At 46.1% G+C, this 72089-nt stretch overlaps 1 protein-coding gene across 1 annotated transcript; it reads right to left on the reverse strand.

Annotated features, from left to right (window-relative positions):
• Window positions 1-3293: 3293 nt before the first annotated feature.
• On the reverse strand, window positions 3294-55941 carry LOC142558336 (nose resistant to fluoxetine protein 6-like). Its single transcript, XM_075670485.1, has 15 exons — window positions 55685-55941; window positions 52141-52349; window positions 49983-50103; window positions 49259-49352; window positions 45566-45654; window positions 43643-43825; window positions 42190-42283; window positions 40872-40970; window positions 33193-33358; window positions 19925-20004; window positions 15127-15252; window positions 13277-13397; window positions 8931-9117; window positions 5775-5917; window positions 3294-4843 (listed from the first exon to the last, which is right to left on the reverse strand). The coding sequence occupies exons 1-15, from the start codon at window positions 55722-55724 to the stop codon at window positions 4616-4618; spliced, it is 1980 nt and encodes a 659-aa protein (XP_075526600.1). The 5' UTR covers window positions 55725-55941; the 3' UTR covers window positions 3294-4615.
• Between the last annotated feature and the right edge of the window lie 16148 nt (window positions 55942-72089).

The following is a 72089-nucleotide window of genomic DNA, read 5'->3' on the forward strand; positions in this document are numbered from 1 at the left end:
TATATATATATATATATATATATATATATATATATATATATATATATATATATATATATATATATATATATAAGCGTATGTGCCTTTATAATTCGGAGGTCACAGCAAGCAAAAGCAGTAGTGTAGCGGTCGAGGTTGTGAGCATCGCAAAAGAGATATATAAACAAGTTTTTTTAAAGAAATGGTGCAATGCGAGCCAGCTGCTGCCACAGTAAATGAATTCAGATCAGGAGGACTAGCTGCAGTTTGCCGACCTTTCTGCTCTCATGTTTATATATTTTCACGGCGTTGCTAAAAGTCGACTTGGTGAGGTTGAGATCGATGCCGTAAAGAAAATTTAGCTAGGAGAAGAAATCACTTTGCTGAATACATGTGACCTGGTCGGCGGTGGCGCGTGGATGGAGGGGCTTTACATGTGACAGAGCTATGGTGGTTTGAGAGTTCGTCATGCCACCATGGGTGACATCGCTTGTCAACTGTCTTCTTACTAAGCACACCTCACTGTTCTTCTAACAAATCAAATCAAATGCCATCATAACTGAAGTATTTCACAACAGGTTTTTAGTTCTCAATGATTAGGCGCAACTTATTCATTATTTAAACAACAGGGCTGTGCGAAATTTCTTCACCGGGTAATTTATTGTGGCCATTCCGTTAGCTTTATACTCTTAAAACTGCGTCCTACACTCGCGTACCCTTTTCTGTGACAATGAATGAACAGCTACGGGCCACAGCGTGCATAAGTGAGAGCGCTTCGGAAAAAAGAGTCCCATGTTTCCATTCACGTTAGCTTCGGCTTGGGAAGAGAAAAGATAAACACCTTATTTATAATAGCAAAATAAGATAAAACCCTCCACTGAGTGTTAGCTCAGTGGTAAGCCATGGACAGCACGAAGGTCACTTGGCTCGCTGCTGCTGCCACGCTTGCTCACCCCAGCGTTTTGGCAGTGAGTGTCCGCGGTCATCGAACGGGATGTGTTCGCGTTCGCTTGCGCGCGCTGACGCCATGCTTGTTAATTCAGTTAGTAAGCGAATGTGCCCAATACGGCCGACAAAACTACTATCGTTACTTATTATGCCTGTATACTTATTTGCTGTCGCAATCACTGCTGCGAAACTGCCACTTTTTTTCAGCCCGCTCCTAATTTGAACGAGGCCGCCTTGGCTGGGAGGAGAGCCTGCGGCCTGGTGTCCGTCAGTAACGCCCCACATTCAGCGCTTCACTGGGGCGGTGCGAACGTTAAGTGTTTCGAACATTGTATGTAGTTGAATCGCGATTTCAGAATTCTTTTTAGCCATTCTTTATTCCCTCACCCAGTACTCTCCAGTGGACCAACAATTGTTTTTTACATGAGGCACCATGCGGGTCTGAGAGCGTCGCTGTAGTTGGTAATCCTATCCTTCTAGTCTGAATATCTTCAAAAATACGTTATTAATTGCTGCGTTATCCTCGGCTTGTGGGCTAAGACAATTTGATGGTAGCTTCAACAAGTACTACTTCTTTCGTTTGTTAGGTTGATTTGGGGCCCTATAACGTAAAACTATTCGAATCTGTTTTTATTCCGATCTCATGATGGGAAATTTACGTAACCGCCGACGCAACCATAGGGCGGTGACTCGCAGCGGTATTTGAACAGGCCAATGAAACGCTCTCCTCGTTTATAGGAGGTCACTTTTGTCTGCTTTCAAGGCGAATAGCATTGCCTTACTTGAAAGTTTTTTCTTAACTATTGTTGGCTGACCAGAGGCGAGGATAATGCAGAAGAGGAGAGGGTATTCGGTGGGGCCTGGCTAGCGCAGTGAAAGTAGGTCACCGGATGAACAGGGAGGTGCTAGCGTATGCGATTGGACCGCTTCTTCTCAGCTTTCGGTGTCGGGTAGAAAATCGCGGCAGCGGGCAACGAAAGTGTAAAAATGGAGTTAAATCTTCGGCGAAGAAAATCTGGCAGAGCAATGTCGTGCACCTGCTGAAAGGGCTCTACAACGTTATACTGCCACGCCCCAAAAAAAAAAAAAAAGGGGGAAGAAAGTAATATACGCACATACATCCATTCTCCCCGGTAGCTCCGAGCAGACAGTGCCAGAGCGATCGACAGGAAGTCATCTTCTATTCATTTCGGAAAGGGGCAGTCTCCGGCTATTCCGAAAAGAATTCAGTTTTGATCGGCATATTAATGCATCATTAACGCGTACACGCCAATTTGACGCGGTGAGTTTTCGCATTTTTGTGAGGTCACGTGACAGAGAGGCGAAGTGGGTGGCGCCCGAAAACTTTTGACTAATTGCGGAGGGCTGTCTGTGAAGAAGGTGTCGAACCGGAAATAATTGCGTCTCTTTTGTTCGGCCTAATCATGCATAATCACTGTGTACACGTCATATCAGACGAGCTTTCGCGGAAAGCCTGACGTCGCGTTACAGACACGCGAAGGGGGGGGGGGGGGGAGAATTGACGCATTGTGGAGGGCTGATTGCAGAAATAGATAGAAAATGTTGGAATAGCTTTACGTTGTAGCGCCCTTGGATCATTTATCAAGCTTCAGAATGTCTCATACGCTAAGTATCTGGTCTGTACTGTCACAATGTCACAGAGCTGTCGTGTGTTGTAAACGCCCGAGTTGGCTAACACAAGGTGTGTTGTTTGAACTTAACAAACATGAGTCTTTTTGACCACTTATTGGGTAAATTTGCTACGAGATCTTCCCAAGGCACTTAGTAGCAGTGCATGATGAGCTAATCGGGGACGGGAAAAAAACTACAATACCGCCTATAAAAATCTGCTGATACTGTTCAGCATAAAATGAGGCCTTCGGTTCGAGTACTTAATTTGACAGGCGCATCACTATGTGCGCGTAATGCAAACATGAATATCTGCTTAGATTTATATGGGCAGAATAAAGAGATCCATGTCTTCAAAATTATTCCGGAGTGCTACTTTGTGGCGTACTTCACTGGCAACAGTGAAACTTTGGGAAAGGTCAAACAAAATTTGACTAAGGTCAGTGTCCTTATTTTGTTTGCGGTATAAACTCGTCAATTAGGAGGGTATGCAGCCTAAAACTCTGAGGGTATGGAAGCCGGGTGGGGAAGGAGGAAGTAATGACAACACTTTTTAAATATCAGGAGGAACGAATAACGTCGAAATTTAGGACATCTAAAGGTACTGCTACAAGTCATACGGTTTCCCCTCCATACCTCCTTCAAAGACTTCTCATTTCGACGCGGATGAAGTATTTGTGTTTTGGAAAGCAAGAGTAACGAGTCAACACAAGGACACAAACGAGGATGATAAAACATTTATTTGGTGAATAGATCCTATATATTTGAAATGGAAGTGCTTGTGTTGCGTCCTTCTTGATGATGTCAATGACGTGTTTGATTTATCGATGCCATTTAACTAGAATAATCACAAGTATAACTGTCTTCATGAAGACAAAGAAGGCACCTTCCCGGGTAGGTGCCCGGTCGCTTGGGAGGGGCGTTGAGAAAACAAATGCTTGCAACAACCTGTCGCGCACGCGCATCTAAATTCATTCGTCACCTCATGGAGCCTTAGCACGTCACCGAGGCGAAGAGGTAGCAGTCATTTTAGGAGGCCCAGTACAGCCCCAGTAAAGTAGTAAGTTTCTGACATCGCAACTCGCCCTAGGTGCTCCAGCGAGGCTGTACGAAACTGGCAGTGTGCGAGTGAGTAAAGCCATAAACCCGCGAGGTTCCGCGGTAAGGGGATGCCGCTGAATGTGGGCTAAAGCGACAAAAGAACCACTTTGCTTCTGTATGAGCTCGGGTCACAGCCGGCGCTCAGTTCAACGGCATTCGAATGCAGAGCGCCACGATAAACCACTCCTTACGTCCCTCCGTTTCAGGAGTGTGAATCGTATCACAATGTCAATCGTAAATGGGGTGCATTCCCGCGAATCGAGCGCCCCTTGCAAACGCCAGGCGCGAGCTCCCAATGAGTTTTGTTCCTCCCTTTTTCTCCTTTCTATGTACACTTCCCTCGAGGAACAAATATTGACGTAAAATGCCGATTGCAACAGAATCACACTTCTCAAGGTCTGTTTGGGAAGCATGGTCCATTAAGCACTTTTATCACACGTTTCGCGCAGATCGAGATTCTCAACATTTAGATAACAGTGAAAAATAGCGTCAAAGAAGGGCGACATGAGAGGCGGCAACACGTACGCGGCACTGATTAACAATGCTATTTGAGAAGCTGAAAAAGTATGCGACTACCTCTGGCGTTATTTGCGTATTTCTCCGGCGTAACAAATAAAGCTTTTATCTATAAGCGAAAAAGGAACTTTCTGCTGGATACTTTTTAACGGCAAAGAGAAGGCGTCACTTTTTTTTTTTCTTTATCAACGCCATGTGTAATCGCCAACCGTTTCGTCATATTAGCGGAGGTTTTATAACCGGCATGGACTGACGAGCCTCGATCGCGGCCTCATATTTCTGGTACCTGGGGTCACAGAAGTGCCTTCATGGCGGACGCTTTCGTTAAATAGCTTTTTCTCCATATTCCCATGTAAAGGCTCTTCTGAGATTTGCACGATTCTCAACGCCGCCACAAGCCATCTAATATCTAAGTATTCTCAAATCCTAGCGCAATCTACCCTCAGAAGCGCTCGACGACAAATCGCTTCTCCTTTTCTGCCGGCGTCATCTTTTCGACAGAGCCGGTGAAGGCGCCGTTCGTTTGAGCGTTGTTCTCAGAGTGTCGCTCCACAACGGCCTTGGACATGAAAATGTACTTCTCGATGAGGCCGATTGGACACTCAATCAGCAAGAAGAGCACGTAAGCCGCCATGTAGCTGAGCATCGTCGTGCCGAAAAACAGCATCACCTAGGGGGCAGACGAAAAGAAGCATAAGCGTAATGAGACAGTACGTAGCAAGCGTACACTGGCAAAATGCGTACGATGTAACACAACACCCGCTCCTTCCATGCTAGAGAATGTGTGTCCCTCCCTCTAACTAAACCGCGTTGACTTGAAAAGCGGTTTCTTTCTGGAACCATTAGAAAAGCTTAAGTGACTGCATTAAAATTATGCCGCTCCAGTGTTTCCAGCAGCCGCTTCAAAATAACCCAATTCTGACCTTTGAAGTCATGCACTAACAATCAATCATGACTTTATTACTCAAAATTCTTGTCAAAGTTTAGCTACCTTTTCCAGCCACTTTCCTTCAGTTGCCCACAAATAGCTAAACTGTGCTTTCGTGCAGTTACGACAATTGCATCTCTTCAAGTGCCGTCCACTGCGACACGTTCACTGAGCTTGTTTGGTGTTTAGATGACAATGTTCGTTTTCTTTGTTTCTTATATGAGCAATATATGAAGCTAGTTTGAGGGGGTTATGGGTCGCCTCCAAATGGCGGCAAGTTTTATTATTTCTCCCATTTTCACCCGCCTTTTCCCTTATCAGTAACATAGAGCTTATCGCAAAATAAATTGTACAAGACGATTGCTATATCTATAATAAAAAAATTGATTTCCTTTATCGTTTCCTTGGCCTAATTACACGTTAACGTCATATGGTTGTTACTAAAATTAACGCTCCCAATTTCCCTGATTCTTCTCAAAGTCGAACGAGCGTATTTTTCTTTAAGTATAATTTACGCATTTCTTTGAGTAGCCCTCTGGAATATCTCTTTTCCCCACAGTTAACTACAATGCATAAGAGCGCGCTTTTTCCTTAATTTTTTATTAGGCGCCGCTAAGAAAATGCACTCGCGTGGCTTCGTTTTTGACCTTATGGCATAGCAGTGGATGTTTACCATGGGAAAGTGGTGATACTCAGCGATCTCTCGCCGGTATGTTACACGGATGGCGAGGATGAAGACCGAGGTCAGGTAGGCGCCCAACGAGAGCCTGCTCAGTGGTACGAAGAACGACCATGATAGGAACTTGTTCACGAAGCCTGAAAAAAAAGAGAAATGACAGAAACAACCGAGCGTTAGGATAGTGGCATCCCCGTTATGCTTTATTTGTTCAACGATGCCTTGAACTCGAAGCGCCTTGAAGTAAGGTACTGCTAAAAAGAAAAAAAACTTTAACGTCTGAAGTTAATTGTTTTTTGAATGTTGCAATATGTAGGCTTAAGAAATGCATGCTGAGAAAGAAGATCTTATACAAAGAGCTATTTTGAACGCAGCTTGCTGGCCAAAGATATCGCGGATACTTCTTTTCTTTTTTTTTTCTGTTTTCGTCTTTCTCCAGACAGCGATTTTTATTGATAACTAGAAGCTCCATTTGAGAGTGTTGCTGCAAATAGTTTAGAGATGGGACAATGGCACCGTAGGAAGTGTATTGTCTTTCACGTACTGGTAAATAAATTTAATTTCGATCAAGTTGTAGGTTCTCACTTGCGTTGTACACACAAAAAAAATATTGGGCTCAGACGAAGACCATGCAACAGATGAACGAAGGCATAATAACTATAGTCTCGGGGCAGCGTCTGTTTATCTAAATTCTGGCGCGTCTAACTTTTTAAAAGAATAATGCTTTTAAAATTATGTTGTTCGCTATCGACCAATTGAAGAACAAAAGTTAAAATTAAAGGAGAGATAGTCGCTTCAGCGGTGAATCGTGAGGTTGTGAGACGATCGCGCGCCTACATATTGGAAAAGTCCCTGATAAATGCACTGTTATATATATTTTTTTTCTTTGACTCCCATAGATGGTAGAAAGTATGCGCTGTATGATATTCACCAGTTACAGACCGTAATGCACAGAAGTCTTAGCTTTAACGTGAATCGGGTAGCTCGTCTGAGTGATGCAAATCAACACTATGCAGTGCGCTGACTACTCAACCTACAACGTCTTCTGCCACAAACTATTTATTGAGGTACTAATGTTGGTCGCGACGCGGCCCAACTGAAAGCCGTAGGTGAGACGATGTAAGGGCCTTCATATATTTTGTTATTTATTTTGGGCTTTGGAAGCTCGCTTGCCCGCTATTCTATGTAAAGCTGGCTAATAAAACTGGTATGTAGCTACGTGCTTGCATGCCGAAAATGCATTACCTGTCAATCCAGCCTTCGTTCCCCTGTATTTCCCTTGTTACTGCTATTTCATCAATTTCTTTCATTTCCTTTTTATACAGCGTAGGAGCTATCTGATAGCTGTCACAGAAATCTCAGTCACCACATCGTTCTTTATTAACGCTGAAGAAAGGAAACCCGAGGGCCCGATTTTTTATTACTCATATCATAAGAAGCAAACATACAGAGCCGTCTTTGTTGGCTTCTTATGATTTATTAGGTCTTGGCACATATAAACCACTAAGCACAGAGACTGCCCTACATTTTGGAAAGGATGAAATATTGCACAGAAAATAAATGGCGCGCTACCACACAAGCGCGCATTGCCTCCCAAATTTAGCTCACTGAAGGAATGCTTGTCCATGCTAAACAAACAACTCCTTGAATCGATTTAATGACACGAAGACCACAACGCGGGGACACGAGTAGTCAAGGGATCATCAGACACGCAAAGCAACAAAAGCAGATGCACTTGAGTAATTAAGTTCCTCACATTTCTAACCTGATGCTTTCTCACAGAGCAATGACATCGCACGGTTAAGTCTCTAACCTTGATACTTGTCCCTTGTGGGGGAGCAGCCTATTATTAGTATTATAAAACCACTGCTTGATTATGAGGCACGCCGTAGTGGGGGACTCCGGATTGATTTTAACCACCACGTGACCTTGTCCCCAATGCACGGGACACGGGCGCTTTTGCATTTCGCCCCCATCGAAATGTGGGCGCCGCCGCCGGGATTCGATCCCGCGACCTCGCACTAAGCCGCTAAGCCACTGCGGTGGGTCTATATAATGCAAATGTGTTTCAGACAATAACCACCTGTATGTTATCACAAAGTCTTACAAACAGAAGATTGATGTTCTTGTTTTGATTTCAGAGAAAATACAAAAAGCTCCTTCTGGGGGTTTTCTTCGCCCCGCGTTTTTTTACATAAATCAATGCTAGCATTGGCTACTATACAGAGTGCAGCGGAGCTAGTACAGATGGATTCACTTGAACTGAATTGCTCGTGGAAAAGCCACAGAAATTTCACTCTCTAAGCGCGCTGCAGAAGTCAGCGAACTGCTGTCACTGCCCTGCAAAATGTCACAGGGAAAGTTAATTGCCAGCAACATTGCCAGAAACATTTACACTCTAGCTATTTGTGCGCCGTCGCCCATTTCCTTCCGCTCAATAGTGCATCAGAAAACACAAATTGAATTACAGATGTTCTTTTCCAATAATTAAGCCTTGAGCGGGGACAAGAAATAAAGAGATCGTTTGTAAGCAAGAATTCTAAAGAGCAGGCACCAAATAATTGCGCGAGCTGGCTTTCTTCAAATACACCCGAGGAAAAAATAAAGCAGAAAAAAAAAACAGAAACCAAATAGAACATAATAACAACAAAAAGAAAGACTGTCAATAGTACGTGCACAAAATTTCCCGCCCTTTAGCGATTTCGTTCACTTTGCCCGCTCCTGGACTGCCGTCCCGTCGTCTTTTCTAGACATTTGCTAACACATTTGCACCTGTCATTGACAACGCGTTCTTACGGAGCCTAGGTTATGTGAATGTGTACGAAATTCACAAAACCGCTCTCACTTCGATACTAAATTATACTGGGAGGATTTACAGACCAGGAGCTTTTTTTTATTTGATTGATGGTGGTGCATGACCGTTCTTTGATAGTAGATGGATTTGTCTAGTTAAATCTGATAACAAATGTGAGCCTAGTCTGTCCATTTTTCCAACTGCGTTCACAAGTTTACGCGCGTCAGAGCATCGCCCGCTCATGGCAAGCAGTTTTGCCGGTCCAAAGCTTTGTGAAACCGGCGCTTTGGGCCCCGTTCCGCACGAAGTTACGCGTGTGAGAGCATCAATAAATGAAAAACGAAATGAAACATTACTACCTGCGCGTCCCGTGACACAGGCGAAAATGAGCCAGCCGACAGCCACGGCCCAGGCGGTGCGGTGCAGGCCAGCGTAGAGGCCCGCCTCCAGCTGGCTGGGGAAGTTGCCCTTCTGCCACTCGTACGGCACCATGATCACGCACAGCGCCACGGCCGTCGAGGCCATCCACAGCGCGGCCTGGACCACCTGCGGGTTGACGGGCGGCCGCAAAGATCAGCACAAAGGCCCGACGGAAGAATCAGCAGACGCCGTGCAGCCCGTGTTGCAGTATCACCCACAATCCCAAAAGGTGACCGCTGGTTCCGACGGGGTAACAGACGGCAATAAAGGCCGTCCCAGGTGCCAGCAATAATGGCCGTTCATCAGCGAAGGACGCGTCCTGCCCTATCAAATGCATTTTTTTTTCGCTTAATCAACTGGCTCAGTCGACAAGGTGGCCCCATATCTGCGAAGGGCCACCGTCGTTTACTACAGCATGACTGCGACGAATTGAATGCGGGCTTTTGTAGGTTATTTCCCTCTATCGTCTATACGACGGTAGAAGCGATAATTATGCTAGTCCTTAGCATCAATAACGACTGAAGGTCAAGTTTCAAAGCGCATTTAGATGCAAGGTTTTTCAGTACTGGAAGAACTCTTCAAAAAAAAAAAAAGAAGATCAGCAGAATTTTCGGCTGTGTTGGACGGTCGTTTTGCCATATCATAGTGCAAAAGGAGGGGGATAGTTAACGAAAAGCCCAAGGCCAAGTCTGCTAAAAAAAGAAGAAAATGAAAAAGAAGAAAAAGAGAAGAAAAAGACGTAAAAAAAGTGTACGCCCATTTTGCATGCTTGCAGCACCCGCTAAGTGGCATTTAAGTCGCGGTAACAATCGGAAAAAAGGCTGAGGAGGTTTTTGATCACAATTTAATCACTGAGCTGTCTATATAGGCCGTGACGCTGCTTGTAAGTTGTGAACTAGTGGTTTGTCCTCACCGTCGTGATTAAGACGTGTCCATAGTGCTGCTCTATAGCCGCGCGGCAAGAATGCCCGCATGAAGCCATTAATAATTTCAACTCGCCCTTACATGCTCCCGCTTCACCCTCACACCCGCAGCCGATGACTTCCAACATACGGCGTTCGGGCCACGCATGCGCTTTGCCGCGTGGGCAGCCACGATTGGGATAAAAGGAGCAGGTGCATGCTCCCCTTTTCTTGCCCGGCCGCGATGATTTAGTGATCCTGGGTCACTCTAGTAGGTTGGAGTTGGCTGGATCACGTGACCTCTGGCTTGCATCAAGTCACCATTTTTATCGGCTTGCCCTCGCACTAGCAGCGCAGATCACGTGACTAGCAACATATGGGGCACGAGTCACTCATCCTCCTCGCTGTTGGGCTTAGTTCGGCACAGCACAGCGAAAATTCCTGTGTAATATCCGTATATAACTGCTATCTCAACAAAATATATGGAAAAGCGCTCCCTTAAAGCCCTTGCACAATCGACAAGAGCAAGGGAATCGGTTGGCTTAAAATGGGGAGCCTTCATGCAAGCAGGCTCCCTGGGCTTAGAACTACGTTTGCGCCATGGCGTGGCACACACAAAGTTTTCAAAGCAATCGACTGCACCGCTTGGACTCTTCGTTCCCTCTTCGCATCCCACCAAGACTCCGCCGACGCGATGCTACTCTGCTTTGTCAACTATGGCTAAGAGTAACCTTTACAAGATCATCGCTTGCCTTCCTTATTGGAATGGCTGGCAACGCGGTCTGTGAAGAAGACTGAGCTTTCGAGGACACGCTTGAGCACGTTTTGCGCGAATGGCATCGATACATTGTAGAGAGACAAACGCTAGCGACTGCGGCAACTCCTATCGACAACAGACCATTGTCAGAACAAATACAAACTGCCGTAGCAGAGGGATGCGAATGCATTGTTGCAGTTCTTCCCCACAACAAACCTGCGCGAATAACTCTAGCACTGACAAGTATTAACTGTTATGCTGTGCTGGTGAACAGTATTGATTGCGTGCATGATCCGTTTCTCTCTTTCTACGTGTCCTTATCTATCTACGTCGCTCTATTCCCCCTCCCCCCCCCCCCCTCAATGTAGATTGCAAACCGGATTTTTGTTCAGGTTAACCCACCCTGCATTTCCTTTCTTTCAGCTCTTTGCCTTTGCTCCATATACTGCAGGCCACTGGTTCGAGGCAACTTGCTTTGAGCGTCAGTTTCCGGATATGCTGGTGACCGCTTCTCAATGTAATCGCTATAATGTAGTTGGCTTTCGATGCTCTCTTTTATCAACGATACCTCCCTACGCCAGGCGAGCTTCAGTAGTCGCCAAGATAAAATGCGTTGTCGTGAGCTTCCGCTCACTACAGCGACGGTCTTCGTCTCACAGAGAGCAGGGCGACTCGGCCTGCCATTAGGGTACTGTTTACTGAGAAAGAAATTCCCTCGGCCTATCGATTTTCACTACACGGCGCACACTTACACTGCCGGACACAATCTCCACGCTCTAGGCCCGTATACTGGGGCTGCACTTGTTTCTGCGTAAAGTGCTGGGCGTGTATTCCCAAAAAAAGATATTGTGCTAGTAAAGTTTGTAAGAGCAAAAACAGTCCAAAAGCGACAGCGAACATATTAGCGAAGACCACCGACCAAACAGAAAAGTTCTTGCGAACAAAAACCTTTGTGAATTTAGCCCTTGATCTACATTCGTCGCTGAAAATACATATGCGGAAGTGATGCCTGCTTTGAATTACCAAAGAGAAGAAGTTTATTTAAAGCATCTAATCTAGTGTGCAGCCACGCATGTAAAGAGGCCGTTGATAGATCGCGCGCATTTTCTTGAAAGCAAATCAAACACCTTGCTTGGCTACCTTACGATTTCAGCAGTAAATCTCCGCTAGCGTCAGTGAAAACTTCGTCAGGTAGATCGCGCAAAGAAAAAAAGAATAGGGAAGCTTCTGAATAAAGTTCTAGATAATGATAATGTTCTTGACATGTTTTACGGTAAGAGGGCGCGAGTCGCGCGTTTCGCCTTTCTGCAGCCGCCCGCCGACACCGTCCTGAACGTCGTAAAACCCAGTGGCATGGCTAATGGACCCTGAGGGTACTTCGGAAATTCCTGCGCAGCCGTTTGCATTGCAAAGCACCAATATCCGCACTGTGTACACGCATTCTTCGTGTCTTTAATGCCGCATCGCAGCAGGGCGCAGTCAAGTACAAAGAGTGAAGCACACTGGGTGAGGGCATGGTTCCTCGTGAAAAGAAAGCACTATATTCAAGCTCTCAAAGCAAGTAACGAAAGCTATGCGCCTGTCAGGAGAAACTGCAGCTCTGGATTGTTAACTTATGCGCACAGAACAGCCTCAAAAGAATGTGCTTCTCGAGTTTGCTAGTGATGCAGAGAGTAAAAGTGGCTGGTGCCGTTATATGGCATTCGCGTTTTGCTAAATGGGCAGGACACCGAGAAGAGGTGAGTCAAGGTCGCCTCATTAGTATGTTCGGCAACAAAGAAGTAAGCCGATTTAACAGCTAAGCGTCATGAACTTCGTCTACAGCATTTTCCCGCAACATTCATCCATCGCCGCAACTCGAAAGCACTTGCGTTGCCGGTCACGTCAATTTCGCTCGCCATTTGCACCATTTCCTGCAGGAACTCGGCACCAGACACTTGGCACTCGCTTCTCATTCTCGATGCGTGGGTTTCATGCCACGCTGCAAGCATCTGTGGACGCTTGTCGCGACTTCGGCCCTCGCAGAGTAAGCAAACTTCTTGAGCGAGCGCCTCTCGCCAACCGTCAGCCACTACAAATTGTGCGGGCAGTGCGCGTCTACGAGCGATGGTTGTATAGTTATGTAACGTTTTCGCTGGTAGAATGTTCAGCTAAGGCACCTTCGAGAGGTTTCTAAATTATTTCTTGATTTGTGGCAGTGTACAAGTATATATATATATATATATATATATATATATATATATATATATATATATATATATATATATATATATATATATATATATATATATATAGCATATTTACAAGTATATATGTACAAGTGCCGCGGCGTGCACGAGCACATCGCATTTAAATGTCTGTAATAAATTTGAAAATTCAAGTGAATGGTTCCTTACGGATGTCCCGGATTGAAAGCAAAATCCGCAAGCGACAAGAGCGAAATGGTGTGGCTTGGGATGTAAAGAGAAGGAGAAGGAAATACAGGGAGTCCAACCATAAATGCGCCTGGTTGAGAACCTTATACGCATGGGCCGAGAGAAACGTGTACAATCATTTTGCTTTGCCCGAAGGGGCGCAAGCTCTATACGGTAACCGCAGAAAGTGAAAAAAATGTGGCAAGCCATACCCTACTAATCTTGACGTGCTCGTACTTGAGGGTCAGGTGGCCAAACAAGATTCCGATGCAGTAGGACCCGACGTGCGTGAACGGCTTAATGTACACGTAGTCCACCGTGTTGGAAGGTCGCCTGCAGAAAGACGCCGCATTTTGCCGAATCGTAGCTACACGAGAAAGCAGGCATTAATTGTCTACCAAAATAATGGTTTCACTGGCTGGCCAGGGCTTTCAAATGGTCTGGACATATATGTCACTCATTTCACTCGAGGCAAACAAATAGGCCACGCAAGCGCAACACTCTAAAAAAGTTTAAATCCTTTGGCTAGTATCTTGTCCCACAACGGTAATCGCCATCTGTCTTGCCCGCCTTTCCTTTCTTTAACGCTGCGAGCCCGGTACTTTCAAGTCAGGAACGGCTTGGGCGTTATCAGCGTGACACAGCATTCTGGACAGGAAAGTTGCGAGCGCTGAGTTTTCAAGAACGGGAACGCAAGCAAGGGAGATGACGATTATTGTTGTGGGACAAGCCCCAAAGTGCGTAAACTTTTTTAAGAGCGAACGCACAGTGCCTACTCAGTACAGTAGCAAGCGAACAGAGAATTGAACATAAAACCATTACATAGTGCAGTTGCAAAGAGAGCTAAATCTGTTAGTGAGGTGTTCTTTAAAAGATCCCTTCAGAAAATTATAAACTACATGCCTTGCTGACATGAACACACCACCTCTGTAAGTTAGCTTTACATCTACTGTGCATATGGTGGCGTCCAGCCCTATTTCGCCTGAGACACTTCTGCGAACTGGCAAACGTGGAAGAGGCTATTCCTGCCTCGCACCCCTCCCCCCCCCCCTACCGGTTGTTTCCAGTGCCTTCAACAAACTTTTCATGGTTCGTGCCACTCGGCGTGTACACAGCATGTACCCTCGGCAACGATCACATTAGCTGATGCAGTAACTGGAAAACTGGAGTGAGAAGCAGAATACGTAATCACAAAATATTTCTCACATAAGAGCCATCCTGATTTAACTATCGCTACGACACTGGTCTGAATATCACAGCCTTCGTTATCATGTTCGGCGGGCGCTGGCAAGAGCCTGTGGTTCGAAGCGCTCAAGGCACTAAAATCAGGCGCTCAAGCTAGCTATTGGCTGCATTCCGTATTTAATTTTGCCAGTTTCAATACATTACAAACATTTTCTTAGGTTGCAGGCTTAAGTTTTCATTTGACATGCTCCAGTAGTTACAGTAACATTTAGAAATCAATTTAGGAACTAACGCTAAATAAAACTTGCCAGGCTCACAAAATAATGTGAGACGGAACACGTGATTTTGTTGGTGTAAATTCTATTGTTCCATGTTGAGCACTTCGTTGGAGACAACTTGCACATGTCTCTGCAATATGCAACTTCAATAATTAACTCACTCATCAAAGATAATTATACGCGGCATATACGCACCTATTACTCTGTAATAGATGACGCTAGCAGCAGGAACTGATTGGGAATGAAAGTTCACTTTGCGCTAAGTATAGCCTTTCTATGCACAGATAGTTAACCTGATTTCCAGTTCACATGGTCAAGAGCAACTGATGCTCTTCCCAAAGTATATTGTATCTCTCTCATTTTACAACTAGTGACAGTGGCTCATGGAAGGAGGTGCGGATGCGGTGACATTACAGAGTGCAGGGGAGAGGCAAATCGCCATCTCTCGCTTTACCAGCCAGTAGGAGGTGTTTGCAAAAAAGTAGAGATTTTACCCGCAGGACTACGGTTGCCCACAAATAGTTCTTAGCAAACCCGTGCCCTTTCAAGCTCCCTGAAGGTGATGCTACAGGTCCTGCGGGTGACACCTTTATACGTACGCTTGATTCGGGTCCGAGAGTAGAAGTGGCAGCGGCTGGTAGTCGAGCGTATACGTTTGGAAGATGACGTAAGCGGCCGTGGCCACCGTGCTGCCCAGCAGCAGGACCACGCCCAGCTTTTCCCTCCTGCGAGGAGCCAGGCAACGCAAGCCAGAGAATTTGTAGAGCGCAAGAAAGAAAGCACCATCGCGCTGAGCCCTCACTCCAAAATACAAGGACACAAGTAAAGAGGTGCTGAAGATGGGCACCGGTATTTGCGCCGTCGGGTTTAGCAACACAGAAGCACACTTCTCGAATCTGGCAGGCACTGCTGACCCCGTGTCCCACTTTCTTGCAGCTGTGGCATTATAGAGCCTTCGGGATGAAAGGCTGCACATGATGTATGAAGTGGCCCACCTTAAAGTGTGATGGGAGGCAGCTACTCTTAAGCATAATCTTCTTGTAAAGTGAGTTGCGCAGACGAGAAACATCAGCGACGATGACAAGATCATTTACTTCTTTGATAAGAATCGACAAGTCAATGCTTGGAATAGCCGAATGCGTGTTGTACATAACAGGTGAACTAAGCAAGAGTCAACCGGGATGTAGAACAGTAGGCACGTTATATACGTTCACCTATACGTGCAAGTAATGCAGTTCAAAGGGTCCTGAGTATCTCAGTCTTCTGGAGTAGTATGCCAGACCTGTTTCTTGGCGGCCATGAGAAATTATATTGCCTCTAAACGTCAAATTGTAGTCAGTCTTGCAGCTCTTAGAAGCGAAGAGATGCGGATGTGGTTCACTTCTTAAAACTCAATCAAATACATCAGAAAGGTTTTCGCGTATGACGCTTCCTATATTTTCTGCTCTAATCGCCGACTATGCGTAAGCAAGTCTTTCAGAGCAAAAAGTGAGTATCGCTTCTCGATCCTCTCATATATGTGGGTTGCAGAATACCACACCGAAGATATTCTTAAGGTGCGCTTTCTGATGCCATTACATGGTCTTTCCTAACTATCACTTGTGCTCAGTTCTGCAGCTCTTGGATTTAGTGTAATAGACATGGATGCGCTCACTGTTTAATGTGACAAGCAAGCACATTAGCAGAGCTTTTGCTCAAGGACACGTTGTGGCCTACTGTTGCTGCTTCATGACAAGCAGTGTTTGAAAACAACTTCGCTTTTTTCGCTTCCCTCCCCCCTCCCGCTTCTGGAGGTGGACATGTACGTGCCGCGGATTTTGATGAGCTTTCCGCGTATCAGGCTGTCTGTTGTTTTCGCTTCAGAAAGCCCTTGTCAACAAATGCCTCATTGCCCAACCCTCACATGCGAAATATGAGCATCGGGCCTGTGTCCTGTAACATCTATTTATTTATTTATTTATTTATTTATTTATTTATTTATTTATTTATTTATTTACAAAATACTGCAGACCGGATCGGTCCAAGCAGGAGAGGGTACATACATTTGTTAGTAAGCACTATGCCTTAGGATCAGCAACAATGGGGAAGTTATAATTTACATCCAGAAAATATAATAAAACTAAACAAGGTTACAAAGCAAATACAATTTGTGAGAGTGCGTGCCCCAAACACAGGTACATAGACAAAAAAAGCACAGTACGTACAATTGATAAGTAATCATCATTTCTAACCATATACATAGATACTTATATACAGCTCTCAAGAAGTTGAAGAAAGGAGAGGTGAGTCATGAGGCAGGGAATTCCAGTCGGATATTGTTTTAGGGAAAAATTAATGTTTGAAGAAATTCGTGCGGGCAAATATTGGCTTGATGTTATGGCTATGTTTATGTCGTGAGGGTCTGGTTGTATCCCTTTCGCAGTAATCCTGTGGCTGAATGCCTAGTTTTTGAAAATACAAGGAGTGAAAAAAAGCGCAGCGGGGCAGCCTTTCTTCTTTCAGCCAATGGCTCAACGGCTGCCTGATGTAACAGGGCGGACGGAGAGTCCCTTCGCTTATAGCGGTTATATATAAACCTTACTGCTAATCTCTGGATTTTTTCTAGTTTATCTATGTTGATTGTGGTGTGTGGGTCCCATACTATGCTGGCGTATTCAAGAGTAGGTCTAACAATTGATTTGTAAGCTTGAAGTCTAAGTACGCTTGAAGAATTGCCTAATTTATATTTTAAGAAACCTAGCTTTTTCCTTGCAGAGGAGCAGATGTTGGAGATATGGGATGACCATTTAAGATCAGATGTTAAAGTCACGCCAAGGTATCTGTATTCTTCCACTTGACTAATTATGTTGTCCCCAATGCCATACGTAAATTTCATTTTGTTGATCTTATTCGTAGCACATAAATAAACGGTTTTATCATAATTAATTGTCATATCCCACTTGTTACACCAGCCTGCAAGGAGCTGTAAGTTCGAATTTAGGACAAGTTGATCGGATACAGAATGAATGCTTTTGAAGATAATGCAGTCATCGGCGAATAACCTGGCCGACGTGCTTAGTTCCAGGATACCTAACAGTCTTCTTTAATACCATGTCGGATATATTACCTGGTTACTCTATTCAGGTGCCAATAAATGGCTTTACTTAACCACTGAGTGCCCTCCGTCATTTAGCTGTTAGAAGAAGTTTTCGCGAAAGAAATGCCTGAATGTGCTGACACTTTATGGAGACAAGCAACGATATTTGCGAGGATTTAGCTCGAGGACACGCTGTGGCCTACTTTTGCTTCATGGCAAGTAATGTTTGAAAACAAGTCAGCTTTCATCGATTCCGCGCTTCTGGAGCTGCACATTTTCTGCGATTTTCTTTCTTTCGGTTTTTTCACGTTTCTCGCATATGACGCTTCGCAGCGTTTACGCTTGAAAGAGCAGTTGTCAACAATGCCTTATCGCCGAACCCTCGAGTGCGAAATATTATTGCCGCATCTGTGTCCTCCAATATCTGAGTCGTCCTCATTACCTAGCCGGACATGTTGTCATGTTATGCTATCCTGGGGTTAATAAATAACTTTTCTTAACCACTCACTGTCCTCCGTCATTCAGCTATTAGAAGGAGCGTTTGCGCAACAATACACGAATGTGCTCACATTTTGTGAGAACCAGCAACGATACTAGTGATGTTTTTCGTTACGCTGCAGCCTACTTTTTTCCAACTGAAAAGCAGTATTTTGAAAACAAGTCAGCTGTCATCGCTTCCCCGCTACTCTAGTTAGACGTAATTTTTAGAATTTTTTTTTCCAGCTTCCCTCCATATGACGCTTCCCATCGCTCCTGCTCTAGCAAGCAGCTGTCAACTGCGCCACTTGGCAGGGTTGTCGTGTACGGAAGGGATCATTATCATCTGCGTTCTCCGATATAGTTGTCTTCTGGAAAACCGTGTTGAAAATATTGGGTTTTATGCAGGTGTTATCCAATGGTCGTTCAGAACCGCCAATTGTGTTCAAGTATTTACTTGTTGAAACATTTCACACAATGGCACAGACGCGCTTACTGCCTGCAAGGACGGGCATTAGCATGGTTTTTCCTCAAAGTAGTACTGGGGCCTACTTTTGCTTTGTGACATGTAAGGTTTGAAAACAAGCCAGCTTTCTTCGATTCGGCGCTTCTAGAGTTGGACATGTTCCGCACATTATTCATGCTTGCTGCATCTGACTCTTCCCATTGCTTCTGCTCAAGAGGACATTTCTTAGCGGTAGGCCACGTGGAGAGGTCTTTTTGGGAAAAGAGTTAGCATCGCTTCTGGTTCTCTAGCATATTAATCTTCGGGGACATTATGACGAACACATTGTTAGGCTATCCTGTGAAGATGTGCTAAATGATCGTTCTTTACCCCCGTCTTTAATGACGAGATTCAGCTGTTCAAAGTAGGCCTCGCGGAAAAGGCATCGATGCGTTCGTCATAAAAAAAAAGAAAGAAAGAAAGGAAAAGCCAGCGATGTTTTTGCTCAAGGTCGTACTGTGGCCTACATTTGCTTTGTGACCACAGTCGAGGAAAAGAAGTCGGTCTTCTTCACGTCGCTGCATCAGGAGTTAAACATATTTTGCATATGTTGTCCGTTCTTGTCGCACATGACACTTCGTATTCTCTTCTGCTCTAGGGAGCAGTGCCACAAAACTTGGAGCCAAGGGCGGACGTCGCGCATGTAATGCGGTTAGGCTGATGCGATGCAGGCCGGAGTCGTCCAGGCCGACAGCTTTCGGCGAACAGCGTGAAAGCGTAAGGCGCGCTGGGCTTTCCTTGTCCAAGGATATGACAACATTTATTCGCTCGAACGCGCAAGAAAAGTTGGCACCGCTGGGCGTCCTGTTTCTTCTTGGCGGGCTTTCTGAATATAGCAGGCCGAATTTCGTAACTTTTGTGGCTCTGTTTACGCGGCGATGGACAAATTTTGCTTCAACATTTGATTTCTGCTTCCCTATTTCTCCTACAATGAATAAAATATCACGACACTTGTTCTCGCCTTTGGGCGTTGGCTTTGACGGGTTAGTGATGACATGGCGGGGGCGAATGCGGCAATAAATGGCGATCAAGCGAAATGGTAAATGCTCGTACTCAGGTCGCAGCGACAACGTAACTCGCAAAATAATGACAGCACTCTAAACAGAAAATGGCAAAATAGATAGCAATTCATAAAAACGAACAACGAAAGGAAGTCACAGTTGGTGGCCTTTTATCATGTCCGCACAATGAGACCACTTTCTTCGATGCCAGGACGACACCATGAACCATGGACATTTCACCTCACGCGTCATGCAAACATTAATCGCTTCAGTGGCCTTCGATGTTTAGTCATTTGGTTCAGTGCAGGACTTTAATAAGTGCTGATGACTTAGCTCACCTGATCATGATGAGGGGTATCGCACAGAATACCATGTAGAGTTGCCAGTCAACGCTGATGTACCAGTAAAACGGGTTGCACTGCGAATTAAGCAAAATGAAGCATTTGTTTGTGTAGAGCTTCAGTGGAGAACTTTTGCGTAAAAATACTCTGAATTGTCATAATTATGTTAGCCAGACAAGTACTATTTCTGCGCAGTGGTCTAACAAATGTTCTGCCGTGATTTTATATCTTCATTAAACGCTCATACTAATTGAATGCAATAAGAAGCTGTTTGTGGGCTTTCTTTTTTCAGAGCTGCATTAACGCTTCCTCAAAAAAGAAAAAAAAGATAATTGGGTAAAGAACACTTTCATGCGGGACTTCATCTCTTTTAGTTAATCAGCTGACGCATTAGAAGAAGAAAGGATCACCCCAATCATTTCCCAGCTCGCCTGCCCTAATCACTCAAATTACTTCCTCATAAAGCTGGTTTTTAGTTTGGAACGCTGGAACAAAAAGAGGTTTCAAAAGAAAAAAAAGGAAGAGCAAGTTGAGTGCCTGTTGAGTTTGCGCCTAACTAGGCAGGTTGCTATACAGGGTGTCCCATGTAACTTGCGCCGAACATAAAAGATACGCAAATGTCACGTAGCTGGGCAGAACCAAGGTAATCTTGTTTGACGTCGCTTGGAGATGCTCAAATTATTTTTTACAATCAGCCTAATGCCACAATTAGACTTAATTAATTAATAACATCTTAAATGTCTTAATTAAATGAAAAAAGTGTCAATGAGAAAATTGTAGAGCAACATGACAAACTCTCTATGCAGCTTTATGTTGCTCAGTGCGTGCTACATAAAAATGTTTTAAGCATGAACAAAACCCTCAAATACGCGAAAAATTCATGACGACAACCAGTATCTCTCCCTAACGGTCAAAAATAGGAAGCTCGCGTTTACACTCGTAAGTGCTTACCTATCTCCATCACGCCCGCTTCACATCAAAAGACTAGAAGACATAATAAAAGCACTTCATGGTCATTGCATTATCACAGGGGACTTTAAAGCTCATTACACCATTTGGGGAAGCTCAAGAGTTAACGCAGCGGGACGAACATTTGCTTCATTTGTCTCTAATCAAGACCTCTCGCTGCTAAATGACGCTAGTCCTACATTTTTTACGGGGTACAGTGTACAGCAGCTGCCTGGACTTGAGCTTTGGATCCCCCCACTTTGCCACGCGCGTTCAATGGTTTTTGGACATTGAGGCACATGGGAGCGATGACATTCCCACTTACCTCAAGATCGACGGGATGTCTAACACTCAGCCGCCTAACGCACTACGAAGAATATATTGGACTGTGTTTAAAAACCTACTGGAGGACGCTTGTCAGAAAGGTCTCCCCTCTGGACTGCAAGACGCCATTCAAGAAGCGACGCAGACTGCTATAGGCACGTTCATGTGCTCACCGAAGAACTCGCAATTCGACCTTGAGTTGCAGCGACAACGCGCGATTCGTCGTCGCGCTGAACGAAGGTGCCGGCGCATGAAGTCCATTCACGATCAAAGGATAGCCCGTCGCACTAAAAAGAATACACAACGGCGCATGGATGAACTGGAATCCAAGCGATGGAGAAGATATTGTGAGTCCGTTGACCCCCGTAAACCGTTGTCTCAAATATGGAGAACGGTGAGAGGTCATACGTTCTATTCCGGAACAATGCTTCCCATTCAAGGCCCTAGCGCTCTTCCAATGCCGACAAGACCTCGACGTAGCGAAAGATTTCTGTGCTACGATTTCAGGCCAGTCAGCGGGCACAAGTTCTCTTACGTTTAACTACGTTCCAGGCACACGGGATTCATACATAGATTTGCCGTTAACCACTCAACAGCTCGACGCGGCACTTGCATTATGTAATCAGACGTCATCACCTGGCCCAGATGGTATGAATGAATGGATGGATGTTATGAGCGTCCCCTTTGGGGGGCGGTGGGTTGCGCCACCAAGCTCTTGCTATTATACTGTCTAATGTCCTACCTAGGTTAAACAATGAAAAAAGAAAAAAAACACTATGAACTACCACGCTCAAATTTTCTGATGCCCTGTTGCGAACTGTGCTTTTGTACGTCTCCGTTTTTTGTCGTTTCCCTACTTTTCTTCCACCAATCCTCCAATCGCCTCTTACTAATGCCTATTGCGGACATGTTTGCTTTTGTTTGCGGACATGTTTGCATTTAAATATGTGGTATATCTTGCCGTATATTGTGCCACCTAGGTGAACAAGCGCGAAGTGAATTGCTGCACATTGTCAATGAGTACTGGCAGGATGTAGACGTTCCTCAAAAATGGAGCCGTACCAGTCGCCTGGTACGGCTCCTCAAACCTGGCGTGTCTCCTCTAGAGGTTACTTCATACCGCCTAGTCGCACTAGCTAGTTGCATTAGGAAAGTGAAGAAACGAATGATCTTCGCCAGACTTGAATATTACCTTGAACGATATGAAGTTTGCCGAGATGCCATGGTTGGCTTTCGACGTCACCGATGCTCCAGTGACAACGTCATCGATTTGGTTACGTACGTTTAATATCAAAAGGCGCGTAAGCGATTATCTGTCGCCATGTTACTCGACTTCAAGGGAGCATATCACAATGTTCTGCATGAGGGTATATTAGAGGCTCTGGACATGGTTGGCCTCAGCGGTCGACTCTGTGGTTGGACACGAAGTTATTTAAATATGTGGTCTCTCTTTGTGAACACCGTAGATGGCCCAACTTCTCAACATTATACACACCGCGGAGTACCGCAGGGTGGTGGGTTGAGCCCAACACTTTTCAAGCTTGTGCTCATTGGTCTCACAGAACGTCTACCAAATACGGTGAAGTTGTCAATCTATGCCGATGACACCTGCGTCTGGGCATTTGGTGGGACGCGTCCTCAAGTGCGTGCAAGACTGCAAAAATCGATGACGTTGATATCGACGTACCTTAGGGAACAAGGCCTCAGAATTTCTCCAGAAACACTTTGATCTTAGCCAAAAGGCCGAGAAGCGATTTTCCTCCAGAAAAATGGGCACTGGTGGCATTTAGCTGGAAGCCAATGACTTCGTAGGCCATATCCATCGACGGAAAAATGATCTCTCATGTAAGGACGCATAGGTTTCTAGGAGCAATCACCTACCGTGACCTCTGTTGGAGTCCCCATGTGGCCTACCTAGAGAAACGCCTGACAGCCATCTCTCATCTTCTCAAGTTTTTTGGAGGAAAAGCCTCGGGTACTTCAGTACACGTGATGATGCGACTGTACCGGACGCTGTTTCTCTTGGCAGTGCTGACCAATACCTGCAGAACTAACATCCGTACACTTGAAAGTGCTCAGGCCCAGGCGCTTAGGGTTTGCCTAGGGCTGCCACGATGTACATCAACACCCGAAACCCTTGCAATTGCGCATGACTACCCAGCCAAGATTCACATTCCTATGGAAGCGCTCAGAGCACACGTCAGGCACCTTCCTCGCACCTGTCTCCACTATCTCGCCTCATTGCCAGAAGGCCGACCACGTGCCCCTTTTTGTCAGACGATACTGCTTTATCGTGTGTACCTGTCATCAGATTACACAGCTGCAGCGAGAGTTCTGCTTCCCCCTGGGTGCTTGGCTCACCCACAAGTTCGACTGACAATACCAGGGATTCGATCAAAGGCACAACTCTCATCACCAGCTCTCTAGCAACTTTCGTTGCTCTTTCTGTACGAACAATACAACGATCGTACCCTTATATAGACTGATGGTTCAACCACCGTGAACGGTTCTGCAGGATCAGTAACTTTTCCTGCAAAAGTCCCCACCTTGAAGTTCAAGACATCGCACCAGACTACATCGACAGCCATGGAACTTGCTGCTCTTCATAGCCCACTACACATAATCCGATAGGAGCCACCTCAAAAGTGGAGCATTTGCAACGATTCTAAGGCATCACTACATTGCTTGCTTTCCGCCTTACACCGTGGACCCTACGAACAACTATTGCTACAAATCCGAGAGCTTCGTCATCGCCTCGTCAAGCAAGGACACGACGTCCCATTTCAGTAGCTCCCTAGCCACTGTGGCATAATGGGTAATGAACAGGCCGGTGAAACTGCCTGATCTGCTCATAAAGACATCGTGTAGGAGCCTATCCCGCTGTCGAGAATAGATGCAGCAGCGCAACTTCGAGTGCTTGCATATGATGCCGTACAGTCATTGTGGAATACACCTAGTTTCCAGCACACACGTCTACATCGACTGGACCCCTGCCTGAAAATTCATCCTCCACCTGGACTATCCCGACCCGAGACAACGATACTTTTTAGATTGTGGCTTGGGGTCGCATTTACGAAGTCGTTTGCTTTCCGTTCTGCATCGGATGGGAGGATAGTGCTGCGTGTGACCACGGCGGCAGCGAGCAAACTCTCGAACACGTTCTTTGTCATTGTCCCCGATACAGCGCACACAGGCAGTCACTCGCGACTGCGCTGGCGCGTCTTGACGACCGACTACTTTCGGAGCAGACAGTCCTAGAACGCCGACCTGTACAGTCGTCACACCACAAGACAGTGAAGGCACTTTTGAAATTTTTACGTTCGAGGAGCTTTTGGAGAGACTGTAATTCTCATGGACGTTCACGACTTTCCATACATATTCTTATTCTTAGCTTTTTGTCTCGGCCCCTACTCTTTCCGTATTTCATTTCCCCTTACCCTTACCCCAGTGAAAGGTAGCAAACTAGACTCTTATCTGGTTAACCTCTCTGCCTTTTCCATCCCGTTTATATCTCTCTCTACGCAATAATATCATATATAGAAAGCGAAAGTAAAATTGTTTCGTAATATGCGCATAACACATGGCAGAATGCATAAGTGCTCGTACGTACGACACCTGCGCTTTCGTCAGCATGCAAGTCTCGTTTTCATTTACCTTAAGCTTTTCTTGGCTTGTATTCACAAAAGAGCGCTTACACTAGAACTCCTCGTAAGAGCAGAGGCCAGCCAAGCACAAGGTCGGGTTATTTGCGAAGGCAGCCTGCCAACAGAAAACAGCACTTAAGACCAAAGCTTCGTCAATTAGATCCCTGAATTATAGCTTCCCTATTCATATCACCGGTTTGTTAACGACAAATCCTACTGGTAACTAATTCTATGTAGCGTAAACATTACAGTGTAAGTATACGACCTATGACGCCCAATGGAAAACATTTCTTCAACTAATGAGCGCCTATCATTTGATACCACGCCTTAAATACGATAAGGCTCTATGTAAAATTTAAGAAGGTATCCTTGCCTTGCCGTTAAGCCCCCAGCCTTGGTAGTACGTGAGAAAAAGAAAAACGATTCCTCTTTTCCAGTTTTAGGCACTCAAAGTAAATACTTGCAGTAAATGAAACATTCTTCGAGAATATACACAAAAGCGTTTATTCACAACATCGGGGAATCAGCTGTTTTTGAGCGACTTTTACTATTTATGTCGGGTGCAAACTTTCACTCTTAAGCTGCGACGCGCGCACGAAGCGCGTTTTGTTTGTCAAGATATTGTGCGATGTGGCTGCCGATGCTGCGCCACAGAGAAAAGGAAGAGAGAAAAAAAATGCTCTCGTTTAGGATGCAGAGAGAGAGAGGAGGAGGAGGAGGAAAGTAAGAGCAGAAACCAAGTGTGTGTACTTCCCCCAAAGGATGTGCAGAAGGCAAGAACGTTGTAGCGAGTGGTAGAATGATAAAGCAGCAGCGTGCTCGACCTGCACCTCGCGAAACCTCGCCCAATAAAGGCCCCTTGTTAACCTCTGAAACCGTGTACTTGCCGAACAGCTGTAGCACTTCCTCCAGTGGCGCGGCTCAAGCGGCGCGCACTTCTGCGAGGCTCTGCCGTCGGGCCCGGCGCCGCTCCAGCGCGCAGCAGGTTTTATGGGCACAATTAAGCCCGCGCGCGCGGGAAATTTCTGCAAGCGCTGGCCCCTCCCGCGCCCATCTTTTTCCTAAGCCCCCTAAAGACCCTCGTTCGACTCGTCGTCCGGAGCAAGGCCCTGAAAGCACGCTGAAGGATTGTGCGGTACACTTTCTTTCTTTCTTTCTTTCTTTCTTTCTTTCTTTCTTTCTTTCTTTCTTTCTTTCTTTCTTTTTTTCTTTCGTTCGTTCGTTCTTCCTTTCTTTCCTCTCATTAAGCCAGTCTGCCTTTTTTATGTCATTCTTTCCGCGTTGCCACTGCTCGCGTAGCGTTTCTCATTTCCTTTTTTTTCTCCTCATCTTGCGTTTCCGCGATCACGGATCGTATGTCTGTCGACTCCCATTCGAGCCAGTCGTCACTCACTCTTGACTGCAGCGGTGGAAGCGAGGGCCCGTGATGACAATTACAGCTACTAGCCGTGTCGCATTCGCGCGCGCGGAGTTGTCCAAAAATGGGTGCGGCGGCGCAGAAAGCCGAGCGCGCCTCCGTGCCGTGCCCCGAGTTTCGAAGCCCACTGCATGGCTGCTGCTGTTGCAGCTGGTCGGTCACCGGTTGGCCCGGAGAGGAAGCGCACTTGGTGTATCCGGGATAGGGGAAGCCTGGGCGCAGAACGCAATTCCCCCGTCTCCGAAGAAGAGCCGGGGCAAAACCGCGTGATAAATACGCGGGGCTCCGCCGGCTGACTACCGGGACTCGAGTGTCCCCCGGGGGGCTCTCGCGCCCTTTTCTCCGGTCGGCGTCACCGTCATGCCTGACAGCGGAGGAAGCTTGGCTCGGATTGCGGCCGCAGGGAATAAAGAAGGGGGTCTAGGAGAGGGGCGCGTCAGCTGCCCACCCTTTGTATTTCTGTGCCGCGGGCACTCCCTGCATGCGAGAAGGACTTGATTTGACAAGAACGAGGCTGAGAAGTGCAAGTTAATGGGACGACTGAAAGTGTATTATTGAATACTCGCAGTGTTCCAATACCTCGTTTGAAAGTGCCTTTCTTTTCCTTTTCTTTCTCTTTTTTTTCAAAGTGGAATCGGCCTACGTGCGACGATTGGAAAACTGTTGGAGGGGAGGTCAGATTCCAACTACCGTTGCTAGCCACAGAAGGGAAAAAAGCCAGGCCAAGGTTGTTTGGAAACTACGTAGGCACAGCAGTGGCCAGAAGACGTGGGACCGACGTTGCTGCATGACATTCTCTAAGGCCGGCCGCGACAGCTTGGTATGCGAAGTGAAAACTGCGTCATGCCTAAGTATGTTGCCGAAGTAGTGTATCAGGTGCATTCAAAAGCAATTTCGCGCCTTTCGACCCCAGCATGAGGCTTTTTCGCAAGTGCCTGATTTATATTAGGTTTGACTGAATAATAGATGTGATAACCTTCTGTAGTGACAAGTGCTTTTTTTTTCTACTTCATTATACGAATAATTTTTTTTCATTCCTTTGTTGAGTGCAGTATTCTGCTTTCCCGAAACCAGTGTGCCGCATAATGTATCTAAATCTGATAACTTCGGTTAACAATACGGAGTTATCGTGTCTGCAACTCGTGGGCAAGTCGTACTTAGCGAATTTTCTGACGCAATTTACTTCAAAACTTCAGCTAGTTCAATGAGTCACTTGCCCTTGGTGGAAGGCCTAGATGAATGAGCAGTATGTTGCACTTCATATTTGCGAGAGCGCGTAACGTGTGCACAAAATGTATCTGTTTTTGATGCGTGAGTACTCTCCCCGTTTTATCTGTCGCACAGCGTGTTCTGCGACCACACCAGTCATTATGACGACACTGTATCATAGTTACTGACACGTCTGAAATGTATGCGGCATGTCCATATGATGTCCCTCGCGGACATGCAAGGGACGTGCGCAAGACACTGAAAATGCAGCCAGACGGTCATGTGAGAGACGTCCGCAGGACGTATTTGACACATCCAACACAGTGGATATCCATAAGATGTCCATAGGATGTCATTGTTGTCACTTGGATGTTAGGTTCAATGTAGGCCCAGCCATGGGCCAACCTTTAAGTTATCGTGGACCATGCTAGGTTCGGTGTAGGCCCAGACATGGGCCAAGCTCGAATTGTCTGGGGGCATACTTGGTTTCATGTTGAACATGGGCTGACCTACAAATTGTCATGGGCCGTGCTAGATTTCAAGACGGCCAAGTTGGCAGCAATGATCGGCCCTAGGTCGTCACCCTAAATGTTGGCCGATGTAAGGCCGATGTTAGTTCCCAAGAATGGCCCAACCGAAATGTCCAAGCAAGGACCACACATGCCACTGTTGGCCACCGTATACTTGTCCGCCGTTGGGTCGAGCAAGTTTTTCCTATTGGGTTATTTTTTTAAGACCTTTTGGTCGTTAACTGGTTAGTATAGCTCATGAGTTTTGCAAATTTATCTCGCTCCCTGTTTAGAGGAACGGTGAAACGTCTGCTACAAAGCTAGAAATTTTCGATGATATTTTGGACAGGTGCGAAAGAATCTAAGATAAGATCCGGAAAGTTCTATGGTTCCGCTTGCTGCTTCTACTTCGTTTTAAGCATGAAATGTTTTTAGCTCCCGTTGTCCGCGACCTTCGAGAGGCCTTGAGCCAAAATCCAGAGCCGTTATACGGGCACTCAAGACGAGAACGGAGCGAGGACATCGGGACATCGCGGCGAGAACAAAACGAGATCATCCGGGCAACCAGTCAAAACTTAAGAAAATGCGGCCTCTGGCCCCCAACCCTTTGTCCAGGGCCGCATTACAAACGCTAGTTACAAACGCGAGAAGCAAAAATATTGCTTCCGATTTCTTCCTAATGTTTGTTCACAATATCACTCAAGCTGTAACTTCTAGTACGCTGAAGTTTAATTTGTCATTTCCAATAGCGACGTTAAAAAAGCAGATACAGGTCACTATATACTTGATTGTCATCTTTTGGCGCTGCGACAAGGTTGCCTGTGCTCGCTTCAACGCCGGCGGTATGCGAGTTCTGCGGCGCGGGTTTCGCGCCACCTCGAGAGATGGCGCCACGCTGCGTGACGAAGCTGGCAGCGCCGGGCGCGCCGCGGATGGCCGTGACGAGACTTGCAACGAGCTTCAATTCAAAGCGAGTTCATTTCAGCTCAGTAAGCTTTCAGGCCTGCGTCGTGTCGTGGCCGCATGCGCTTCTGCATCGTTCTTCATTTCAGTGAGGTCGCCGTCCCAAATGCTTAAGCCGAGCAATGCAGCGCAATGAAAGGATAGATAGGAAGCGTTTCCCGGGAACCGATCGCTCAGCGAGTTATACGCCAGAGCAGAAGACTGCTCGACTGTGCCGACAATGCCAGGAATATGCGGCCGCCTTCCTAAGGCCGCGCATTTGCAGCCGACCACTTCGATGCGACGAGAAGAAAAAGTAGCGACAGACGCTGTGTGCGCTGCACTGTTGGAAGAAGGAAAATCGGTTGAAGGCGGCGGCAACACAGGCAGCAAAAGACGCCATGTGGACGCAATTGTTTCCTGTCCCTGGATGTGACAGGAAAGCCATTTTAAGATTGTGGCTATACTGTCATCTCCAACCAATCTGCTCTGCCGATAGCCATTTCATGCTTACATCTACTCTCGATAACCGGAGAGCCAGCAATCTTTTTTTGTTCACAGGAAACACTTTTGTTATAAAAGTATGTCACCGCTAAAAGTCTCTCAGGTTTCTCCGTTGACATATTCACTTCATATTTTTGCGTAAAACGTTGACACATTCACTTCGTGAAATATAAACACTCGCGAAGACTTCCAAGAAAACACTAGTCTCCTGTGATGCAGGCACGTATAAAACAGTCCTATTTTAACCTAAGAAGGCAGACTGCGTGGACCGAAACATTTGGAACAGTTCCTAAGCGTCTAGTTACACTATCCGCATGAGGTATACAAGAATTGATACACCGTAGCTTTATTCCCCGTTTAGTTCTATATCGTCAAGACCGACATCCGTCGGAGTGGTAGTAGTAGTGGCGTTGTCCTAGACAGTTCTATAATATCCATTTCACTCATCATGGACACATTGGCGTAAGCAACTTCTATTTACCAGCTCTGTCCAGAGGGGACATTGAGCTGCGCGGCTCCATTTGTTAACATTCGCTTACTCAATGCAAATCCATTGCATTTCAGTCAGCAGAGTATTTCCACGCACGACCACTTTCCTTTTGCAAGTACTGCCATGTTTGACGGGATGTTCGACAAGCCGCGTTCCGTAAGCAATAGTGAAAGAAAAGCTTCTTCTTCGTCATAATGTCGGCACTCAATAATTAACAAGATCGTGTGGTTTTAACACGTTATACAATTATTCCTGTTAAAGAAAGAGCGAAACGACTGACGATTCACTAAATATCAATATTTAGTTATTCGGTAAATACGAGCCCCCTCCCGCCACGCCACACTAGAATAGGCACGAAGAGTCATATCATCTTGAATTTCTTTCACTGAAGTCCGGAGCACATTGGAATAAAATAATGTAACTTTGGCGCATTTCTTAACACTAGGAACAAACAGGATTATGGTGCAGAGCATATGGGAGTTTCCAATAATAATAACTCGTGAGTAAATGGAGATATCACCTTAATACAGGGACCCGTAATCCTAAAACTTCCCTTGTGTAAGCTTCCCATGTCGTCAGCACTCGGATGTCCGCCACACAATATTCCTGATAGCGACATGATCGCTCCGGCAATATCCAATCACAGACAGCTCTTACGCAAGATAAGTTTTGTGAAGATGGGTCCTGACGTGAAGTAAATGGTGCTATCAATAATTACTGACTACAAACAGCTGGAGTTAGCATAAATGGGTGATATTTTTTTTTTATTCGAAATTGATGTCCCACACAAAGTTCGAGCATGGTCCCAGTTTTCCCACTTGAAACAGCTGCGGCAGGCAAAAATAAAAGAAAAAGAAAAGGGTTCTCGACAACAGCTGTAATGCCGTATCTCCGTAACCATTGTGTTGTGGATGAAAGATCCCCCTCTTCCCTCCCCCCCCCCGCCCTGCTCTTCTGCCCGACTTACGCTTTTTCTTGACACGTCTGCCCCTATGGTGACACAACGCAATATTATTGGATGCATTCCCAAGTTTTATTAACAATATTTACGTTTTTTTTTTCTTTCACGTTGATGCATATGGTTAGAGAACCCATTTTATGAAACAACAGGCATCGTAAGAAGTGACATGGGCTATCCGCACGATTGCTGCTCTCTGTCCAGGGTCAATGCTCCCTGCCCTTTCTCTTTTTTAATATTTGTATAGTACAATAACCAATTACGCTGACAAATTCTGCGAAAATTCGAGACTTCTCATGTTTGACCAGCTAGATACTCGCTATGAAATTAATTAATTAATTAACGCGTTCTTAATAAAGCAAACTAAACAAGTACAACTCGGGAAATAACACCATAGGGATGACGAAGCGCTATGAAACAATATTTTAGTGGCCATTTACAAGACAGGAAGGGGGAGAGTGCCTTATATGAAAACTTGAGACTGTCTCGCTTTTCTTAATGCCCTACTTTCAATCCCCTCCTCTTCCAAGCTGCTGCTTCCTCTCCAGCGCCTCATCCTTCGCCGTATGTCCGACGTCAGCAGCGAAGTCGTGAAGGAAAGCCTCCCCTACAAAGTGTCATCGACAAACTAACGCGTGGATGCATATTGGAAACGGTTGAAGGCGACCCTAGCTGCAAGTGCTGCCTGCTCGGGGCGATAATTCCAGCGCCCCACGACGGCATTAAGGGCCGGGAGGAGAGGCCGGCTCGAGGAAAACGAGGGCGCGCAAGGAAGGGGCTCGCGGGGTCGAACTGTGGCGCTGCACCTAGCGGCCACCAGCCGGGCAGCCTAATTTCTTTGCATTTGGCCACGTTTCCGCGATATTTCTCAATTTCACGCTAGACGCGCACGATCGAAACGGCCGCGAGGGTGGACGACTATGGGGCCCAGCTCAGCCCGTGGCCCGGTTTCGTTTCCAAGTAATTTCGTGCCGCTTGAATGACGCACCTGAAGAGCCGCGAGGAAGCGCGCCTGTTGGTCCACCACGTGGGTAATGGATTATTTGAGGCGTTAGACGATTGATCTCGCGCTCCTCGGCGCCAGCAGGATGGCTCAGTTTGTGTATGTAGAGAGGGACGAGCGGGAGATGAATAATTCCTTTCTTTATGGCGTTCATTCATTCATTTTCTCTCTCTCTCTCTCTCTCTCTGCATGCAGGAGTAAAAAGCGAACGTAGCACTTTAAAGATGCGCCAGGAAATCGCGCCACGTGAGTGGCGCTTCTCGGAATGCCGACACATTCATCACGTGTTAAAGTTCATCACACCTGAAGTTTTGCAGGGAGCTCCGCGACGCCTTCTGGGGTTTAGGGAAGACGTCGTTAGTTAATGTGACCGTTCGCCACCGCTGATATGCGGGTGAAAGCTTAGTGCGAATGAAAATCTTGCCAAAGTATAGCGACTTTCAACGCTCGGTATAGAGTCGCGTTTGGATAATGCTAACACTCAGGTATAATACAGAAAGCAACGTGCGCCATATAAAATGAGTGATTTCAGAGGTCTTCTCTTAACACATTGTGCTAATTCTAGTGACATAATTGAAATATAAGATCACGAAGTAAAGGAATAATAATTGCTGCTACTGATCGTTTTCTTTTTTCCTACTTTCCCGTAGCCAGGATCAATTTGTTGTTCCAAATGGCAAACGGTAGTGCTTCAGCCTGGGCATCTTAATGGATATACGATGACAACAAGGACACAAAGATCAATACTATAACCCACAAAAATAAATAACTAGTAACAACTGTATAGGATAACAGCAATAATACATCGAGAAGACGTCTAATGGTTCCCACAGGTTTGTTTGACTGAGTAACTTCGCAATAAATGTAGTCCGCCTATGGGCCAAAGCAGACTTCTCGAACCCATTCACATTAAATGCGCGCATTAATGCCTTGCAATTAAAGTCTCGAAGGCTTACCATGCATTGAATATGGAACGCAAGCCAGTAGCCACTAATGGCATTTGGGATTAGGGAAAAAAGTTCGAGCACAGTAGCATCCTATCATCCACAGGGCTGGCTATTCTTGCTACTCGCGCGTTTTCTCTGCATCGTGGCTACAACGCCTCACGTTGAACACGCAGCTTCACTGAGCAACCGTATTCGATCTACGGGAAAGCCAACTTCAATGTTCGCGATTAGTTCCCAGTAACGTGAGCCCCCTAATCCCACCACCTTGTGCGTCCGTTCCAAGTATCGGGCGCGCCGTTCGGGATCCTCGCTTACCCCGCACGCGCCGGGAACCACGCGTCCCCAAAGTGCGATCCCCCTCGTTTCTCACCATGCTGAGGAAGGACTGCCAGTTGTTGATGTGCAGCAGCACCATCCACCAGGTTTCGTAGCAGCGCTCGTCGTTGTGTCCCAGGAGCTCGTAAAAGGCCGGTCCACGTATGCACATGCTCAGCACGAAGCCTAATCCCACCATGAACATCACGGGCAGCGTCAGCCTGCAAAGCGAGTCCGCCCCGCCGTCAGCCGCTAGCAATGTGGGCGCGTCGCGCCCCCATAGCGCGCTTGCAAATCGTGCTGCGTGGTCGACGTCCATCGTGTGGCGCCGTTCTGTTCGATTGACTTTTGCAGGGGCTTTGGCGGAGAGGTTGAGATAATGCATACCTGCCTACACCCCCCCCCCCTCCATCCCCCTTCTCTGTAGAACAGCAGATCATAAAGGAAACAAATCACAGCTAGAAAGAGCGCCCAAGAAACTCGGCGCAGTACTCTTATCCGCGCCAGCGCCCACTTGCTCGAAGTATTCTACCCGCGAGTATAGTTTTTACGAGCTTAAAAAAAAAAAAATGTCACGATTTCACGGTATGTCGCGGCTATGTGTCCAGCGGTGAAGAAGTAACACTTGCGTGCAACCTTTTTAAATAGTTCTCTCGACAATTTATTCTCTCATGTTTGAAGTCCTGCGATCATTTTAAGGGCCTAAGCAGTTTTGGTGACTTTACTTTTTTCCTACTTTGACTACCTAAGTTTGTTCGCGTAATTCTTTGTAGGACTTTTTATTATTTGCTTCTTATCTGTTTTTCCTCCTTTCCCCTCCCCAAGTGCAGGGTAGCCAACCGGGAACGTCGTTGGTTAACCTCCCTACCTTTCCCTCTTCGTTTCTCTCTCCTATTTTGCAACTTTTTTACTCCATTACTTTCTTCCTTTTCTATTCTCAGGTACTTCTTATTCTTCTTGTTATGTTATCACGGAAAGACTATAGTACCACATTGCTGTAGGCCGCGCTTATGTAATTACTTCTGAGCCCTTAAGAAATAACAGAACATTTTTTTTCAGCAACGCATCATTTGGGGTAACAGCCATCGGGGTGTATATTTTAAATCTGCGATCGACGGATAAGTGCAAAATAACGAAATATTTTATATAACAAATTGAGGGGACATACTATAGTTGCATTGCTCAAGACAGCCAGTCCACAAAGCAGGCGCTGTTGCTAAGTGCTCCGTGATTAGAAGAAACTGAGAAAAAAAAAGTACTCAGAAGGTGCGGCGGAATGAAGACGTTCTTTTTCGATTTATTTCTGACATTTCTTCAACCGAAAAAGATAAAGACTATACCAGGAATTTGCTGCAATACATCGCCCGAAAATGACTAAAGGTATGAGCAACGTGGGGGCTGTTCGAGCTTTCAATTTCTTATTCGTTCACCCGTCGAAACGTTTTAAACAAAAAGAGGCATTTGTGGGTAAATGCAGTCGAGAACGATAGATCCCACTTTCCGTCTCGCAACGCGCGAGTCTGTTGGCGTGTGAGCTGTGTTTCTTGAACAGTCCTTCACATATATTCTTATTTTACTTGTCCATTTTTTTTCTTCTCGTAGTCGTCCTTTTCGCTGTTTCACTACTCCACGTTTCACTGCCGTCTCGCATTTATGTCCAATTCGTGTCGAAGACACTCGAAAGGATTACATCTTCTTCGATTACAGCGCGCGCTTTGTCCCGCCGTTCTCGGAGGGCACAGAACACGCTTCACCGTAGCCGGCTGCACTGGTTATAGATTCAAGGATTCCGTCGTGCACGCGCGGTGAGTGCAATTGTCTAAGCGCACACGGCGATAAGAAAAGAAAGAAAAGCGAGAGAAGACACAGCCGCGTTCGTGCAGCGCGCAGCGAACACCCGCACATTTCCGGCCCGTTGCGTGATCAATTCTTTGAAAAGGTGACGGCTGTAAACACAGCGAAGAATTCCCGCGTCAAAATCTGAAAGCGCCGAGCGCGCGCGTGAGGACTCGAGCATTCTTGCACACTCCGTTGCCAGCCGTGCGAACTGCAGCCGAAAGCACCGGCAGTGAAAGAGAGAGCTTATCCGGTGTACGCATCTGGCAATCAATTTGCATTCGATACGAATCACGGAAGTGGGGACTGTCCTTGTCAAGAGCGCAGGTCAATGGGTCCCCCTGTAGCGACGCCTTATCTATCGACGGCCCCGCGATAGCGCGGACGAGTTATCGACGCCCTCGTGTAGGCACGCAAGGAGTTGCGCTGGGCTTCTCGGCGCTCGTTAATGCATTACACATCGCGCACACCGACACCGTCCAAAATAATGCCTAAGCAGCCTGCTCGGCTGCGTGCAAACGCGGGCTATTCCCGCACCACGCAGAACTCGAAATTCCCGATCGCTATCCGCTCACTCATCATTGACGTCACTGGAAAAGTGCGAGGGGTTCTAGCGAACGCGGTGAGGTGCCGCATATACTAGCAGGATCTAGACCTATTCAACACGGCCATGGCGTGAGGGAAATGAGTCTATAGCGTCTTCTATTTTTTTTTCTGTGTCTCCTCTTAGCGCTCTATATGCAACAGTAAATTCCTAAATGCGCAAAAAATAAAAATAGATAAGAAACACGAGCGAGCCGTACGCGTAAGGTCGATGAGGGAGTGGGCTAACAGCCTTGAGCAATAGGCATGAAATAAACGAAAGAAGGTTACTACGTCAAAACGCAACAAACTATACCTCCGCGTGCTTGCATCATCGCTTATTGCTTACCGTGCACGTACGCATAGCATAGCGTCAGAAATACGTAGTATGCAAACGCGACAGGTTCGTGGATTACTTCCGGAAGTAGCAGAAGTAAACAGCTGCTTATCTTATATCGAAACTATTAATTATTGCGCTCTGAGCTTGAAAAGGCGCGCTTTTTTCTTTCGCTTCACTTCTTGAGAATTGCGCCTGAATAACGACGCCCGATAATGTGTTTACCGAGTGGTAAGCCGTTCTCTGACGAGTTGAAGGAGGTATCTGACGAAGTCAGCGATTACTAAACCCAGCGCCACTCTCTAAAGCAAAGTAAGTCATAATCAGATGGACAAGTCTAAAGAATTTGCTAATTCGCTGAAGTCGGTCAATTTCTTGCCCTTCCTTTTTAGGCGCGATTATTGGTTGGTGGCTGCAGGTCGGACAAATGTGGCATGTCTCCAACGCACTCAAAACCTGTTGTTTGGCAAAGGTAGTTTACATCAAGCTATGTGATTGTTTATTCTTCCATTGTTTACTCTAGCGGGCCATGCAAGTTCACCATGGCTAGATTTATGTGAAAAAAAAAAAACCCATAGAATGGTCTTTTTAATCCTAGAGCACTGAAAGCTGTCGTCAAGCTCCAAAACGGGTGTAATATTTGATAGTTTGAGTACGAACGGATTACTATGTGTTTAATTATCTTAAATTTGGTATGACTGTTCGCTATGCCATGCTCTCAAATATATAAATGTGGCTGAATATGGCGGATTACTACGTTTGTTGAGCTGTACATAAATGAAGGCTTATGCAAGTAACGGTTGTGTGCTAGGGGGGGGGGGGGGGGGGGCGCTTCTAGTGTCTCTAAGTTCTAGATAAAAACTTATTTCTACAAGCGAAATTGTCGTTACCCAAAAGTACCGAAAGCTGAGCGAGCATGGGGATCAATTGATTCCTTGTTTTCTCGATAACTTAATGCAATTCAACTAAGGTGGCTGTATATTCACGCTCCCTGCCGGCTCACTGGTTTGATTTATGCGAAGTTAGGTCTACATATCTTAGAACCGCTAACAATGCCATCATTTCTGAGCAAATACATGACTTATGTCGTAGTGCGACAATCAGTTGTTTACCATCCAGCCCCTCTCCTACTTGTAATACCACTTCTCGCACAAGAAAGATGTTTGATATTCAATAATTTTCGAAGCCTTCCCCTCATTACATCGGTAAAAAAATTCTTCAGTGTGCAGTGTCACTTAAAATATGAAAACAGCAAACAACATAGGGCAATTCCGGCAGGCTGCATATGGCTTCGAGTGCCCATAGTTGCGACCGGCAGCTCGCACACGCGAGGCGAAAAAGAAAGGACACGGAGACATCTTAGACACGAGAATGAGTTTCCAGCCAGTTCTCACTAATTTAAATGAGGCGGTCCCTGTGTATTGCATGCTTATCCTTCTTATACTTTGATGGGTGCAAGCCCTCACGAGCTTCGTCTCATGCAAGCCACGAAGATGTCCTTGGGACGGCTTCACGAAAACCCGTGCTACCACGCGAGAGCCGTTCAGTGACCCCGAGCACTGAAGCCGCTTTTCGGAGGAAGCGTGAGACGCCCAGGGCCGAAAGCAAAAGCCGCGGGGAGGGGCCTGCGCGGCTGTCGCCAGAACATGATCGAGTCGCCGTCATCGACGCTGAAAAGGCAAACAACGCGAGCGGCGGCCGTCGCTGCGTTGACCGCCCGGGGATCGGGGTTCCTGGCATCGCAATGCGCGCACAGGAAAGCCGCGGACCCGAGTCATATTCGAAGAACTGGCTGGGAACTCTACCGTACTTGGCAGTACCTCTCGTGGCCCTATAGGTATTCTATGTAAAGAGACGCTCCGCCTTTGCACTCACTCCACCCCCCCATTCCTTAACAGACACACACACGGCAATCTCGTTTTATCTTTTACAGGAATTTCCACTTATTGCTACGCGAGAAGCAAACAGGACCAGGACCAGTATTCGCTACGGTCAACGGCAGTGCTAATTAGATAGTTTTAGTATAGCGTAAAACGTTTGCGTTAGCCTTAGCATGCGACGCAATGCTAACGCTAAGAAAGGCTGCACTGCGCAAGCGGCAAACAACTTCGGGTCGCCAATGCGCAACGAGGTTACCGCGTGCTTTGTGTGTGATTCGAATAGTGGGTCTTCTCTACTCACCAATCGAAACCGCTTTTGGAACGCGGCTCCCATGCTCATCGCTTCAACCCATGTTTCAAATTTGAACGTGTAAATTAGAGCGCGCAGAGTGCACGGGGTTGGCACACTGCGTGAGCTGAGCGCATGTTGGCCGTGTGCAAGTAAACGGGGCTTGTGTTTCAGTGACTTTTCGTGACCAACAAGAACCATCGTCTTCTCTATCAGTTATCGCCTTGGCGAACGATTCATTGAGTTCTGAATAGGAAAAAAAAAACAGGCCAGTTTTGAATCGTGCTTTCTTGGCAGTCAGAAGTAGGTCAAGAAGCGGCTGTTTAGGTCGATTGGCAGCGAAAGGTGATGCGTATCTGCCGTTGCACAGGCCAGAACAACGCCTTATCTTTATCGCATTCATGAAGGTTCACTGAGATCACAAAAACAGCTCTTCAGTTATAGGTAAGGTCGGAAATTATTATTTAGTGCAGGTAATGAAAGAAATGTATTTTTGTAAGCTCTCATATATGAATGCGTTTATACGTTGTCTCGACGGATCAGCAATGCCTACGCTTCAAAAGCTAACTTTCCCCACAAGCGCTTTTCGTAGAAAAGGCGGTAGCCTTCGACTGCTATGCAGAAACATATATGCGGTTTCGGCGTTGCTTCTTGTTCATGTGGACGGAGGGAAGAAAAAAAAAAGCGACAAGCTTGACCTCAATTGTGCATTTTTATTTCGCACCCCTGGCTACGCATCAACTAAAAACGAAAAGTTTTCTTTTGGGTCGCGCTTCTAATTGCGTTGCGGGTCGGTCTTGGTGATAAGGCAGCTTCTTCGTAACTGAGCACGTGTAGTTACACACGGAAGGGTTTTCTTTGCACCGCTTTCCATAGGAATGCCAAGCCTGCTTTCCTTACCGTTCGTGCACTCGTGTCGGCTTTATCGTCGTGCGGCGACGTTACCTAAATGTAGGTCGAAGCCTCCTTCATGGCCAAAGTTCTGAGCGGCTGTCAAGGGCGACCGTTTCGATAAGCGAAGAAGTCGTCATCACCATTGACGATCTGGCCTTCCTTTCGTACTGCACCGTGGTTTAGAGATAGCCTGATTACGGTTACATAACTGAAGGCCTCACTGCGACAGGCGGCAGCGCGAACTGCCCCGTGGCGATTTGCCCAAGAAACTTCTACGGACGGGCAGAAAGATAGCTTCAGAGAACGACGTGAGCCCACGCAGTGAGCAGCTTGCTTCGGGCAACCCTTTGTATCTTTTCTGTCCCTGCATTAGTCGAGAGTTGAGCGGCTTTCGCAGTGCTCGAGGCTTAACCCTTCAGCTTTAACGAAATTTAATTTTCTGGTCAAACAGGGAGTAAACTGGCGCTGCCGTCAGAGGGCTTTCTGTCTCCATTATTGCGTACCACATCCCTACGTTCTTGCTCTGTTCCGAGAACTACGAAACAACGCTGCCGAGTCGCGAGCGCAGCTTAGCCGCCCGCGCACTGCCAGTCGCGTTAAATATTCACCGGCTGAAACTGAGAATGAGCCGCTCTGTTATGAGTAGTCGAGGCGCGATGTGCCCTTCTATCCAAATGCAGCCACGTTTCTTGCCGTGTAAATGAGCAAGAAAAGAACGAGGAACGGTAATGCGGCCAACAAAATGAAGCTTAAAAAGATTGAGAGGGAGGGTTCGGTAACGCAGAGAAAGCATGGGGTAACCATGCAGGTTCGCTAAGCGTTTAGATGCTAATAATTTGTCTGATTAACTTGCAGAGGACTGTTGAGTGTTCATTCGCGCTCTCAGAATCAAAATAAGTAGGTGATAGAATCAAATTAAGTGGTTAATAGCAAGGGAACGAAATTACTTGTGCTCAATTGCAACAGATTTTCGTTGTTTTTGGCTGGTTCGACTGCGGTAAGCTAACTAGGATGTGGGCCGACAGCTTATGTATTTCGTGCAATTGAAGTGGTATGAACTTGTTTAACGCGGACTATGTTTTAAGTGGATGTTCTGCTGTCATAAGGTGTGTCCTTAGGCAATTTTTTTTTGTTGCAAAATAGCGATAGGTATTTCCCTGAGCAGAGAACACAATAGTAAGAAAACCGGAGCAGCTGCATAAAGTACAATTCAAGATGTATCGCATTTTCAAACCCGTACCATCGGCAATGCATGCATCGTACTCTACTGCAACTACTTTGGTTTTTCGGAAGTCAGCGCTTACTGTGTGTGCTTGTGTGCCTTTTCGTATTGGTTTGTGTGCGCTATATATGGGGATTTGTTTTTAAGTGCAACACAAGTAGTGAGATCCGTCCCGCATTCAGTAACCATCTCTGAGACAGCGATTCTCAATGGAGACAAAGGCAAGTCGTTGGAATTAATCCACACGCAACCACCTCTAGATGACTGCAGTTACGCGTTCAGTAATATGTTGCTAGCGCCCAAGAGAGGCAAATGGTATGGGTGTATCCAATTGAGACGAGCCGCCGTAAACAAAAGCGTCGCCAAACATGTGCGTGCAATGCTATCGATGTACAGCCGTAAAACCCTTTTGTGAGGTTAGTTCGCGCTTTATAAGTAAAGTTTTCTTAGAGCACTTTTCGAATTTTCACTAATACTTGCTGGCTGTTTCTGGTAGGTTTTCTGCCTTTTTCTCCCTTTTACAGACGAAATTATCCTCTGTGAGCACGCTGTTTTGTGCATATGTGAAAAACCCCAATGTAGCTATATAGACACTCTCCAAGGGCGAATATTTCAGTGAGCGGACGATAAAAACGTGCAAATTAAACCATGAAACGAATTTGCCTCGTTTCATACAGCACTAGAATGTTCTTACCGAATGTAACGACGAATCAGCATGATCCACAGGACGATGAGGTAATGACCCCTGAGATTCCTCATTCTTTTCAGCACATTGAAGGACAACAGGAATCCACTGAAAAGAAAGGGGGCAAGAGAGAACTGTCGCAAAGGCCATAAGCCAAGAATAATGCAATGTCGTCTTTTCTTTAATCAAGTATTAGACGTAATTGATTAACAGGGACACCTGGTCATTACATGGGATCGACAGTTGAGGTCACCTTCGCTATGAACGTGGATCCGTTAGTGCGCCAATGTAGACGTTCTTCATTCCATTTCTATTAGATGCGATCTCATGTTGAATTCGTGCTTACCTTCACAGCCCTACCACAGCCAGTTGACCTGCACTTTCCTTCGTTGGGTTTCTGTATACGCTGTGCCTATATCACGAAGTGATTATATATCAGCTGAAGCTCAAGCAGTGGTGAACCATGCATGACGAAGCCCTCGACGCTAAGCAGAGGAATTCACGCTCCTTGCCGGCCAGTGCATTATCATCTTGCGAGATAAGCGATGGAAGCACAACACATCCGAGGAAAGCAGACAACTAAAGCATGGGGACTATTTGGCACTGCTGAAAGTGTGGTAGGCCCTTTCTATTTCTACCTCGAGCGCGTTGCCCTTGCGCGTCGTCTAACGTGCTTAAGCCACTTGAGAACCTGGTCTAACATCGTGGCACTTTAGCACATTAGCGACCCCAGGTTGTCCTAGAAAGTACCTGAGCACGGATGTACTGAACGCGATAACACGTGTTCATTAGTAGACTACAGCGTTCACGGACAGGACAGAAATGAATATCACGGACATGTCATTGAATATGTGCTTTTATTTCTTATCTTCTCGTTGTTGCGCGCTTTTTTGTTCTAACGAACATCGACCGACCAGCCTTAACGGTACTCTTTCGCAGTTCGTTCATGCGCATGTAGCCATTTTCTCGTATAAATAACAGGGAGCAAAGCCTCGTCATAAACGCGGGAATTCTTAACTCTCGTTTTGTACAACTTGTTAATTGGCGCACAGATTCCGCAGTTAGTATTGTCGCTGTTAAACGGCAACACAGAGATGAACCTAACGACAAAAATGGGGAAGGATACCATGCCAGCTTACTTCCCCATCGCGTGACACGCTGCCTTTCCGCCCCTTCCACTAATTATTCTTAATGTTCCCGACCACGCCTCACCGCTCGATCAAGGGCTGACATCAAGATCAGGAGGCACCAACCCTTGCTTTTAGCTTTCCTCTTTGAAGTGCAGATCCTGCTTGCATATCAGGAATTTGCGGTCCTACAAACTTACCCAATAAAGAAGAATGTTGCGATACTTGGGAAGGCGTTTCCGATCAATGTGAAGAAGGGCTCTTCTGTGGCTTCGATAACCTTGAAGTAGCTGCCTGCAGACATACGAAGAGAAACGGGGGCATTTTCATGATTCTCGTTCAAGCAGGCAGACATGGTGTGTCATGGGGCAGCGACCGGAGAGGTTTTAGGAACCTCATTAACATCTTGCTCTCTTTATGAACTTCCACTGTTCTTGTTCGACGTTGCAAATCCACGTTCCGCAGTGAAATGTAATGAGTGAACCACGAAATTTCATGCTTGGGCGCCCAAATGCCGAGTGCCTTCTCTATACAAGTTGTACAAAGATGAGCTCCCTACCAAACACTACTGGTAGTGAAGCATTGGGCTATGTCGATGCGATTCAGGAGCGCTGAGAATTTACGAAACGTGATGGTGTGGGCATTTCGATTGGAGACGAAGTTTTTGTACTGATAAGACCATTTTGAAGGATCTTTGCGCTGAATAACTGTGTCGTTCTTTTGAAGCTATGTCTGCATGAATCACGAATGGTTTATCAGTACATGTTATTAATCTAAAAAAATTAAATTCCCAGGTTTTACGCGCCAAAACCAAAATATGATTATGAAGCACGTCGTATTGTGGGACTCCGTGTAAATTTTTACCACCTGGGGATCTTTAACGGGCACCCAATGCACGGTACACGGGTGTTCTTGCATTTCGCCCCCATCGAAATGCCACCGCCGCGGCCGGGATTTGATACCGTTACGTTGGCCTTAACAGCGCAACAGCAAAGCAACTACGCCACCACGATGGGCAGGTTATCAATCTCCGCCTAAAGGTACTGAAGTACATTCGTACTGACAAGTTGTTGCGAGTAAAGAAAAAATTCCGGCTGAATTCATGTCACGATGAATGTCGACGTTATTGCGATTAACACCGAACCTTTGTAGCGACACACCGTATTACCGCCGCAAAGATATGTTATGTATGAGGCCGTGCATGAAACCGGGTTCCTCACTCGCGCTTTCCACTAAACATGCTGCGCCACCTAGAGGTGCCACGGCGAAGTCCGCACGTGCCACGTTTGTGAATATATAGTCAGACAGGATTTTGTGAGTATACATGACACGGTTTTGATTCCGCCCGGCATCGGAGAAACTTCCAATTATTTTTTGTTTGTCTTTGAAGAGCGGCACATGCGCAGACATGACTAGCGACCCAAGTTGGTGCGACGGTTGGTTTCAAATTCTGTTCCCTCAGCCCAGCAACCCGACGTTGTACCCATTGGACCACTCATCGATCGAAGTTCGCGGGAAAACAGATAGAAGGCAGCTAGTACAGTGCAAGTGCGTGAATTTCACAAAGACTGCTAATCGCGTTAATAAAGGAGAAAAGCACTTCACATTCCAGACGAAATACAGTTTCTCCTCGTGAATGGGCATTGTGCTTACGGAGAGCGCTGATGTCCACGATGAAGTAAGTGTGTCCGAGAATGACCCACGTTGTGCTGAACACTTTGATGCCGGCAAAACTCGCCAAGATCTGGTTGTCCGAACCTTCTTTGAACTTGGAGCTGAGAAGCTTTCTCGTGTTAATTGTCACCGCAAAAGCCATGAGGTATTTCCACGGTGAACCTGCACGAACCGTGAAACCGATTAGTATGTGAGCGCCATCATGCGATATAACGATTTGTAGCAGGAATATTGTGTTCTGCGCTTCAACGCTACTGTTGGCTAACAAGTTTTTTTTTTCTTTCTTTCGATTGAGACTTGGTGTCAACTGAGAGCCAGAAAATCTGAGCTCTATTATTCCTAAGCGTTTACTTGAATATTTGATTTGTTAATTGGTTGGCACAATCGCATGGACAAAAACAAGGTAGACTACAAGTATACATATTTTACGCACTGCCAAGACAGTGGCATTTACGTGACGGCTACCCTTTGACCCCCTTCTCGCACACACACACACACACACACACACACACACACACACACACACACACACACACACACACACACACACACACACACACACACATATATATATATATATATATATATATATATATATATATATATATATATATATATATATATATATATATGTATATATACAGTCATATCATAAGAAGCCAACAAACATGTGTTTTTTGGCTTCTTAGGACATGACTAATAAAAATCGGGCCCCTCAGTTAGCCCCCCTTTCTTGTTATATATATATATATATATATATATATATATATATATATATACATACAGTCGGAGAAAACATCACAAATCCGCATAATAGCTGAAGTGGTTTTAAATATTAACAAATGAATATTAGATATTATTACCAGAATAATTTATTTACGCAACAATTCACCCTGCCCTTCTGTATTTGCTAAACTAGGCCCTTGACACCATCTTCCCCTTTGCTCAACATTACTTAAAAGTAAAAATCAAATTCTGGAGTTTTACGTGCCGAAACCACGATTTTATATGGGGCACGGCGTAGTGGGGACTTCGGAAATTTGGTCCACCTGGAGTTCTTCAACGTGCACCTAAATATAAGTTCCCGGGTGCTTTCAATTCGCGTCTTATTATTTGCGCCTAAAACCATTTCTAAAAGACCATAGCCAGTAAGCAACTACGACGGGTCGCAAGACTGCCAAAAAGCCTTTGAAAGATTTACAACTAACGTCAACTCTCACGCGAGGATTCTGCCAGGCGTCCAACTCGTCAGCCTAGCAGACGTTATACATACATGGTGCGGCATCGATCAGCCACAGTGTTGGAGGAAAGCGCCGACGTTCTCACACTGTGGCACTGTTGTCAAACACTAAATCAAAGAGTGAGAAAAGTTCCGCTTCAGCCTAGGCATTCAATGACGCCTCCTTAAGGTTATTTTATTTCGCACCGTTCCGAAAGCATGTCCAAAGTATTATCTGGTAAGATATTGTCACGTGGTGGTGACGTTGAACAACACAGTAGCAATACTGTGAATGACAAAAATAACTTTTATTGGGCGAACCTGTGCCCACAAAACAGGCTACACTTATAGCACAACGATAGCGGCGAACACGGTCGGCGATCGTCGAAAATCTGATCAGCGGGTCAAGCGCGTCGGCTTTTATACAGCAGTCGTCGAATGTTCCAGACTAATCGTTCGGACCCGCGTGCCTTCCACAAAGTTCTACACCATTCGCGTCAGGCGATGAAATCAGATAACACAAGGTTCGGCGACAACAGACAGCAGGGTAGAAGCATCGATAACTTTCCAGAAACTTCGGATACATGCAGGCGCGTCCCGCGCTGTGCGATTACATTTGTTAGATGGCGAAACGTGGTCGCCCGATAAAGATAAGTACACGTGTCAATATTCTTCTCACATACCTTCACTACGAGCACGGCTGTCTTTCTTCAGGAAGAGGTCGAGCCCGGTGGACAAGAGCACCAAGAAGAGGAGCACCGCTATGAAAGACCTGCACGTCGCGCATTTTGGGGCCAGCCCATGAGCACGTCTTTGCTTTCGCGAACATTGAGTTATCAGAAACCACAGTCACCAGTTATTCATGCGTAAGCACTCAATGCGCAGCATTACTTCTGACCAGTACCTCCACACGTGATTGTTTTTATTTCGCCAAGCAGCTATGAAGCAGGAAACCGGGTCACCGTTTCCGTACGCCGGTGAAACCGTTACTCTCAGAGTTGTTTGCATGTAGTGGCGTTGATGTCCACCGACAGGGCACTTATGAAGCCAGGCAGGCGAGAAGACCGAAGAAGAACAGGCGCTACGATAGGCTGCCTGGGACAGCTACGCTAAGCGTACGGAGTTCACGCTGACGTCATCGCCAAATATGGCGTCGTCCAACGAACATGTCCGATTCGCGCGTTCCTATCTAGGCGGCAGTAGTACAACGGCAATACCTGTACGTGAGAGGCAGAATTTCGTGGGACTAAGGGAAGTGTGTTCAGGCCCTTACAATCGCAATAATGATGCCAGGAAAGCCATATAGTGCGCAGTGCTTCTGGGAGGACACGGATGAGGACGTAAAAAAAGCGAACTCGGGCGTCATCGAGGCCAGCATCTCCGGTTTACAGCCGTGTAAATAAAAAAAAATATGAAAGAGGTTTTAGAAATGGCTTGCTCAAGGGGGCGCACTCCTCAGACTCATGTTGGGCAAACATTACATCTTGTCGATATCAAAGAGCGCAACAAGTACGAGAGAGAGCGTACTACGCCCGCCACCTATTTTCTTGCTTTATGCTTACTTTTGCTTAGCGTGTACTTATGTTTTTTATGTGATTTTTAATTGTGCGTCAGACTTTTGTTCTCTGTAGTGCTAGATAAGAAACGGCTGAGATCACCGGAGTGCACGCACGCGCACTCCGAAGTACACAGAGGTCTCGCCTGTTTGACAGAAGCGATCTTTTTTTACGTAGACCTTCCGCCTGTATGAGACACCTCACGGTGCTGGCAAGAAACTGAATTACAGTTCGTGTATTCTGGCTATTAAGGACGGGTGATACACCTTTCTGCATCCGCTATCACGAGGTTGAGAGAGAGAGAAAAGCTTATTGTGAATTTATTTTGTCAAAGCTATGCAAGAACAGAAGCTCAGAAATACATAAATAACATGAACACTACAACAATGACACACTGATGTGATTTGCAGCCAAACAAATATACTGTGACTACACAATTATTGACACGCTCACCTGTAATGCGGAATACAGAGCCGTTTAAGGGTAAGATATTGGTAGTTGTGACGACTTGTAATAGTGAAACAAGCCTATATGTATAGACTTGTTTTATGAAGTCTATAGTAAAGTTCAGGCGGGAACGACCAAAGCTGTTTTTTTTTTTCAAATTTGACGTCTCGAAGGAAATATGGCGTATTGCACGCCTTGCAGGTGCTTTACCTTGTGCAGCCATATGTCGTGGACACGATAAACACGGTGCTTTTTCAGACGCAAGGCAAAGGAACATTATAGCTTACAATTCGCTGTAAGCCATACGGCATGCGAGAGCTCAGGTTACGCTTTATGCGTAACCTGGGCTTATGCACCTTAAGAGACAGAGTATGGTTCTACGCCGATGCGTATAATCCGGCTCTGTGTGTCTCGCAGTTATGAGATCATTGGCCAGACGATCGCCACAGCAAAAGTCTCGGCTGGTTTCGGCTGCGCTCTTTAGCAGATCGTAGACCTTAGCGTCAGACGGAGAAAGACAAATGATTGCAACCCTTTCAAGACTGAGAAAGGGGGCAGCCTCGCGGGAACAGTCCGCATATGTGCAAAGTGCTCTCAAGGACGGCCGGTTGCACACACGAGGCGCTTGGGCAACGACCCCAGCAGTGCGAACCAACGTTCTCGGTCACGGTCACGTTGGCGTGATGGCAGTTTCTTGGCAGTGACGCGATTTGGCAACGTGTTGTCGTCCCCCGAATGTGTGTCATGAACTGATTCCAAGTCAAAGATGTTATCATCTACATCAGAAACTACTTAAGCAGCGACGAGTGCACGACGCGAAGCAGAAAGAGCAGCTGCGATATGCAAATCGACAACAAAGCTGGGAAGACGTAATCGCTCTTAATCGCACCGGAGGTGGCTCTTACACTGACCTAGATTTTTTATAGAGTTAACTTAGAACGTTCCTAGTGGGTCAAGCGTCTCACACTATTGTGTATATAGGTATGCTCTGGTTAAGTTTTCATAACTAAAATAGGTTAATCTGCAACATATCAGGCAAAGCGTAGTGCCCGAGTTGAGCTAAAGAGAGACTCAAGGCGCTGGTGAATCCAGATAGGTGTGGGTGGGGAGGGGCGGGGGCGGGGGGGGGGAGGCTTCATGGCCTGGCCTCGCACACCCCCCCCCCCCCGCCCCCTCCTTCCTTGAGACATGCTAGCTGACAGTATTGAGCGTGCAGCGAACCATAAATCTTAAGTATGTGAGATTTAACCTCCGCCGTTTACTCCTACAAGTCATTAAAAAACTACTCATGTTCAAAGGCATGTTTACCAGTGCTATAAAGAACTCTATCAGTGACACTGGGCTTCTTTTTTTTTTTGTATCCTTGTCGTCGTATTTCCTGGTTCGAGCACTTATAATATATTTCACGCTTTAGACCGCCTAAATGCTAGTTTCATTTATGTCACACGAAGCTATGTTGTTGTCGTTTTTTCACTTTTTGGTTTGTGTTTTTTGTACACGTCCTTTCCTTTTTGTGCATGTTCCTGCGCACACGCAAGCCTCAAAGAAGTGTCTTTCCCCAGCCGCGTACCCGGCGGAATAGCTACGCTTTCAGCACTTCGCGTGCAGGCGCTATGGCTACATCGTTAGAGGGAAAAAAAAGAAAAAAAAAAAGAAACCCGCAGGCCAGACGCAATAGATGCTTTGAACTTTCTCCTTTTTAAGCTAACTCCGCAGTGTTATATATATTATTTTACTGGTAACGAGGTGGGTGAACAGCAGGCCACTCTTGTATAATCTGTCCGCCAGCCACTACATACAAACACATTCGCGGTAGGCGTCGTGCTTCGGACGAAGAGAATACGGAGGAAAAACGAGAGGAGCGGTCAGCTCTCGCCCCATTTTTCCTCACTCTCTCGTCCTAGAAATATCGATATTCATAAAGTGCGCCAAGCATGCCATTTTAGTCCTTTTAGAAATGCCACAGACTTAATTTGAAAAATCCGAGCATCTCAAGAAATTGCGAATGGTAGAGGCTTGGCGGGTGAGGAAGACTTGTGCGCGTCATGCGGCTCTATATGTCGATGGTAGTTGCTGTGTCGCTGAACAAAAAAAAAAAAAATATGTGTAGAGACCACGAAGCCTCAATTTTTTCAGGTTGTACTTGACACTTCTTGTATATACAGCGTCTCGTCGGGTAATATATGCGCTGCCTACTAAGAATCTGTCCAAGTTACTTCCAATGGTGCCGCCGTTCCTTAATGTATGGGTTGACGCAAATGGGGATCGTTCACTGTGACAGCGTGAAACAATTATCCAACTGTGCGCATCGAGAAATCCTAAATCTTTATGGCCATGTAAATAACTTACTAGAACTGTAAAAACAGTACTTACACCATGCCAATTCGCACAGAGTTCCACTTCCTGTCTTCATTCAGTATGGAGTCGCAACCTGAGACGTGGTACTTGAAGCCATAGGGGTCAAGTGCTATGGGAAGCAAATCAAGAAGAACGTGAAGTAACAGAACTATCAATACAGATCGAAATAAAGACAAAGTCGGCGCTCTTTTTGTCTCTAAAATACGTATACAGCTTGGATACACATTGCGTGCAACCAACAGAGAACGGAGCAGGATAAATGTAAACTCGTGAGACGATGCTCCGAACAAACATGTCAATTTCCTTGTTTTCAATAGTAAAAGTCGCGCACTCACATTAGTGGCTCATGCGTCCTCCATTGTTGCGCATAGGTATTGAGACAGACAGAAAGGGGAAAGGGGGAGGAGGGGGGATGTGTCAGCGCAGAAACTCCTGGAATATTTATAGCCTATTCATGTTTCTCCTGCTCTTTTTATTCCTTTATTAGCCTTCGCGCAGTGGCGCACAACAAACAGGCGTTCTTGTGGATGATCCCCCTGCCTCGCCTTCTTTGCATTACATCTTCCCGGAGCATTCATCTAATCCTCGTATAAACTCGCCATCGAATTTCTCAGTCAATGCCTTTCGCTCCCATGAATGTGCATCTGCCATGAGCTCAGTGCATCTAATAGAAGGCGGGGGACCCACAAGCATCCCTAAGCTCTAAGTGCCAAGTAGGAGAGCAAAGTGTTCTACTTACTCAGGCCAACCATGCGCCGTACGTCTGCCAGCGTGCAAAGCTGTGGCAAGCAGATGCCCAACCGCTGACCCTTGAAGTAGCTTCGTTCATCTGACGAGAAAAAGTCTGGTGCTCGGCGACCCTGCAATGAAATGCAGCACAAACTTAGTCAGGTTCACCGCTTGGCGCTCTATTCAGGCAAGCAGTTCGTATGTCACAGCGCAGTGCTTTGGGTATACAGTGTAATGAACGAAGAGTTTGTTGCGCTCTTACGTTATTACAGGAAATTAAAGTTGTTTTTAAAATGAGTTGGTTCGCTTTTGCAAAGTGCGGTAGGTATTTTGTAATGCTGGCAAGTTTCGATAGAAAAGAGGCAACAAAAGGGAAAAGTCTATCAAAAACAACATCTCCTAAATGTAGCATACGTGATCTGCATATTTTTTCAAGAAAAGCGCTGACTGTCACACTGTCGGTCCCTGGAGGCCAACAAGTGATTGCAATATCTGATAATATACAGTGTATTTTCACTAATAATTAGAGCAAGTCTTACCAAATGTTAGCTTTGCCAATCCACCTATTCGTTGACCTCGAAGTTTTTACGCATTAAAAGAACATTAAATGGAGACAACAATGAGTCTGTGCGGCAGCGGATGGGAGGAGGAGGAGGAGAAACATTTATTAAAAAAAAAAGAAAGGACAAGCAGCGGATGGGACAACAATGAAAATAAGAAACCAGTGCAGTCGCTTTTGCGGTATTGTATATCATTTTCTTTGTCGCGTTGCCTCCAGTAAATGTATGTTAGCCGTGTAAAAGGCGCGATCGAAATACTTTGTTAAGGTGCCAGCACCTTATGGGAAGCTTTCCTGGGCACTTAAATTCGAAAATGCAGGAAGCACGAAGAAGACTGAAACCGACGGAAGAAAGACCAATGCGAAGCGGTTATGCTTGCAGGCCTACAAGATCCGACGGCAAAGCAAGCACTGCTGACCCTACGAGTCGACGGCGCTAGCATATGAGTAAAAAAGAAAACCTGCCGAAAGCTTACAGTCGCCCTTTCTTCCTCTCGCTGCACAAAGCATTCACGTTATTTGTTTCTTGGCCTATTCTGGTGTAATATCTTCCTTTGATCTCATGGTTCAACAATGCGAGTCAGTAAAAGCGCAGTTACTACGGACAAGAAAAGCAGGCGCAGCAAGAAAATAGTATTGGCAATAGCTTTGCATTCACGTTCGCAGCCGCCGGGGACACGCACCCTCTCGATAGCGAAATTGAGAGAATGACAGAAATAAAGCACAAGAAAACAGTAATGTTAACCAGAACACATGTCTGGCTGGCTACCGTGTACGGGAAAAGGAAAATGTAGAAAGCGTAGTTATTATACCTCCGAAGTGCGTCATGACGGCTGAATAATTCGCCAGTGAAAACGTCCTGCTACGAGGAGGTAGCGTACGTAGCTGAACACGAAGCGTGGTAAAACGTAGTAGAGCAGCGGGGAACTGCTGGACATAGCATATTTTTTATTGATATGAATTTTTGGGAGACGTTCGCCTTTAGTCGCGCCGGCTACGATACAGCAATTGTCCTGCGCGATAGAGCGGAAACGCCTTGAAGTTGCTTCCCCATTGATTTTCTAGCTGAAATGATATAAATGGCCGCTGCTGAAAATGTTTAATATCAGACTTTAAATAAATGTCCTGAACCTAAATCGCGCTTTGCACAACATCCTAAACCACAAGTGTCACTTTGCATGTCTCCCTTGCTGCCGTGGCACAGCTGTTGTGAAGAGACCACGCTGACACTGCCTTTGATTAGTTTCGCGCAGGCGTGGGGAGAGTGAAATTGTCAAGCAGCGTCGTTCTTTTTTTCTATGGCAGTTCAGTGCAAGAATAAGTGGGGCATTCTGTGCAAATGAGGGGAAAATCGGTAATTTAGTGCGAGACAAAACGCACCTTTTTTCTGCACATGTCGACTACAAATTCCCCAAACCAGAAGTATTCGAGGGCTCCATTGCCACGGCGCGGTATAAACAGCTTGTACAGCGTTCCAGCGTTTTCGTTTCCGTTAGAACGTCTGCTTTGTTCTGCTGTTGTGAGTAGGTGCAGAACACACGTGCTACCGCCTTCCAGCCAGTGGTTTCACTTAAGCGCTCACGTGCTTGCAACGCATGTGAATGCTCACCATGAAGTAACCGTCCTTCTGCATCCTCTGGGCCGACTTGCGAGTGAAGCCGAGTGGGAGAGTCATGAAGAGCGAGCAGTACTGGCCGAAGATGGCTGCGTCTCCGTTGGAAGGCTGATGGTGCACGGCCAGGCACTCCTCGTAGTCGCCGTACGATCCCGTCGCTCCGTTCAAGGTGCCGGGAGGAGGTCGGGCGTTCGAGTCCAGCACTGGAATGTGGACACTCTTTCTTTAGTGAATGCAAAAGGCGTGAGCACTGCTGCAGGATGCAACCCACTGCCAGCACTACTTAATGTTGGGCACGTTGGTGCATGTCCAGCTTCTATTAATGAAGACGCACGCACAAGGAAGGAGTAGAAAGGTTGTCACGAAGGCCAGCAGGCATTCTGTCTGCTCCTTATGTCGCGTGTAATCTTCCCTTTCACTTGCTTTTGTCTCTAGAGACCACTATCAACACCAACCATAAAGTTTTGTCAAAAAATAGGGGAGCACACTGTCATCGAGGTTTCTGGTAAACTGTAGATCGTCCGCATACTTTTAATCCATTTTTCCAGCATGTCACTGTGTCCCACCTGCGGTGTTGACGAGTACTTATAACATTTAATTTGTGTTTCTAATTGCTCTGTAACCTCAAGGGCATCTTTGAGGAACACCTTTAACATGAGCCATACAAGCGATTTCAGCTGCGGGACGTTCTTGGACCGTGTCATTATCCGGGAGCTCAAATGAACTCCACCAGAGCTCTTAATAGCATTCCTGGGGCATACAGGCCTCAATGAGACTATGTAAATAACTTTCGTGCTAGTGTGCGTACGTGTTGTATGTATGTATGTATGTATGTATGTATGTATGTATGTATGTATGTATGTATGTATGTATGTATGTATGTATGTATGTATGTATGTATGTATGTATGTATGTATGTATGTATGTATGTATGTATGTATGTATGTATGTGTGTGTGTGTGTGTGTTTACCGTACTCTCTTTCTTTCGTCCCTCACCGTCTCACCTGGTGTATCGTACGCCAGGCTTGCCGCTATAGGCTAACCTCTCCAGATATCATTAAGCTGTCTCTCTCTTTCACCGCGGACAGCGCGAATCATAGACGTGCTGAGCTAAGTACATAAGTACTAAGTTTTTCTTGAGGGACGCGAGAAAGTTCAGTGCGCGTTGTCTTTAATACAAGCTACATTAAAACAAACTGTGTTGTTATGTAATCCGCGTACTTATTCGGTACTTTCATACAGGGAGCTTCTTACACAGGGTAAGCCTGTGCCAATGCTGCGGCTTACGTACTCAAAAGCTTTCCGTCAGTGACGGCTGTGATGAAAAAGCCTACGGCGCGAAGGGAGTCGAGCGTCGTTTTAATATATATTGCTAAAGGCCAGGGAAAGAGAGCCAAACTTAAGATATTGCAGGTTTGTAACACTATCTTCGAAGCTACAGGGTATCTAGAACTGGTCACGAACTGTCCCTTTAATTAGAATAGAAAATTCTGGGACTACTGCTTGATCACTTGACAAGATTTATGTTTTCACTTTGCCTCTGTGGTACCCTATACGAGATACCGTCGATTTGCTCCCCACTAGCTTTGGAATAACATACTTCCGATTTTGCACAAAAAATGACTTCATTCATTTGAACGTCTGCCTGATTGACGAGTATTCGGAACGCGTGCCACGTTAAAAAAAACTGATTAAAGCCCAAATCTGGCACGCTGAAATTTTCTTCCAGACTTCAAAAGAAATTGCGAAAAGAAAGTGTTTACCGAGCACAGTTCGCCTAATCTTACCCGAGTCAGATGCTACGCAAGACGTCTGTTATCGCTGTGGCATCAAGAATCATATGTCATAGTGATAAGTATGCTGCATTGCGCAACGACTTAATTTATGTGATGTCTGAGGCACTTCGCAGGGCAGACTTAAATTTTTTAAGCGAACAAATGCGCAGCGAACGGTGATTAAGGTAAGCTTGTTGAGTCGCGCAGCAGCAGAAGTCTGCACAGGCTTTATCCTCGCAGCTACTTTTTCTCGATCTACATTGACGCGTGCTGTTGTCCACTATCTTCTCCGTAACCTTAATAATGCCTCGTATAGTGTATAGCTTGCAACGTATGTCATGGAGCTAAGCTGACTTATGTCACAATAAATAATGCACCGGATTCTAAGTTCCGTGTAATCTCGTCATATTGGTGCTGCCAAATGCGCGCCTTGCGTGCTCAGTTTCTTATCCCTACGCTGTCCCGTTCGTGCAAGGCAGGTGCGAAACAACGAGTCGAAAGGTGTGCCAGAAAAAGAAAGTTCCAAGGCACCTATTTGCATTTTTTTCGGCGACTTCGAAGGGTATTTGGGCAACATCAAAGAACAGCTGCCAAAGGGCGTGTCATGATGGCAAATAAATGCCTCAGAAAGGGGCAAGACCTTGTGAAACGAAATGATACTGCACGCAGAGAGTGACTAGAAAAAAAAGGAAAGAAGGAAAGCAGGAACTTATATAGATTGCAAAATTGTGTGCCAGAGCACTTCTTTTTGCTAGTCGCCATGGGGCTTATTGTGATTGCGATAAAATTTATATAGGTTCCTCCGGGAAGGGCATATTAATCTCTCTCTATTTCGCGCTTCTCCTACTGGAGATATTAAAATTACGGGGTTTTGCGAGCCAAAACCGCGATCTGATTATGAGGCACTTATGATTATGAGGCACAGTAATTTGTTCTATCCGGAGTTCTTTACCGTGCCCCCAAATCTAAGTACACAGGTGTTTTGTGGCCGCCACAAATGTGGCCGCCATCACAGGGATCCGATACCGCGACCTCGTGCTTAGCAGCCCACGACCAGCCACTAAGCAACCACAGCGGGTCACTGGGGATGTTGCTCTACTCACTAAGTTTTGGACCTCCTATAGCTGTGAACTAATTTTTCCGTTTACTAGAGCATACTCCATCGCCATAGCAGTATGCTACTTTGCGTAGTAAAATCTGGGGTCAGAATTGCATGCATGCACTCAGTAAGGGCATGTATGGATGCTTCTTAGACATAATCTTTCTTCCTGAACAGCTTTCGAATTATTTAAAGGGCGCATTATATTTATATAAAGGTTTATTCTACACGACAGATCATTTAAGCCAAATGCGTGGAGTCTGGATGCTTAGAAAACTTGCTAGAATAAGTATCCACAGTGTGATATTTCCTCCTACTCTGCGAGCTCACAGCGGAGACAAGAGAGACATTCCGCGCTTTTTAGCAGGCATCAACATTTTTATAAGAGAGAAGGCTGCATTTCGTTGCTTCTGACACCATTGACCACTGGGGTAAGAGCTCTACAGATATTTCTACCGGAGAGCCTCTTTTATTTTCAGTGGCCATTGTGGTCAAGATTCGCGTTGCGTTCGCTTGGTGCCGCTGCAAGCAGTTTGGTCAAGAGCGGCGTTAAAATCAATTATAGTAACGACGTTTATCAACACTTGACCGAGCTATCAGACAGCCCTTCTTACTGCTAAACTCAAGGCGCGTTAAAGCGGGCAATCGAAATCTACGACTTACTTAACAGTGCCCACGGAGACTTGCTTCGTAGTCCAAGCATCACCTTGAGCAGAGCGCCGGAGCATTCTTCGGTGATGTTTTCGTCCGAGAGTATGACAGAAATGGACGGTCCGATTCGTTTGGACAAGTCCTTCACAAAACCGTCGATGAAATCCTCCAAGTCTAGCGTGGTCACCTCCGGCACATCAGTGTGCCCGAAGGGTGTCGACTCGGTTGTTGACTCTGTCGTCGACTCCTCTGTAGTCAGTTCTGTGGTAGTGGTCTCAGTCGTCGTCTCTGTAGTAGTCTCGGTCGTGCTCTCACGCGTCGTCTCCATGGTCGCGATGGACGTGGTGCTGCCGGTGACGGCCTCTGTGAGGCCATCTTCGGCGCACAGGAGTGGCACGAACGCGAGCAGCACCAGTAACAACTTCATGGTTCATAGGCGCGCCCGGTCATTGCTAGAGCCTTTTATTGGCGCCCTATCGGGCCGATCGCGGCTTTTGCATCTACGGAAAAAATCGCTCTCTCCTGAAGTGATCTGCCACGGTCATCGAGGTGAAAGAAGCAGCGCGATAATGATCGAAGGCGAGGGGAAACTGATAAACGTAATACCTTCACAAAGGTCACGAACCGGTTTACCCGCGGACGCCTTGACCCCGACTGACGTCAGCCCCTTTCAAGGGCAGGCGTCGCAGTCCGGCGACCGCTCGAGAGCAGCGCGCCGCTCTCTGTCCACAAAGCCAGCGGCGGCAAGGGGGCGATCACTGCACTGTGTAGTAGACGGCTGGCACGGACGTGCCGACTGGCTGAATGACGTCTGAATGACGCGTAGGACACGGACTCCACATGTTTCGCCTTTTCCGGTGGTGCAACTCAACCCCACCTGAACACTGCTCAGTGTGTAGGCACAGAACCTGTATCACTGGGCTCCGTGAAAAAGAAAAAAAGAAAACAGAAACTTCTCCAAGACATTCTCAGCCAGGCTATCGCTGAAGTTTCCCTACAATATATATATATATATATATATATATATATATATATATATATATATATTCCCCGTCGCTTTTAGGACTGCATTGCAGTTGAAATGAGAGTTCGCCGTGTTCATTGAGAATTATGCCAAAATTAAGATTAAGCAAGTTGGTGAACTGTCATGGCGATACAACAGATAACAGATTTAATATGACGCACCGCGCCAATTCAGTGGCTATGGCATTGCTGTGCCGAGCATGAGGTCGTGGGTTGGATTCGCATTCCGATGGGGTTGAATGCAAACACGCTCGCGTACATTTGCAAGTTAAAGAACTCTAGGTGGGGAAAGTTAAACCAGAGACTCTCCACTACGGCGTCCCTGATAACCCAGTGTGCAATTTCGGGACGTCAAATCACAAAAGTTAATTTTATACGATGTGTTTTATAGTGAAAGGTAATATGGGGGCACGGGAGCCTTCTTCACAAAACGTTTCGTATTTTTCTTGTTTGAAGGTTGGCGTTCGGCTCACCTGCGACTATTATTAATGCTGACCAGCCGAGCTTTTGTCAAACCGTTGACTTCGTTAATTGGTCTTCACCTGGTTCTTTCTTTAAAAAATTATGGGGTTTTTCGGGCCAAAACCACTTTCTGATTATGAGGCACGCCGTAGTGGAGGACTTCGGAAATTTCGACCACCTGGGGTACTTTAACGGGCACCTAAATCTAAGCTTACGGGTGTTCTCACATTTCGACCCCGTCGAAAAGTGGCCGGGATTCGATCCCGCGACCTCGTGCTCAGCAGCCCAAAACCACAGCCACTGAGCAACCACGTCGGGTTTCACTTGGTTCTGCCGGTTGGTTTGTCTCCGCTTAACTTTGGGTATTTCAAGCTATTACTTCCGGCTATGTGCATTGTTACGCCTGCCTCTTCTTTAATTTGACGCGCCATTCTTGCACAATTTATTGTGAAACTCGTGGAAATTGAGCAGCGGGTTCATGCGAGTAATCGACCGCTTCAAACCAAACAAATTAAGTTTTTAATAGGAAAGAAAATGAGAGATAATAAGCACAAAGTACCTGCTGTGTGAGAAAATTACGACTGTGCACACCACAGCGTCCGGTAGCTTGGTTTGTACGAGTCGTTTGTTATTTCGCTCTCTTGTGCTTCTGCAACAGGCTCAGCGCGGCGGGATGTAAGGGTGCAAACAAAAAACAATTAACTCAGGGCCGACTGGGAAGCCAACGCGGCTACGCTGAAGCACACACGCCTATGAAACCAACTAATTCACTGAAGGAACAAGCTTCTCCCCAGAGAGCCGATACAATCGCCCCCGTGGGCGTAATAGCGAAAGCGCACAACAGCCGCTGACGTCAAAATCGATAAACACCCCACATAGTTCTTTGACATGTGGGCCGTTCGGTTGTTTCCAATGGCGTCATAACACAGAGACCGCGACTTACGCGTATGCTCCTTTTCGGCCCTAGAATTAACACTGCCTGACGTTAGCGACACTGGTTCTCAGTTTTCAGGCTGCCTTGTGTCTTGCACTGAGCGTGTGGGGTGTCACTGTTTAACCGAGACGTATTGAAAGCTTTGAAAAAGTATCTTGAAGGAGAGGAGTGTTCCCGGGAATTTGTGTAATTCATTTGAGAAAACACTTCATTCATACTAACGAACCTGCCAGGGTAGCATTTGTGCGAGCTGTATATCAAACATCAAGCTTCTGCAAAGTAAGCATATTGCGTGCATTCCTCAGCATCACATTGCATTCGTAAGTAAACATATTGCATGCAGTTTCCTTTAATATGCTTGTACATCTACTAATCTGCACAACCGAAACCGGTAAGGGTTCATTTCCAAGATAAAATATTGGAGCATTACACCTACTGTATGAAACATCGCTTATTATGACGTCCGATACGCGTTTAAATTTTGCATGAGCTTTAATAAGCGTTTAAATTCCGTATCATATTTTATAGACACCACTAGCGCTTAGATTATTCTACGCGGGGCTTTAGCGTCTTTCCAGCACGAGTGGACATTATCGTCTGCTGCTTCAATGCTAGCTCAGAATATGATTAAGGTCTGTACAAGCGTCCAGTGTGAGTCAGGAAATTGCTACTCAGTCTATCTCAAATGTCGCGAAAACATAGTATCAATATGAAAACTCTTGTTTACGAAGCTATTCTGTAAGTGTACGTACTGCTGCAGTAAAAAAAATAAAAAGTGGCGTTACTAACGAAGTCGGAGGAAAAGAAATCCAACAACAACAAAAGCAAAACATGTTATCAGCGATTTTATTCAACACTTCTCAGGCTATTGGTCACTTTGTGGACCGCATACGAGCTATTTTAACGAGGATGTATCATGGTTTACACTTATCTTGAAGGACGCCCCAAACTGTAAGTTGATTGCGCTGAAAGAAAAATAATGAATAAATCTTTATTTGAAACAATGACTCGTTACTTGAGGTGCGAGGGCAGCCTTATTCCAGGAACCCACTGGCCTGTACCACCCGCCGTGCCCGGGCGACGAGTTCGCGCTGGTCGACCAGGTCCTGCTTGGAGATCGCAGCCTCCCACGTATCAGTGACGAGGTTTGAGTCTGCCTCTACTGCTGCTGGTTGTGTCGCTGGAATGCTCGCTCCTGTATTCTTGCATTGCAATAGAAGGTAGAAGGTGTGCCAGGGTGTCTGGCACGTTGCGATGTGTACAGGTGTAGCTGTATAGCACCGGCTGCTAATGATGCAATAAGATGCCTTACGTGAAAGTATTGCTTTGGAGTCGTCTGTGGTCGGTATCTTCGTTTCTTAGTTTTGGGTGTGGGTGAGAGTATACCCTGCGTTCAAGCCGGTAGTGCTGCAGTAGTGCTTATAGTAGGTTAGTGCTATGGTTTCAGTTTCCTCCGCTGATGTGGGTGGGTGGGACGTGTCTAGAACCTCGTGCAGGTTGGCCCGGTTGACGCTCGTGCGGGTCGCGATGTGTGCCGCTTCATTCCTCTCGAGTCACTCGTGTCCCGGAACCCACATGATGCAGGTGTAGGGAAGATGAGTGTCACAGCTTTTCAGCATGTTGATCGCTTTGATAGAGATCCTACCCTTCCTGTAGTTGCTTGCCCCTGTGTGCGAGTCGGTGAAGACGACTACAGCATCCTCGTATGTATGTGTGGCGAGTGCTATAGCGGCCTCCTCAGCTGTGTCCGCGCGCTTGGCCAGAATTCTTGCCGACGTCAGCGTTGTCCCCTTGTACTCTGTGACGCTGATGGCGAAGGCGTTTCGTCCACGTAGCGCGCGTGCGTGTCGTTACTGTGCTTGTTTCTGATGACGTTTACTCTGGTGAGACGTCTGCCTCGGTTGGGGTCAGGATGCATGTTCTGAAGCATCCGGTAAAGTTGAACACATTCTCAGAGCTTCGGCGGGATCTTGCCCTTCGTTCGCCATCGAGTTCTAGGTTGGTTGCGTATCCTGTGCGTCGGAGGACTGCTCGACCTGTGTTCGACCTGATCGAGAGACAGCTTGAGCTGTATCTCGATCAGGCGGTTGGTGGCAGTCCTAGGGCGAGCTTCGTTGGCTTTCGTATTAGAAGGTTTAGCTTGCGTTTCTCCGCTGTCTTCAGGTTGAGGTAAAGAGTACAGCATGTAATGTGGCTTTAAAGGAGGGCTTCTGCCATTCGCAAGGTGTCGCGCTATTTGAGGCCACTGCGGTGGTATGCCACCCGTTGAATGAGATGAGTAAGCTGTGTTACGGTGTTCTGTAGCCTGTGGAGTGCGAAAAAAGCAAGAAATAAAAGCGACTCCTGTGATAATGTTGAACAATTTCGAAAACATGTTGAGTGCAGCTTTCTCACTGTTATGCGGTATAGTTTTCTCCAACTAAGAAAAAAGAAAAAAAAACTTTGCTGTCGTTAGATATGGTTGCACGAAAGTTGGTTTGTCAGATTCACAAAAGACATTCAACATAGACAGCTCGACAAAAGTTTTTGCTGGCCTTTCAACAATTTAACATCGGCACACTATCTACCTTATACAGAAACAAACAACACGGACACTTGTTCATCGTTCTCCGGTGACACGCTGCCAAATGTTAAACGTTGTCGCTCAGCGTAGGACGCTCCTGCATGTATCGGGAAGTTTCGCGAAGGTAATCGATGGTTCTATCCGTTGTCACCAAACCTTGCGCAATCTGATTGTATACGTGAAGGGAATTGCGTAGTGCTTTCTGGAAGGCGCGCGGGCACTATAGTGATTACGCTGGAACTTTCGACGAGCCTTTACAAAAAACGACGCGCTTCACCCATTGGTCAGATTTTTAAAGGAATTCTGGGGTTTTACGTGCCAAAGCAATAATTTGATCATTAGGCGCCCTGTAGTGAGGGACACCGGATTAATTTTGACCACCACCAAATTTTTAACGTTCCTCCAATGCACGGGACACGGGCGTTTTGCATTTAGCCCCCATCGAAATGCAGCTGCCGCGGCTGGGTTGATCCCGCTACCTCGTGCTTAGCAGCGCAACACCATAGCCACTAAGCCACCGCGGCTGGTCAGGTTTTCGACGATCGCCGACTGTTCTCGCCACTATAGTTCTGCTCTGGGCGTAACTTGCTTTTCTAGGCACATATTCACCCAATAAAGAGTTAGTTTTGTGATTCACAGCTGTTGCTATTGTACTTTTCACCAACATGGTAATACTACAACCTGTCAATACACCAGCTCACTTTTGAAAATAAAACAGAAACTAAGAGCACAAATAAAAAGACGCGTGAATTCCATGCGTTAAATGATGAAGACGTGCCTTGTATTTCCCACGATGCTTCGAAACTGATAGAAAAGCCACCTCCTTGATACTCCAAGGTTCTGGTCGCGAGCTTGCACTCGCCAAAGTGAAAACAGATTCGTATAGTTGAATATATTTCACGCAGGGTGACGAACCGAATCTGAATCCGAACCAAAGACCTTACCCGAACCGGAATTCCAGCCGGGACTGAACCCGCACCTTAGCTACTATTCTTAGAACCGAAAAAAATTATAACGGTTACCGGTTTGGCACGAAATGGTTCAAGCATATAGGGTTACGATGAATGCTCATACATATGCGATTGTTCGAAATTATTACTCTTCAGTGGGCGCACCCCACAAGAACATCGTTACAACTCACGAGTTGCGTTATGTGCAAGAATGGGGCTCGATGACATGTATGTGCTGGTAATGTTGGGTGTAACATTAGGAGGCAGGAAGCGAGCGGTGTGAATCAAAGAGCAAACGGGGACAGCCGATGCTCTAGTTCACAATAAGAGAAAAAAATGGAGCTGGGCAGGCCATGTAATGCGCAGGGCAGGTAACCGGAGGACCGTTAGAGCTACATAATTGGTAGCAAGGTTAGGGGAGCGCAGTCGACGACGGCAGGAAGTTGGTTAGGGTGATCAGAAATTTGGAGGCGCAAGTTGGAATCAGTTAGCCCAAGACAGGGAGAGATGGAAGGAAGAGGCCTTCGTCCTGCAGTGGGCATCAGAATAGACTGATGATGAGGACGATGATATGCTGATAGTTCGGCCACCTCGGCAGAGACACTTGCTATTATGAACTCGGTTGCGCCTGTATGGCTCCTCCACAGAAACGTTGCTTCAAGGGCACTGCAGAATCACCGTTTCTGTTGAAGGAAGGAAGGAAGGAAAAAGTGGAGAAGGAAAGGCGGAGAGGTTAACCAGTTTAGCTCGACTGGTTTGCTACCCTACACATGGGAGCGGGATGGGGGGATGAAATATGGGGAGGAGAGGGAGAGAGAGTATATAGCACAGTACATACATCGTCAGTTACAGTCCGTCACTATTGCGTGGTACATGACATCACCGTCACAGCCGCTTGTCCAAGCCCGTCTCTGTCAAAAACTGAAGTAGTCCCTTCGTCGCCTTCAGCTAAGATGTCTTCTGTCGGCGACATGTGAAAATCGTTTCAACTGACAATGATCAGATTCCCGAGTCAAGGTGCGCTAGAACGGATGCCAGGGACTGTCGCTGAACATTATATTCAGGACAGTCGCACAGAATGTGTTCCAGCGTCTCCTCGCAAAGACAGGCATTGCAGAGAGCGTTGTCGGCCATTCCAATGCGAAATGAGTACGATTTCGTGAAAGCCACCCCTAGCCATAAGCGATAAAGCAGAGTGGCCTCTCTTCGGCGGAGTCCAGTTGGCATACAGAGATGCATCAAAGAGGGCAGGTGGTATTGACGATTGCTCCTGTTGGTCTGGCTGCTTGGTGTGCACCACAGAGAGAGCGTGATCTCCTGTGCAAGCACTCGAAGTCTGCTCGCTAAGTGCTGGCAAAGTCGTGTGGCCTCTTCCTGTGTGTCTTCAAGAGCTGCCCGAGCGGCATTATCGGCGTCTTCGTTTCCTATGACACCGCAGTGACTTGGCAGCCACTGAAACGTCACGTGGTGTCCTTTCTCATGTGATGTATGGAGTAGGCATCTAATATCGAATACGAGCTGTTCGTATTGTCCGCGAATTAGTGCTGATAGCACAGATTGTAAGGCTGTCTTTGAGTCACTGAATATTGACCATTGTTGAGGTGGTTCCCGATTGACGAAACAAAGTGCGGCGCGAAGAGCAGCTAGTTCCGCAGATGTCGATATCGTTGAGTGGTTAGTCCTAAAGCTGACGGTAATAGCTCTTGCTGGGACCACCCAGCACCGCACGAACACTGGATGTTTTTGGAAACATCAGTTTAAATATGTACACTGTCCGCATACCTCTCGTGCAGAAGAAGCAGAGACAGTTGTTTCAGCACAGGTGACGACAGCTCAAATTTTTTCCGGATTCCTGGTACACTGAGATGTACTGTGGGGCTGATGAGACACCAGGGGTATATCAATGGTTTAGATGCAGTGGTGAAGCCCAAGGGAAGTTTGTCGTTTTACTTGACGATAGTTATAGAAAATGATGCTTGGTGCCTGTCTGAAGGGAGTGTTGCAGGGTGGTGATAGGGGGCACGTGCAAAATCTCTGATGCGCGCTCTCAGGGCTTCCACCGTAATGTGAGTTTGCATTGGATTATCCCAAGTGAAACCGTATGAAGACTAGAAATGAAATAGACTTCATACTCTGCGCTAACCCTGGCATCATACAAGATGTGGACGTGCTCAGCAAGGTGCGCTGCAGTCGCCATAGGATGGTAAGAATTCGAATTATCTTAGACCTGAGGAGGGAACGGAAGAAACTGGTACATAAGAAGCCGATCAATGAGTTAGCGGTAAGAGGGATAATAGAGGAATTCCAGATCAAGCTACAGAACAGGTATTCGGCTTTAACTCAGGAAGAGGACCTTACTGTTGAAGCAATGAACGACAATCTTGTGGGCATCATTAAGGAATGTGCAATAGATGTCGGTGGTAACTCCGTTAGACAGGATACCAGTAAGCTATCGCAGGAGACGAAAGATCTCATCAAGAAACGCCAGTGTATGAAAGCCTCTAATCCTACAGCTAGAATAGAACTGGCAGAACTTTCGAAGTTAATCAACAAGCGTAAGACAGCTGTCATAAGGAAGTATAATATGGATAGAATTGAACATGCTCTCAGGAACGGAGGAAGCCTAAAAGCAGTAAAGAAGAAACTAGGAATTGGCAAGAATCAGATGTATGCGTTAAGAGACAAAGCCGGCAATATCATTACCAATATGGATGAGATAGTTCAAGTGGCTGAGGAGTTCTATAGAGATTTATACAGTACCAGTGTTACCCACGATCATAATGGAAGAGAGAGTAGTCTAGAGGAATTCGAAATCCCACAGGCAACGCCGGAAGAAGTAAAGAAAGCCTTGGGAGCTATGCAAAGGGGGAAGGCAGCTGGGGAAGATCAGGTAACAGCAGATTTGTTAAAAGATGGTGGGCAGATTGTTCTAGAGAAACTGGCCACCCTGTATACGCAATGCCTCATGACTTCTAGCGTACCGGAATCTTGGAAAAACGCTAACATAATCCTAATCCATAAGAAAGGGGACTCCAAAGACTTGAAAAATTATAGACCGATCAGCTTACTGTCCGTTGCCTGCAAAGTATTTACTAAGGTAACTGCAAATAGAATCAGGAACACCTTAGACTTCCGTCAACCAAAGGACCAGGCAGGATTCCGTAAAGGCTACTCAACAATAGACCATATTCACACTATCAATCAGGTAATAGAAAAATGTGCGGAATATAACCAACCTTTATAGAGAGGGAGATGCAAATGAGAGGAAGGCAGGGAGGTTAACCAGACTTAAAACGTCCGGTTTGCTACCCTGCACTAGGGGAAGGGAAAGGGGAAGTAAAGACGGAAAGAAGAGCGTGACAAAAATAAAAGCGTGAGAAAAAAATATGAAAAGGGACGAAATGGGGTCATTATAGTCTTTCTAATAGGCCACTGTCACGTAGAAAAGTCAACAGAGCCTTGACCGCCTTTGGTGCGACGACAGTTTACGTCGGCATTCCAAAACTGACTGTTCTGAAAGTGGCCTGTCGTCAAGGCGTGCCAACGCGGTCGCTAGTGACAGCCGGTGCGCGCTGTATTGAGGACACTGGCAAAGTACGTGTTCGATAGTCTTCTCGCCGCCACAGTGACTGCAAGCCGCGCTGTCGTCCATACCGACTCGGAAGGCGAAAGATATTGTGTAGGCGACACCAAGCCACAGTCGACAAAGTACTGCTGTTTATATAGCTTTCGTTGATTACGAGAAAGCGTTTGATTCAGTCGTAACCTCAGCACTGATGGAAGAATTGCGGAATCAGGGTGTAGACGAGCCGTATGTAAAAATACTGAAAGACATATATAGCGGCTCCACAGCCGCCGTAGTCCTCCATAAAGAAAGCAACAAAATCCCAATAAAGAAAGGCGTCACGCAGGGAGATACGATCTCTCCAATGGTATTCACAGCGTGTTTACAGGAGGTATTCAGAGATCTGGATTGGGGAGAATTGGGGATAAGAGTTAATGGAGAATACCTTAGTAACTTGCGATTCGCTGATGATATTGCCTTGCTTAGTAACTCAGGGGACCAACTGCAATGCTTGCTCACTGACCTGGAGAGGCAAAGCCGAAGGGTGGGTCTAAAAATTAATCTGCAGAAAACTAAAGTAATGTTTAACAGTCTCGGAAGAGAACAGCAGTTTACGACAGGTAGTGAGCCACTGGAAGTGGTAAGGGAATACACCTACTTAGGACGGGTAGTGACTGCGGATCCGGATCATGAGACTGAAATAATCAGAAGAATAAGAATGGGCTGGGGTGCGTTTGACAGGCATTCTCAGATCATGAACAGCAGGTTGCCATTATCCCTCAAGAGAAAAGTTTATAACAGCTGTGTCTGACCAGTACTCACGTACGGGGCAGAAACCTGGAGGCTTACGAAAAGGGCTCTACTTAAATTGAGGACGACGCAACGAGCTATGGAAAGAAGAATGATCGGTGTAACGTTAAGGGATAAGAAAAGAGCAGATTGGGTGAGAGAACAAACGCGAGTTAATGATATCTTAGTTGAAATCAAGAAAAAGAAATGGGCATGGGTAGGACACGTAATTAGGAGGGAAGATAACGGATGGTCATCAAGAGTTACAGAATGGATTCCAAGGGAAGGGAAGCGTAGCAGAGGGCGGCAGAAAGTTAGGTGGGCGAATGAGATAAAGAAGTTTGCAGGAACAACATGGCCACAATTAGTACATGACCGGGGTAGTTGGAGAAGTATGGGAGAGGCCTTTGCCCTGCAGTGGGCGTAACCAGGCTGATGATGATGATTATGATGATGATGATGATGATGATGATGATCCCGAGTAATCACAATAGTTGCCTATGTTGACGTGCATCTGGGCAAACCAAGGCAAACTGTGAGTGTTTGAGCTTGTGCTGCCTGCAGAACGCTAATATTTGTCGTGCAGGTGTTGTTCAGTGCAAGAAGACTATATCTTAAAAACCGAGAAAGAGTGCTCTGTAGTGTTTCAGCATTGCGTCTACTGTCATCCCCCACGTTTCTGTTGAAGCTCCAACTTTGGTCGTAGGCCAGTGCCCGACTATTTCTAAATATACTGCAAAACGTACACATCAGAACACACGGAGCTAAAAGAAAGGACGTTGCCATCGAGAAGAGAAAATAGGGAGACCAACTAGTTCATCAGTACGGCTTCTTGCAACAATAACACTGCGGTCACTAGTGAATGTCAACACTTTCTCAGTGACCAGCAACAACGGCTGTAAATGGCAGGGGAGTTGTGCTTTTGCTACGTGCCATTGTTAAACACTCATTTATAGCCTTCAACCAGAGTATAACACTGATTTAAGGACAGTATATAATTCTCTTCGATTACTGCTAATCATTCTCGGGGCAAAATATGCGTGATTCAAACTTTTTTGTGAGAGTGTAGTAAGCGCAAGACTTTGTGCCGCGCAGTGCTGCCATATATATATATTTTTTGCGCATGTCCCCAAAAACTACGACATAAATGTCGCTAAAATTTTTGTTAAATTTTGCTTCAAAGTCACTAGAACGATCGCTAAAGTTGTCGAGTAAATGTTAAATAAAATATGTGTTTTGGAAAGCTCTAATATATACTAACGTGGCGCAAATCATCTGTCGAAGTTTTTCACGTTTGTCTACTACCTATGCATGTAAGGAAGAAACAATAAACTTAACTGTAGGGTGCAAAGGGCTTTGAATTTACTACTATATCTCCATAACAACGGAGAGCACAAGCTCTAATTTAGCGTTTACCTTCATATTGCAAGGTTACAAATTCTAGAAGCTCACAAAATAACACGGATAACCTAATTTTCCTGGCACCAAAATTAAGGCACATGGACCAGTATATCCCCTGCAAATTTCTTAGTTGTCGGTGTTCAAAAAGAAGAACAATGTTCCCTGGCGCGGGCTTGGTTGTATAATTATTCACGCGGTGATGACAACTGCGGGATCTTCATGGAGGTCAATGGCACATCCATGCTGTAGACGCCACACGAGCTCTGCAGAGTAGCCATAGTGGGTGAAACATTAGCCTTTTGCCCCTTGATCCACCTGGAAGCTTCATGCAGTGTTGATTAATCCGAAAGAAACGGGTACGGCTCCGCCACTCCGACATTTGAGCTTTTCTGCAGTCAATCTGGCTGAGTATGCACGTGCTGCGTCCTGAATCTCACAACCCACTTAACTGCAACTACATTTGATGCTGTTAGGCTTACCAACGTTCACCAATTAAACGAATTCAGCGAAACTGCGGAGCATGCGGCGTTAATACCCATTCAAATCAGTTTTGTAAAAAAAAGCAAGAAGAAAACATGCATTTTCGTTAGCACAATATGACGCCTGTGAATACCACCCCGCTGTGCACGAAGCACAAGCACGCTGAGTACCACACATGTGCAGATAAATTTGGAGGACGCTGGATGGATGGACAGATGTATGTATGTATCTATGTATGTATGTATGTATGTAAGTATGTAAGTATGTATGTATGTATGTAAGTATGTATGTATGTATGTATGTATGTATGTATGTATGTATGTATGCATGTATGCATGTATGTATGTATGTATGTATGTATGTATGTATGTATGTATGTGTGTGTGTGTGTGTGTATGTATGTATGTATGTATGTATGTATGTATGTATGTATGTATGTATGTATGTATGTATGTATGTATGTATGTATGTATGTATGGCATGAGCTTCCCCTTTGGAACGGGGCGGTGGGTTGCTTCACCAGGCTGTCTTTATTGTATTACCTAATGTCCTACCTATGCTAAAAAGAAAAAAAAGACCCACGATGAATTCTTATAACCAAAGTTTCTGAAACCTTATTGTGAACTTTTGTTTTTGTACGCCTCCGTTGTTTGTCGTTTGCCTACTTTTCTAGCACCAATCTTCCAATCGCCTCTTACTAGTCCCTGTTGCAGGCATGTTTACTTTCCCCCTGGTCTAGCTGAACCCAAGAGCTGCAAGGATGCCAGAGGTGCCTAAACTGACCGCTGGGCAGATATCTTCACATTCTAATAAAACATGCTCCATCGTTTCCCTAGCTTTACCGCCGCAAGCACATACTTCTTCTTCCTTCTTATATCTCGCTGTATAAGTGCGCGTTCTAAGGCCTCCTGATCTCGCTTCGAAACGTAATGAGCTTCACTTTGAGTTATCATAAATTGTTTCTTTCCTGATTTCGGTTTTCCATCTTAAATAGTTAATCATGGCAGGTTTCTTTTACATTGCCGCCACCCATATAAGATTATCTCGGCCTCTCTGACTTTCTGCTTGACGTTTTGTTGCTGTGTTGCTCACCATACAGGCAGCATACTTGCTGGTAAGCTTCCTAGTTCTTTTCGTCCACTGTGAATCAATGTTTTTTTTCCTACACCCGTGTACTTAGATTTAGGTGCCTGTTAAAAAACCCCAGGTGGTCCAAATTTCCGGAGTCCCAAACTACGGCGTGCCTCATAATAATCAGAAAATGGTTCTGGCACGTAAAGCCGCACAATTATTTTTATTTAAAGTTTTTCCTGTACAAATTCCTCAACACTCTCCCAGCCCGTTTACTTTCTTCCATATTTCTCAGTCGTTCTTCATACTAAATTTTACTGCGAGCTTCCCTCACTTCAAAACTTGTCCAGTCCATATCATCCTTCATTTGTAGTCGTACCGTGAGCGCCCAATGCGAGGCGTCCCACTGACCTTTGGTTACCATTGAGTTTTGATTCTGCCCCTGATTTCAAGCAAACAACCCCATTTCCAAATGTAAGTCCTGAAACCATTATACCTTTCCACATACCGCGGAGCACCGCGTACCTCTTGTATCGCCATAGCGCTCTGTACTTCATTATGGTCGCATTTTTCTTCCCCTTTACTGTCATTGTTTTTTCCTGTTTCCATAGATTTGTTACCTTCGTTTATCGATATATTAAGGTATTTATATTCTTTTAGGCGAGATATTTTCTGGCTCTGTATTGACATTGTTTGTTCTCTGTTTTCATTGAACACCAAAACACCTATTTTTTAAAGCTAAATTTCAGACCTAGCTTATTGCCTTCCCGACCACAGATATTATCCAGACGTTGCATGCCATTTTGCTTGTTAGCTAGCAACACAATGTCGTCCGCATAAAACAAACCTGGAAGCAACTGCTCTACTATTGTACCCACCGGTTTCTATGAAAGACTAAACCCGATATTAATTCCTTCTAGCACCCTTTCAATCCTCACCATGTACATCATAAACGGCAGTGGAGATAAAGGGCACCGCTGCCTGTGTCCCTTCTTCATATCAACTTTCTTCTCGCTCCTCATCTCTTCTCATCCAACGCAAACGGTATTTTTTAAGTAAATCTCTCTCAAAAGCTGTAGACGATAGTCGCCGAAGGTTTCCTCTTCTAGAATATGCAACAAAATGTTGCTGTCTACGTTGTCATACGCTCCTGTAATGTCTAAAAAGGCCACATATAACAGTCTCCTTTCTACTCTGGATGTTTGATTACACTGAGTAAGGACAAATAAGTTATCTTCGAGACGCCTGCTGATTCTGAAATCATTTGGAAGTTCTCCCAATACGCCATTATTCTCTGCCCGTGCTCGCAGCTTTTATTTATTCGCCTGCAATGCTAGCGTGTATATTACCGATGTAAGGGTCAACGGTCTATACGAGTGATTTCTATCTTTCTCCCCCTTACCATTATAAGGTAAATTCATTCTACTTTGTCGCAAACTGTCTGGTATTCGTCTATCTTTTAAAGCTTTTTCCACTGCTTTCACCACAGCTTCTTTACTTTTTGGTCCTAGTTCATTAATCAGCCTAACGCCAACATCATCTAGCCCTGGCTGTGCGCTTAGGAATCTTCTCGTCGGCTTTCTTCCAGTTAAAATTTGTCAGTACCAGCTCCTTTTCCCATCTAGTTCTCTCTAATGTTCTTTTTTTTTCTCAAATACAACCTCGCCATTGCCTTGGAAAGATTCGGCTGCTATTTTTCGGATGTAATTTGATGCCGCGTCCCCTTCCAGTTTGTTTCCATCTTCGTCTAGGACATGTTGTTGTTGATTCCTGCCGAATAATTTTATGTGGTTCCAAAATATTCTAGGTGCGGCCTTTTTTTTATTACCTATTTCTGACAACCAACGTTCACTTTCACTTTTTATTTTTGCTTGAACCAGTATTTGAACCCTAGACTTTTTCTCCCGGTATATTTCCCATTTACTGGCTACTTCATCCTGCGGCAACTCCGCCTTCTTTGCCTGCCTGTGCTCTCGGGTTGCTTTCTGTCGTTCGGCGATCGCTTCTCGTATCTCCCTGCTCCACCAGCTTTTCGGTTTCTTTTTTTCCTTTCCGACGAACATGTTGCTTCTTTCCGTAGATCTGTCGTTATTACACCTAGAAGCTCACTATAGTCCCACTCTTTGCTTGGCCATTTGCCAAGTTCTTCCTCGACACTAGTGACTACATTTGTTATTTGTTCAGCGTACAAATTTGGACAGGCCATTTTGCACTCATTCCTCTCTTTGCCAACTACAGGTGTTAAGCACTTCCCATACGTGGGCCGATCCCGCAGATAGTGAAATACCGGGCCGACCCGCGACGGAGGTGAAGCAGGCGTTAAGCACTACCCATACGCGGGCCGATCCCGAAGATAGTGAAATACCGGGCCGACCCGCGCGGAGGTGCAGTTCGCCATTAAGTGGCCACATACACAGCTTCGCTGGTCATCTTTTTTCACAGATTTCAAGGGCACTGTTAAGAACGGCCAGCTGCTGTGCAAGTTTGCCAGCCATTTACGCCAGCGGTGGCAACCTCATCTTGGAACGCCGCCGCCAACCTCTAGCCACGGCGTGACTAAGTCGACTTTGTGTCGGGAACAATACGCACGTCCTCCACTCTCCGTCGCTTCAGCTAGGATGCGTTTGACGAAGCAGGCTTTGTGCTGAAACCGCCACCGTTACGCTCTAGCCTCGTCGCCGTTGTGACGGAATGAGTTCGGCGGGCCAACTATTGTTACTCAACTCCCCAACGCGGACCTGATCTGCTACGAGTGGGGGAGTTGCCGCGGGAACGTCGTCGTGGGCTCCTTCCCACGCCCCGACCAAGACACAAGACAATGCGCTACCCGGGCGCGCTACCCGGGACGTCTCCGAGTGTGTGTGTGTGTGTGTGTGTGTGTGTGTGTGTGTGTGTGTGTGTGTGTGCGTGCTTGCTTGCGTGCTTGTGTGTGTGTGTGTGTGTGTGTGTGTGTGTGTGTGTGTGTGTGTGTGTGTGTGTGTGTGTGTGTGTGTGTGTGTGTGTGTGTGTGTGTGTGTGTGTGTGTGTGTGTCGTCCCGGGGAGAGGCGGCCTGTTTACAATGACTGGACGAGCGTTTCCGTCCCCTTGGAATCAAGTGGGGACCAAGTGCTTATAAGCCGCGATTGTCGGCTGCTAGAATGTGCTCGTCGTTGTGCTCGTTGTCGGGCTCGAAATGTAC

The sequence above is a fragment of the Dermacentor variabilis genome, chromosome 1 (assembly GCF_050947875.1).
Source record: "Dermacentor variabilis isolate Ectoservices chromosome 1, ASM5094787v1, whole genome shotgun sequence".
In the NCBI taxonomy this organism is placed as follows: Eukaryota; Metazoa; Arthropoda; class Arachnida; order Ixodida; family Ixodidae; genus Dermacentor; species Dermacentor variabilis.

Coding starts and splice junctions, on each gene's coding strand:
- LOC142558336 (XM_075670485.1), bottom strand. CDS start 55,724: ATGCTTGGACTACGAAGCAAGTCTCCGTGGGCACTGTTAA. Junction 50,104..52,140: donor AGAAGGACGGTTACTTCATG/GTGAGCATTCAC, acceptor ATTTCATTGCAG/GGTCGCCGAGCACCAGACTT. Junction 33,359..40,871: donor CTGATTCGTCGTTACATTCG/GTAAGAACATTC, acceptor CTCGCTTTGCAG/GCTGACGCTGCCCGTGATGT.